The 72,089-nt window shown below is 43.3% G+C and overlaps 1 pseudogene; it reads left to right on the plus strand.

The window, feature by feature from the left end:
• The first annotated feature begins 12,660 nt into the window (after window positions 1-12,660).
• LOC137089387 (interferon-induced very large GTPase 1-like) lies at window positions 12,661-37,458 on the plus strand (annotated as a pseudogene).
• Window positions 37,459-72,089: the final 34,631 nt, after the last annotated feature.

Genomic DNA, 72,089 nt, shown 5'->3' on the forward strand with positions numbered 1-72,089 from the left:
CCGCTGAGGGTGGCCATTTCCATAACACCAAAAAGGAGGACACTTCGCAGCCTTTAGTAAGTGGTGTAGGCTACTCAAAACTACTATAGAATTTTGTCCATTATATCGATGGTATCATGATACAGTAATTCTGAAATGGCCTACTCTATTCATTGCCACAATTTGATCTGCGATACCTTAGTATCGTCCAATGCGTAAGACAATGCATATTTATTTAAAGGGATCCCCTGGTGTTGAGACTTGTATGACTTAATATAACATAAATGATGTCTCTTACTGAATTATGTAGTAGAAAACCCATGAAAGATCTACGTTATTTTAAAAATCGATTTTATATTTGGACCATGGGCGGCGCCATTTTGTTTGCGTTCTAGGTTGATGACGTAGAGTGGTTGAACTCCTCAATCAGCTGGCATTACCCGTAGCTATTTTTACCACAACGCAACTCGAAAATTGTTTCAGAGTTAAACAAAACCAATTAATTCCTTTGTAATTATACTTAAAACACACTCAAACATACATGTGCACACAAACTCACCTACACAAGTCACAGACAGATCGGCGGGCGTGCACACGACAGGCTCTGTCTCAATCGAGATGTTGGGCTGCTCAGTCTCCACGACAGGGGCTGAATCTGAAATCGACCCTATACCCTTAAATAGGGCATTATTTGAAGGGACGGACATTTGTAGTGTTGTCCGACACCATAGTGGACATGTTCGAGTGCAGTCATTCAGTCTCACGTTCCACCGCAATAACGAGTAAAGCCGATTTACAAACAGCTGTCCGACTTCACGCACTCAAACATACATGTGCACACAAACTCTCTCTCTCACACAGACTCACACACACCCCAACAGATCGGCGCGAACACACACACACACACACCCCAACAGATCGGCGCGAACACACACACACACCCCAACAGATCGGCGCGAACACACACACACCCCAACAGATCGGCGCGAACACACACACACACACGCACGCACTGCGCGCGCATACATAACCCTCAATCTATTCCCTGTGTTGATATCCTGTTCAACACATCCTGTTCCCTAGATAGACTGTTGATAGTAGACTAACTATAATGCCTAATGTGACCAGCAGAGGGAAATATCTAGGTAGGACAATGGGATAAAGTAACGTGAGGAAGAGAGGCAGGATGTTTTGGTGATGATGCATGCGATTGAGACAGAGCAGTCAGGTGTGTATGTGTGTGCGCCCGCCGATCTGTTTGTGACTTGTGTAGGTGAGTTTGTGTGCACATGTTTGAGAGTGTTTTAAGTACAATTACAAAGCAATTCATTTGTTTTGTTTAACTCTGAAACAATTTTCGAGTTGCGTTGTGGTAAAAATAGCAACGGGTAACGCCAGCTGATTGAGGAGTTCAACCACTCTACGTCATCAACCTAGAACGCAAACAAAATGGCGCCGCCCATGGTCCAAATATAAAATCGATTTTTTAAATAACGTAGATCTTTCATGGGTTTTCTACCACATAATTCAGTAAGAGACATCATTTATGTTATATTAAGCCATACAAGTCTCAACACCATGGGATCCCTTTAAGACATTGTGATATCTGTTTCAAAAACTGAGCACTGAGATGAACCTGTCTTGCAAAGTGCACCGTGCCTGAAAACATAGGCCTAACATTTCTGGACTTCTGGAAATAACATAAATACAAAAAATAAACAAATCATTAATGTAAAAAAAATAAATAAAAAAAATAAAATAAAATAAATAAATAAATAAATAAATACACATTTCAGCAAGCAGATAGAGCAACCACTGACTACCATATTAGAGAAAGAAATACTATGGTAGTCAATGGTTGCTCTGTCTGCTTTGTTACAAACATTCTTCAAAATTCAACAGAAGAAAGAAACTCATACAGGTTTGGAACAACTTGAGGATGAGAAAAAGATGACAAAAGTTTCATTTTTGGGTGAGCTATCCCTTTAATAAAGAAGTACACCCTTTGCAGCAGCTCAGGGAGCTCTTAGTTAAGAACTGAAATGTGTATTTATTTCTCACTTTCATTATTTGTTTATGTATTTGTTATATAGTTTGACTGGTGATGCGTGACTGCATGAATTTATAAAGCTCTGCAGTGAAGCATGACTGTGGCGGAGGGGGCGTGGTTTAGTGAGGTCTGCACGAAAATGGAGAGTTGGAGAAAGATTGCTGTGAACAAGTTATATTGAACTGAGTTGTTGACTGCGCTGTGAGCGTGACCTTAATTTGTTTCTACATCGACAGTTCTGAATAAACACGAGTCCCAGTCACGCTGAGCCTGTCTACTTTCTCCTTATTCTAAGAACTTTGTTACATTGACCAAAGGGAAGACGTACCTGTAACTCGCCGGTTACTTTTATGTTTTTCCGTGCTGGCATGTCGGTCAGTGGTGGCTTTTTCTTGACTACTAACGTCCACTTCACAATGACACTTTTCACAATGTGTGATTTTGATATAAATTCGTGCTCTTTTGTCCATTCTGGGTCTGACGTTTCGGCATGTAACTTTATGATATGATATAGCCAGCACATCATGCTTGTTTACGTTTTTAACCAATGATATATCAGATATTTATTTGACACCCCTTTCAGCCAATCATTTATTTGACTAGAGATCTCTGGGCATTAGACGCTATATGCTGCTGCCTGTGTCGCAATAAAGATTCTAGAGTGGATTTTTTTAGGCTTAGGCTTTTTTTATTTTATTTAGCGTGACTCCAAAAAGGAGGACAAATGAGACAGGGGGCTTAAAATCCGGACTGTCCAGTCAAAATTCAGACATATGGCCACCCCCGCTGCACACACACACACCGCTGTGATGTGCCTTCACACTGGCAAAGTAGAATCCACATCAAGCTGTGAAAGCAAAAAATAGCAATAACAATTGCTGTTTTTGGAGGTGAGACTGGAAACGAGCGATTGCTTTACAACTCCCGACTATTTATACCCGTATGTCCGGGTGGCAGTGACAAGGCATGCAATGGGCAATGTCCTTGGCTCATTTTTTTTACCACTTGGAGGTAATTGGGCTCCCAGGCGGGACCCCATGACGTGAGTCTGACATAACTGCAAACGTGACTGACAGAATGGAAACCGCAGTATCCAGAAATGTCAGAGAGGCAGCATGTAAGCGGAGCTATCTTATACTTGCATGTTCAAATACATAAACAAAAAATAAAGGTAATTGTGTAAGAAAAAAAACCCTGTGTCTATAAAGTACATAGGTGTTGTACATTATAAACCAGTTAGTTCCAGTCCTTGATTCTGATTGGTCAATAGCAGTGTTTTATTCACAATAAAACAAGGCTATGACGGCTTCACCCAATGGTTCTGTGTATCACTGAACAACACCCTTAGCAACCACTCTTAGTAATGTAACATATATTTGTTCTCATTAAAGGTGTCATGAACTGGCTTGTTAAAAGATTTTATACTGTTGGCTGGGATAAACTTATGACGTTTGCATAGTTTTTACATATTTTTAAAAACATCATGATTAGGGCTGGGCGATATGACAAAATATATTTTCTGGACGATAGAAAATGTCTTTCGTTTTATATAAGGCTCTATCGCTTACGCCACGATAAGGCGTTTACGGCAGAATTTTACGTTAAGATGCATCTCACGCTACGGCATGCCCATGCACGCTGCAATACATAAACAAACATGGAGGAAGACGGTAGTAGATGCGGTTCAGACCAGGTTAATTCTCAGAGTAATTATGCCAGAGTGGTGACATAAGCGCTCAAAACAAACTTCAGACACAGACGCTGCAACGGGCTTTTACACGTGGCACACCATATAGCCATATTTTGAAAAAATTTAATGGCAAGTGTAGGGATGGCGAAAACTAAACATTTTCTTGACCGACCACCGAGCCTCATTAGCCGGTTGAAACCGGTAAACCGATTAGTTTAAAATATGCTGCGCTATTTGAAATAACAGCTGTGAGCCGTGCTCCCTCTCTCTCTCTCTCTCTCTCTCTCTCTTTCTCTCTCTCTCTCTCTCTCTCTCTCTCTCTCTTACTCACTCACACGCACACACACACTTTCCTAGCGCTGCCGCCTCCCTTCCACTCACGTCACTTTTTTTAAATCCCCCACAGCACGAAACACGAGTCCCGCAAATGCGCCGCCGAGGAGCTTGTTTGTAATCTGAGGACAAGTGGCTCCTTAGTTTCGAAATGGTTTGGGTACAAGGTGATTGCGTTGAAAATAAAGGCATTTGTCTAGGGTAAGAAGCTCATTTGAAACATTAAGAAAATGACAGCTCCGAAGAGACGCCGCTTTAGTTCGAGGTAGTGTTAACAATAATAAAGAAAGATGATGATCAACACCTTATGTGTTACCACTGAAATGTAGATGTAATATATTTCCAGATGTAAGCCCATCTTAAGCGGAATGACGCTTCATACTGTCGTCTGCCCTGGCTCTAACCTCGAGTGTTTTAGCCGGTTTACTTTTTGCAAACCTTGTGAGCGCGCAAACCCAAACCTCGCGTCAAAACAGCTGTGTCCTCGCGTCAAATGTTTTTATTGGTTTATTAAGTACGAACAGGTGAGTTATGAAAAATTGAGTGTGAGGGATATGTTCACTTCACAGTTCACACAAAAAGATTTTGGAATGAGACGGCTAACTGTAGTAGCGTTTAGTCCACTGTATAATAGCCTAATTTATCACTTTTTTTTTTAACCGACAACTTTGATCGGTTAACGTTGATACGGTCAACCAACTGTCAAACGGTCATTGGTTAACATCCATAGGCAGGTGTTAACTTTACCAACAGTCTTGCTTGAAAAAAAGGTTCTAAATAAAATAAAAATGTAGCCTAGTCCATACTACCTTTATTTGTTTTGTATATCATTTCAAACTGCAATACAATTGCATTGCAATTTTGTATAGACTATTCATAAACTGAATTAACAAAAAAATGTGTTATATCGTTATGTAAATCGTTATCGGGATATCAAATGAGCTATATATCAAATGAGGGATATGAAATTTTGGCCATATCGCCCAGCCCTAATCATGATGAATAAGTAAGACTATTTTCTGCCCTGGTTTTGAGGCTCTCTCCTGAACGCTTGGAGGATATGAGAAGCTTTGCATATTTAATGAGCTTCAGCTCCCCTGTCAGTATATGTGGGAATTGTTTTTGAAGCGTGTGGGAAACTGCAACCGGAATAATTCGTCCCACAGGGCTCGTAAACCTCTTTATAAAACAAACACAATGATTTATTTCTCATCCACCCACGGTTGATTGGAATATAATTTTTGTTACTTGGCCCGCCCGATCAGTGGATATAAGTGTGAACCATGCATCACACACACACACACACACACACACACACACACACACACACACACACACACACACACACACACACACACACACACACACACACACACACACACACACCAATAAATAAGTATAAACCAACAACAAAGAAACACAATATACAATTTTTCTATGTATGCAACTCAGCCTACAGGCTATGCCCATCGATTAAATATCAACAAGTTGGTTAATCAAATCCAGGGACACACTGCAAGCGCGAGCATCTCGGCTGCGTGGCGTGTCCGTTTTTGTTTCGGCTCACATGTTAACAGGTTGAAGTTTGCACACTGCCTGTGACGCAGAGAAAACACCACGCAGCCCCGTGGCTGACCCGCAACAGAAACACCACGCGCATCCGCGGCATGACAGTGAAAACAGTTAGGTAACACTTTACTTGAAGGGGTGTGCATAAGACTGACATGACACCTTCATAATCATGACATGACACGTGTCATGAATATGAAGGAGTTTTTATGCATGTTTATGACAACTGTCATTAAGTGTCATTCGCTTAATTATGTCATTTTTAATGCAATGATGACATTTCAGAGTTGTCTTTGTTATGACAACTTGACATAAACCAATACATCATAACCTGTCAGTGTCTTTGTCATGACAACTTGACATTACCAAGACATCATAACCTGTCATAAACATGACATAACAGATTATCAAATTTAAGAAACTTACTTAGCTTATAGGGTTAACCTTAAACTGTTATGTGGTTGGTTTGGATGTTGACTGAGGCCATTATAATGTCATAACTTTTTTTCAGCTGCACAAGTTTAATTTGTCATTAAAATGTAATTAGGTGTTAATACGCTGTCAACTTATTTTTTAATAACAGCATTATTAATATTTTTCAGTTTATAATGTTTTATTTTATTTTTTAAGTTTCCTCCACCAGCTTCAACAGAAGGTTAGATAATAGACAATTTCAAATGTCTTAAAAATATGAAAAGGAGTTCGAGAAATAAATCAATCATTTAATTTTTAAGACCTGCCCTCTCACAGAACTGACTCTTAAAAACACAAGGCATGAATTTATACACAGGTGACCAGCACCAATTAACGCAAAAAGGGGAAAACACGTACACAAATAATGGCCATTACACAAAATAAACATATCTATAGATCAACATAATATGCACACATAAACAAACACATAAAAATAACACTTTGTCAAATGACTTCACTTTATAAATTATCTTCCGATGTATAAAAATAAGAGAAATAGTCTTTAGAGCCCCACCCCGGGCTGAATAAGGAATGGTTGCGGCTAGAGCCTAGGCCGGAACATTATATATAGGGCCAACGTTTCCGCCCGAACCCCTTTTGACGGTGCACCAGCACACGAGACTCCACCATAACAAACAGACAAACAAAGAAATGGTAAGAATAAACTCAAACTATTCGTTAAAGAGTGAGCGAAAGTTTAAATAAAGTATATTAAACCCAAAATAACGTTGTTGTGAATTGTTTTTACTTACTGCAAACTAAATTGACATTAAACACCTAAACAAACTAACCTGACTGAGGCTCTGCCAACAACTGTTACAGCGTAACTTACACATAACCAGTGGTGCCACCATAGACATCATCATATAGGTGTATATGTCACTCTATCATTTTGAGTTATATAGTTTTTAATGACTCTTTACGATTTCCTCTATGATGCCATATTTCAGGTCAAGCTAAATATTCATGACACTGTTATAAAATAATTTGACAGAGTATTGACACTTAATGACATGTTAATGACAAATTCAACTTGTACCACTGTAGTTTAGGTCAAGAAATATATTCATGACAATGTAATAAAATAATTTGACAGAGTATTGACACTTAATGACATGTAAATGACAAATTAAATTTATAAAAAAATCATGACATTATAATAGCCTAATGACAGCCAACGTCAAAACCAACCACATGACAGTTTAATAATAATAATAATAATAATAATAGATTTTATTTATAACGCACTTTTCATTCCAAAGTGCAACAAAGGGAAAAAATAGCAATACATGAATAACAAGTAAAAATTACATCTCAACATCATGCCGGACGCTGATGACGCTAGCCTGGAGCAAACTTCAGCCACCATGCAGTTCAAGCCCGAGGGAGACCACCAGTGAGCAGCCGACACCCAGAAGAGAGAGCAGCCGCAGCGAGCAACATCAAATGTCCTTCAAACCAAAACCAACCACAAATTCAAACAAAAACAGAAGAGAAGCGGTGAAAAAACGGCAAACAACGTCCTCTCAGTGGCTGCCAGCAATCAGCAACAGTCCCAATTGTAGCTGACTGTTAGACTAGTCACAAACATAAGAAAATAAAATAAAATCTAAATTTAATAGTAAAGTTAACATGATTTGTGGGTGGAGAAGCAGCGAACAGACAACGCCAGCGTCCTCTCCCTCACGTTGCCTAGCAACTAATGTAATGTAAACCCAAAAAGCTAAGTAGTTTCTTAAATTTGATAATTAATCTGCTATGTCATTTCATTTCTGTTTATGACAGGTTATGTTGTCTTGGTAATGTCAAGTTGTCATGACAAAGACACTGACAGGTTATGATGTATTGGTTTATGTCAAGTTGTCATAACAAAGGCAACTCTGAAATGTCATCATTGCATTAAAAATGACATAATTAAGTGAATGACACTTAATGACAGTTATCATAAAAATGCATAAAAACTCTTTCATATTCATGACATGTGTCATGTCATGATTATGAATGTGTCATGTCAGTCTTATGCACACCCCTTTAATTTTTTAGGCTGATATAGCTAGGTACTATTTTCTGCGTAATATCACTGCACCCATAGCATGGCAGCAAAGTTCCCTGATTATTACACAGGAATGACAGAATAGTCTATAATCGGTCTAAAAATCAAAACTTTTAATTTTCCGGTGGTCTTAGTACACGATGTAACTACAGAATAGTAATGTTTTAAATGGGAAAAATATTATCTTTGAAAAAATAGTCTTTAGTCATTTTTGAGAGTGATGCTAATGGTCTATTCTGATTCAATGATGTATGCTAAGCTACACTAAAAGTGCTACCGCCAGATACAGAGATCGGCTGAATGGATTCAAAAACAGTAAAACTCAGCTGTTTAACTCTAAGGGACTTGGAAAATGAGCCTATTTTCAAAAAAAGTGGAGTGTTCCTTTAATGTGCAGCACCACCTGGATGATGAGACGGCAGCCATATTGCGCCAGAACCCCCACCACACCAGCTGATTGGTGGAGAGGAAACAGAGTGATTAAGCCAATCAGGAGAGGGGGATGATTAGGAGGCCATGATGGACAGAGGCCAATGGGCAAATTTGGCCAAGATGCCGGGGTTACACCCCTACTCTTTATCTAAGGACATCCTGGGATTTTTAATAACACAGGACCTCGGTTTAACGTCTCATCCGAAGGAAGGTGCTCTTTGACATTTTAGTGTCCCCATCACTATACTGGGGTGTCAGGACTCACACAGACCACAGGGTGAGGGCCCCCTGCTGGCCTCAGTAACACCTCTACCAGCAGAAACGTCTCGGTTACGTATATAACCCTCGTTCCTGAGGAGGGAACGGAGACGTAACGTCAGTGACTGACGAATGGGGGTTTCGCCTAGAAGCCAGTCATCTTTGAGATCTTAGAAAGCGCTCAATGGCAGTGCCAATGCCATGGGCATGCAAGATTTGCATGTGTAACTTCGCCTACCCACATGGGTATATAAGGAAGTAGCTGGCATGATCGCATTATGTTACCTGCTGAGGAGCCAAGACTGAACTCTCGGCCGTTCCAGCGGTACAGCGGATGTGGCAGAGGGACATTATGTCTCCGTTCCCTCCTCGGGAACGAGGGTTACATACATAACCGAGACGTTCCCTTTCGTTCAGTCACTCCGAGAAACGCCAGTGACTGACGAATGGGGGTCCCAATACAATCACGCCACTCGGCTGTCTTCCAGTGCGTCCCTGTGAGAGTGTGAGTACCCTGGCGTAAGACTAGTACAGCCAAAGGCCTCCGTTTAAACACAGGAGATGGCGAAGCAAGCGAAGACACCTGAGCCAATCCATTACCGGCCACTTATAGAGGCGAGTACATAGTCGGATACAGGCTCCCCTCTGAGATTTAAAATCTGGCGAATGTGTTTGGTGTTGCCCAGCCTGCAGCTCTGCTGATGTCTGGTAGCGGAGTGCCATGCGCTAAAGCCCAAGAGGAGGCCACACTCCGAGTGGAGTGTGCCCTAACCCCAAGGGGGCATGGGCGTCCCTGCTGCTGGTATGCCAAAACAATGGTGTCTACTATCCCGTAAGACAACCTTTGCTTTGAGAGAGCTTTCCCTTACAGCTTCTCACCATAACAGACAAAGAGCTGGTCTGAGGTCCTGAAACACCGCGTCCTGTCTACGTAAGCGTGGAGGGCGCATACTGGACAGGGCAGTGCCAAGGCTGGGTCTGCCTCCTCCAAGGGCAGCGCTTGCAGGTTCACCACCCTAACGGAGTGGTAGGAACCTTGGGCACATATACAGGCCAGGGTCTCAGGATCACTTTAAAGTCACCTGGACGAATTCCAGGCACGCTTCGTCAACTGAAAATGCCTGCAGGTCCCCTACCCTCTTGATGGAGGCCAGTGCGGTCAGGAGCGCTGTCTTCATAGACAAGAACTTAACATCTACTGACCGCAGAAGGCTCAAATGGGGCCCTCTGCAGTGCACATAGAACTACTGAGAGGTCCCAAGAGGGTATGAGAGGAGCATGAGGAGGATGAAGTCTCCTCGCACCCCTCAGGAACCTGATGATCAGGTCGTTCTTACTCACGGGTTACCGTCCAAGAGGTCATGGTAGGCGGCAATAGCGGCCACATAAACCTTCAGGGTGGAAGGAGACAGCCTTCGATCCAACCCTTCTTGGAGAAATGGCATTTCCAGGGGTCTTCTTGGCGAGAAGAACACCAACTGACGAAGAGGTTCCACTTCAACGCATAGGCCTGTCTCGTGGACTCAGACCTAGCGGAAGTGATGGTAGTCACCACCGGAGGCGGTAAGGTACTCAATCCTGCCGCGTCCTGTCCAGGAGCCACACGTGAAGATTCCAAAGATCGGGACGCGGGTGCCACAGGGTGCCTCGTCTCTGAGAAAGAAGATCCTGTCTCAGAGGAATCGGCCAGGGAGGGGCTGTCGCAATTAGTACTAGTTCTGGGAACCAGCTCTGGCCGTGCCAATACGGGGCGACCAACATGACCTGCTCCTTGTCCTCCCTGTCCTTGCACAAAACACGTGCAAGAAGGCTCACTGGGGGAACGCATACTTGCGTAGGCCCTGTGGCCAGTTGTGCGCTAGTGCATCCGTGCCGAGCGTGCCCTCGGTCAGGGAATAGTACAGACTGAAAAGGGACGAGTTGTGGGAGGCAACAGATCTACCTGTGCATCCCCGAACTGATCCCAGATCGTCTGGGCTGAATGAAGTAAGGGCTGTAGAAGCTGGACCTCATCTCGGCTGGAGGGATAGGCTTGATCGCGCCCTTCGCCAGTAGGGTCGCGATCTCCGCATGCATGACAGGGGCATTGGGCCCCACCATGGTGTAGTGGACACCCCGGAAGCAGGGAGGGGCCATGCGTACTGAATCGCGTAGCCGAGCCTGATGGTCCGCGCGACTCAGCGGAACTGTCCCGGAAGCTGAAGCCAGGCTCCCAGCAAGTGCACCAACGGGGTCATACGGAGAACCAGCGTACCCGCGGTGGGGCAGCGAAGCAGCGTTACCGGCCCGGACATGGGTGGCATAGCAGCCCAGTGTGGGGGCACTGGTAATGGCTGCGCCCTGACAGAGGAGACCAGGGAAGGACTCACATTCCCCTGGGTCTGCTCTGAGAGGGGGCTGGTGACAAAGGGGGACGAGAGCGGCATGGCCCGGGGGCAGCGCGCACTGCCGTCACCGGTCTCTGGGTATTCAGGTATGGGTTTATCAGTTCTTTCTTTACATTAGGGTGCTGCTGACCCGTGGGCCAGCAGCTGAACAAAAGATTCTCCCCCTGCCCTCCACCGGGGGAAGGAGCGGTCCTGCCACCGTCTCCTGAAAAGAACTCCCTATCCCCGAGCTGTCCGCATCAGGAGCGCCGGGTTGGCACAAGGCTGGCGTGGACCGGGGCGGCTTCTTGCGGCCCGTGTGAAGGCTGCTTCTGTGGCCACGCAGGAGCGGGGGTCCGCAGGAGGTCGCGCTCGGCGGCGAGGAGGCTGAGGCAAGCAGGGAGCCGGGGCAGTAAGTGCTTGATGGCCTCAGTCTGCCTCTGGGGACGGCCAAGAACTGTTGGGCGCCGTGCTCAACTGTCCCGCTGAAATCAGCCTCCCACATCGACGAGGTAAGGCCAATTGTCTTTCCCAGACAACATCTGTGGAAACATCTACGCCGCCCGGGGGGGCGGGATCCGTGGCGGCACGCAGCTCTTAAGCCCTGGATCAGCTCTGTGCTCATGCATACGTATTGGGGCGGCAGCTTACCCCGTAGCACTGCTGGACTACGCCACCGAAGTAGACGAGCCAACAGGCTTGGGAGGGAGCTTAGGATAGCCTCACCACGTCAGGTCAAAGGACACCGTAGTGCGCAACAGAGCATCTGACTGAGGGGGAGGGACCCTAGTATACCCTTAGGCCGCGACCCCTCGAGGGCAGAGAAGTCGGAGGAGGCCACCGAACGGTCGCGGGAAGACACGGGGATCTCCCAGACCACGTGCGCTCCTCATGCATCTCAGGAGTGAAATGGCATTGCCGCCCCCGAAAAACAATCGCCCAACCGCAAGCACTCGTGACAGAGTTCCACACCAGCCCGAGGCTCGCGGCTGCCCGAGATAACCTGGCTGTCAACTCTAGGTCAGATCCTACAGTGCTAACACACCTGGAGGCGGAGCATAGCCGGATTGTCATCCCCAAAGGAATCTAGCCCAACTTGAGATGTGGCATTCGATCTCTCACCGCTTTCTGGAGTGTGAATGAAACGAACGGGGCGTCAGCAGACGGTCCCGCCGCTTCAGTCCAACACTCGCTGGAAGCGATGTGCGAGAGGGAGAGGAATGATCATCGGGGTTCTTAATACCACAGCACCACCCTCAGGTCACCCTGGCCACCAGCCAAAGTACCACCTCTTTGGAGATGGTAGATCGGGGTGCGGCAGAGGGGATTCTCTTTCTTTGCAGAGATCATTGAGTCTCGACCACAACATTGCGATGGTCATGTTCCCGCAGAGGGAACACAGCACATCCACAAACACTGTCCGAACATGCTGAAGCCCAAACACGTCGAGCAGTGAATGCGCCGCAAAGACAGCAATGGATATCGATCGCACCCAGAAGTTCGCGGGCAAACCGTCTTGAAAAAGACGTGCCACACGCAAGCTCTTTTTGTGAGAGGAAAGCTCTGCAGAGTGAAGCTCTCCCAGGGAAAACACACAGCTTTTGCAGATCACTGCACAGACCACCAGGCAGGCAATGTGAGATTGCTGGAACGCGCCGTTACATAAACACCCTGGAGAACCGCTCGTCTCGAAAACTGAAGCGAGAACTTCAGCATTCAGGCTTGCAGGAGTGAAGAGATGCTCTTGGCTCCGAAGCAGAAAACACAATGCCAGCTACTTCCTTATATACCCATGTGGGTAGTCGGAGTAACACATGCAAATCTCGCATGCCCATGGCATTGGCACTGCTATTGGGCGCTTTCTAAGATCTCAAAGATAATTGGCTTCTAGGCGAAACCCCCATTCATCAGTCACTGACGTTACTCGGAGTGACTGAACGAAAGGGAACCTAGTTTTCCCAGAAGGGGAATATCTTTTTGTATATCAAAAGCCTAAGGGGAAGTTGATTTCTCAATTCATGACCTGTTTAATATTGTTCATTGAAGCTTGTATTATGAGGGAGAGATTAAGTGATTATGTATTACCTGAATTCAGCATATTCCTTAAAGTCAGTCCCATGTTCATAATAACAAAAATCAGTTGAATGTCCACTGTGATATCTTGTCCTTTTAACAGTAAAAGGGTCTTCCTGAGTTCTGACAGTGACAGTGCTCATTTGTCATTTGCGTCTATTTCCCATGTTCACACGTTTTATTCATTTCACTATAAAAGTCTTAGCTATAACTATTAATTAGTTAACTATTAACTTATTGTTATATGTAATTATAAGTAAATATAATATAATATAATATAATATATGTTATTAAGGAATTAATACATGCTGTCATTTTTAATTAAGAGCAATTCAAACATTTAATCTATTAATAAAATCTTCATTAGTCAATGATGCAGTAATCATAAATAAATGGGTTAGTTCTTCATGAGTCATACATTAACTCGTGATTAGCTGTCTATTATTCCGTCCTCCATGTAACACAAAAAGATATTGAACAGACAACATTTTCCATCTTAAAAAAAATGTCACCTTTAAAGAGACGTGGTATCTTTATATGATTTAATTCAGGGTTTTATTTACATACAAACATAAACACATACGTATAGCATGCCAAATACGGTGACACCCTTTTCACATTTGAAATGAGATAAAATACTATATTGAATCACATATAGTTCTGAATTTTTGAGATTAAGTCTCATTGCTTTGACAGATTCATGAAACAGTCAGCTCAAAAATGTGACACTCAAACTGTTCATATCAGCAATCATAGAGACAAGGGATATTTCCAAACAGCATTATAGCTCGCTTGAACATTTCTGCTGAATTTATCACATTTGTATTCAGTTTATTTGAGGTGATGAGGTAAAGGCATCAGTATAGAGGTAGACGGTTTACTCAACCCCTTTGATGTATTGCTCTTTTATCAGAAAATTTAAGTTAAAAACTAATCATTTTTGCTGTTTGGTTTCAATAGTCTGGTTTTTTTTTTTCACTGCGGAGAAAGACCACACTGGGTAGAACGATCACACTGATCCTTCATTTTTTAGAAATGTGAAATTATAATTGTTATTAATATTTATGTTGTTTTCATGTGTAATTTGTAACTTGCACCATTGTCATCATTTCTGCAGACAGGAGAACGTCCACAGTCAGAGGAACATCTGCAGACAGACAAACCTCTGAAGACAGATGAACCTCCACAGACAGACAAACCTCTGAAGACAGATGAACCTCCACAGACAGACAAACCTCTGCAGAGAGACACATCTCCAAAGACAGATGAACCTCCACAGACAGACAAACCTCTGAAGACAGACAAACCTCTGAAGACAGAAGAACCTTCACAGACAGACAAACCTCTGAAGACAGATGAACCTCCACAGACAGACAAACCTCTGAAGACAGATGAACCTCCACAGACAGATGAAATTCCAAAGAAAGATGAACCTCCACAGACAGACAAACCTCTGAAGACAGATGAACCTCCACAGACAGATGAAATTCCAAAGAAAGATGAACCTCCACAGACAGATGAAATTCCAAAGAAAGATAAACCTCCAAAGACAGAAAAAGAGCAATATCCTATAAAACCCTATAAAGTTTATATTTAAGCAATTTATCTAGAAAAATTTAATCACTGAGTCTGAGACAGAATTAATCATATCATTGTTGGTGTTAGTGCAAAAACTGCTGAGTTTTAGTCCCAACTCAAGATCCTTTCCTGATTCAGTTGTTTTCACTCAGTCCTTTGGGGTGATGAAGTTTCTGTAACTAAACCGGTCTGATCTCATTATTTTCCCAATATTATGCATTCTACTTGGGCAGGTGCCCAGAGGCACTCAATTCACCACCCTCTCCGGCTATTGGGGAATCTTAATAATCATTGGTTCTTCATCTCATAAACACTGGTTACCATGCTATCCTCTTATTCTTAATAATTTTATAAAAGGAAAAAATTGTAGCGGACCCCGTCCAAACACTGTAAAAAAATTCTAGTGCTTTCAACTAATTATTATTTAGTAACTAGTTCCACAGATATTTTACGTTCACTCAATTTCGTTCTAGAAATTGTTGCCTGAATTAATATTTTTTAATTGGCTCAAACTTGACTTCAACATTAAAATGTACGTTTGCTCAATTATTTTTTAAAGTTAATTGAATTAATAATTTTTAGTTGGCTCAAACTTGACTTCAACTTTAAAATGTACGTTTACTCAACCTGTTTTTATAATTAATTAAACGAAAACGTTTTAGTTAGGGGTTTCATTTTTAAATGGTTTTAATTGTTACTAGAAATTGCAGGTGAACTAGTTACATGTTATAGCAAGGATAAAAACAGGTTAAAGCAAATTGTATCATCTGCATTTATAACATTTGTCATACAAACAATACATTTTCATAAGAATTAATTTCAAATTTCTTTAAATAATAAAAAAATGACCAAAGCCCTTGTCACTTTTCTTTAATGTCTTTAATGCACCTTTAGTTTTGAAAATACACACACAGTCAAAGTAGATACAGTGGAGCATTCTTGCTTCTTGTCAGTGTTTCAGCTGGTTAAGGCAGTTCACCAAAAATGAAAATTCTGTCATCATTTACTCGCCCTCATGTTGTTCGAATCCTGTATAATGTGCTTTGTTCTGCTGAACACAAAATAAGATATTTGGAAGAATGTTTGTAACAAAGCAGATTAGCAACCATTTACTAACATAGTATTTTCCCCCCTACTATGGTAGTGAATGGTTGGTCCGTCTGCTTGGTTACAAACATTCTTACAAATGTCTTATTTTGTGTTTTAGCAGAACAAAGAAACTCATACAGGTTTGGAACAACATGAGGGTAAATGACAATTTTCATTTTTGGGTGAACTATCCCTTTAAGAAGAACTGACTGGCTTGGATGAGAAACTTTGCGACGACAAACCATCAATGGATATCTTGGTCACACCCTGTTGGAGAAAGAAAGATAACAATTAATAAAAATAAATTAAAAAAAATATATATATTGTTTATACATTTTATTAATATTAAGAATTTACTTGCATGTGTGACTAAACTAAAGTTGCAAACTAAAGTAATTTAATTTTTTTTTATTATTACCCTATATTGCAACGTAAGCCTTACATGGCTAGCTTTCTTTCTCTTACGCTGTTTAGAATTCGTCCCACTTATGAGGACGATTAAATGAGCGACATTTTCATAGTATTCGTGGTTATGTTGTTCCCATAACTTTACGGTACAATTTCACAAGTTGGAACACGAAAAATCACGTTTGACACAACAAAGTAACCCTAAATTGCGTGCATTATTTGGCCAACATTAAGTTACATGTTTGACATGTTTCAGTACATTTCCTTGTATAAAAATCACCACAGCACCTTGGCCTATAGCTAATGAGAGAAAGTTTGTCTGACACATAGCACACACGCTGAGATTAAATCTAAAAAACATTATAGTATTATAGTTTAAAACAAAATTATGTATTACTTAAACATGGTCAAAGACCACATTAACTTAAAGTAAATAATTTAATCGATGACCAGTGAACTTGACGTAGACTTCACTTAGGCCTAAATAATCCCCATTTCCCTTGTATATATTTACTTCTTACTTCACTTCTAACGTAATATATTCACACAAGCCTAATATGTTAGACATATTTGTCTGCAATATAATCATTAACACTTACCTGACGCGTGAACTGCACCCTCAAAATAGCTGCTGCTGCCTCTCTGGTGAACGCGCGAAGTCCTTTGATCTCAATCCCTCCGCGAAATCAAACAAGTACCTCAGATATCCTTCCGCGAAATCAAACGAGCAATACAGATCCTTCCGCGTAGTCAAACAAGCTCTTGTACGTATTCATTAAAATTAGGCAGATTAAATGCCACAATTAACTACATATGTTAATGAATTATATATGTATATTAAATATGTAAGTGTTGTAGGATCCATCTCTTTATAGCCTAATGCAGATAGGCTACCATCATAAACAAAACACCGAAAATACATCTAATTTCACAAATATTGTTCTGATATAGGCTATTATCAAATGTTTCTAACAGCCCATTTCAACAGCACAAACAAAAATCAATTTACAATAGTAAAATATTGTGTGTAAAATATTGTGTTAGCCATAGCCTAAGACTTTTATAAAATATTGACTGGATTCGCGTTTTTTAGTCCAGTCAACATTTGCAATTCTAAATGTTAACTGGATTTGAAAATATCAATTGATTTAAAGGGGGGGTGAAATGCTGTTTCATGCATACTGAGCTTTTTACACTGTTAAAGACTTGGATTCCCATCCTAAACATAGACAAAGTTTCAAAAACTAATGTTGGACGTTTGATGGAGTATTTCTGTGTCAAAAATACTCCTTCCGGTTTCTCACAAGTTTCGGCGAGTTTTTTTCGAGAATGGGTCTACTTGACGTTAATAAGAGCGGAAGGTCCTTGTATGGGCCGTACGGGCTCTTCTCCCGGTAGGGTGCGCGCGCGCGCGTGACTAGAGCACGGCGTAAACAGTCTCTCAGCTGCAGATCCAGTCGTCCGTGAACACTTATGTGGCGCCGCGCTCCACTTTATTCCTATGGGTGACGTCGAGCGACTTCAACGCTTCAGCACAGCACTCCGGGAAGGCAGCGCTGCATTTGAACCGATTTGAACGCAGAAATGACGGGAAGCTTGACAACATCGTTTCAGTTGCGTCTCAAAATGGATTTACACGCCACTGCTGTCACAGGACTTCACCAAATCATACCAAAGAAGTGTGTTTTTGACAGAGCGGTCCCAGCGATAAAGCTTCGATGGTGAGTTAACTTAAACTGCTTCAAATGTCTCTGCTATTGGCTACCGTCGCATGAGTAAACATCAGTAAACGACACGATCGCGTGCTTCGTCATTCAAATGCGCTAACGGTTACTCCATTGTTGTTCTATGTATAACGTTACAGTATTCTGACGTGCAAAACCGTTTTGCTTGCTACTTCTAAGGTCTAGTCGCATACAATAGTCCATAAACCGAATCATGTCCTCATACACTGCGAGTAAACACACAGAAATGTGGAGAGGCCATTAAATACAGTAACTTACATACCACAGAGACGGACGTCCTGCTGCTGCCGTTTCTCCTGTTCAATTTATTTCTCCCTCAGATTTGATTGTGGATCATTATCTGTATTAGCTGAGATAGATGGGTTTCTCCACGCTTGAGGACGTCACCGCTTTGCGCGCTTGTCATTCTTTAGCTCCGCCCACACGATACGCCTCCAGCCGCTGGTTTTTTCCGGAAAGACTCGGTACAGCCTATATTTCTTTTATAAATATGATAAAACTAAAGACTTTTCGGAGATATGAAGGATGCAATACTACTCTATAGGTACTCAAGATTGACATGAGATTGACTGAAACTGAGTGTTTCACCCCCCCTTTAATGTTTTTCAAATATATTTCAGCAGACTTAAAATAATGTCTTCTTAACTAAGCACAAGTAAGAAAATTAGTTCAACATATATTTTTTTGCTCTTCCAACATTTTATTAATTGGATTTTTTAGAGTGAATGATGGCCAGACTTTACTGATGTTTCATGGAGTTTATTGAAACCGTTTATCTCCAAAAAGTCATAGTAAGAGCTGAACAAAAAGCAAAGAAGTGCGCATTAACACCTCGTACATAAACTCTCTCTCCATAGCATTACCATTAACATAATACAGCAAAATACTAATTACAGATGACAATAAACAAGCACATACACAACTTATGCCTTTTCGGGGGTGCTAAACAAACTGTAAACTTTAAATCTACTTAAACCCACTGAATGATGAAACGATGAACCCCGTGCTCTCACTCTCTTTTCAGTGGCGCACCGTAGACTGCCCCACCCGTCATAATAAAAGTCCTTACTTATTAAGACATAAAAGGCAGACCTATTTAAACATACAGAAATGTCAAAAATGTACACAAAACAAATTATAAAATACATCACAATGTAGTCTGTTACAAAAATGCTTTGCAAAATAATGTGTTTGAATGGAAGGAATTGACTTGTGTGGTTATGTAATCAGAATACTTTTTTCAAGTAATTAGCAAAGTAATGCACTGCTTTTAAAATTTACAACAAAATAGTTACTTCTTCAAATAAGTAATGGAAGTTACATTGTTCTCTTTCGAGGGAGATCTGTGTCGGAACAACACTTTGGCCCTGTCCCAAATGGCACACTTCATGTGCACTTTCGGTCTTGTGGACTTACAATGGCCATTGAGTGCATGTGTCCATTAAGTCCACAAGGCTGTAGAGTGTCCCATCCATCATTTAAGCTTAAAGAAGAGTGCTTGTGAGCGCCCCCTTTGCGGCTGCTATGCGTGCTCTATGCGCACTTCAGCTGAGCCCGCAAGTTCGCAAGCTACCCAGAGGTCTTCTACCCGGCAGTCAATGCGGCATTACGTTGTGAAAGTACGGACCCAAAGGAAGACCGTGAGGATTTAGGGTTCCATTTGGGACAGGGCCTTTGGCGACGCTCCCTTAGCTTTACTCGTCTGAAGCCTGAATGAAACTAGATCTTGATTGGTGCTACGTCATGACATAGTATGTGATGGAATACCCAGAAGTCTTATATATGTTCCCAAAAAATAATATTTTCAAATTCTATCATTTACTCGTCCTTGTGTTGTTTTAAACCTTTGTTTTTTTTTTCTTACTTGGATAAAAACTACAGTAGATATTAAGCAGAATTTTCTTTTTTTTTTCATTTTCTTTTTCTTTTTTTGCATTCCAGATATAAAAGTAACTGGAACAATAAGGTTGAGTAAACAATGAAAGATGACAGGAAAGCAATGGACTAAGGATGTTAAATCAAATGATTCTATAAAGGTGAGCATTCAGAGAAATTCTTTAAAGAAATTGTTTATAAGACTTGTATAAAAATAATGCCATTTTCTCCCATGATCTGTGTCACCGCATGTAGATATCACACAAACTGAAGAAGCTCTGTGAAGTCTTAAGTCATTTTTGGGATTGTTATAGGCAAGTTCATTGGCATGTTATAGAAAAATATGAAATTATATATAATCTGACTCAAATTTAGCACGTTTGGATCAATTTTGTAAGGTAAAATGATGGCAAAGGTATACTAGTTTAGGTGATTTGTTTTTTTACCCAGTAGCTGTCCCTGTTCCCAAACTGCTCAGTGAATCTGAAATGGTGCCAAAATGCAGATTATTTGAATAAATAGATTATTTGATTATCTGACAAAATTCTAAATGGTGGAAAATCTAGTCAGTCATTGTTGAACTCAATCAATAAAACAATAGACTGTAGTGGACAGCACATTCCAGGGCCCAGTTTATGGCCAGGCACCTCTTTGCCCGTAACAGTGGACAAAGGTTTGCTACATTTTGATTGGATCTTGTTGGACTAGCACAAACAAGATGTCCAACGCCATCAGATAAAGATGCTTGGACAACAGCCAGAAACCTCTTTGAGGGCAAGAAGAAGACCTCTAGTACCAAGCCCAGGAAGGACAGGACTTCTCATTGGTCCACATGCAGTTTCTGCCCTTCAGCCATCTAGAGACGGATCCCTAATGTCCTGATTTGTGACAGCCATAAACATTCCTCTGGACTTCAGCAGTAGTGGGTGAAACAAAGAAAGACCACAGACCAAAGACCAAAACTGATCCATCCAAATCCATTCACAACTATGTTTGGAAATCTTAAGACTGGTGTAAACTACACATATCCATCTCAGACTTATTCAGAGAAATAAGTATTCTCAGTGACAGCTATTTGTAATGCAACATCTTCCACAAATTCAGCTGTTAATGAACAAATGAATGAACACATGACAGTTCAATCTTTTTCCATCATGTTTGGTGTCTATGTGTTTAGTATATTGCCAAGGGTATTCTGATGGTGGTTTGGAAAGTGAGAAATGCATTGATAAAATTTAAAGACACTTTAAAGACTTCTAACTGTGTACAGTATGCAAATGAGCTCCACAGGGGAAAGAAGGGTGGGCCACACTGTGTGCCCTCTCTGATGCCAGCAGCCAATAGCAACACTGGAATCGAGAAGCGCCAAATTGCAATCTCCTCCTATTCGGAAAAGGATAAAGGGTCTGTGAGTCTGTCCGCTGAGGATTAGACTGTGACAGAGCAACCAGGTTCTGAGTCTCCATGTGAGAGTCAAACAGTTCACCAAGTTCTGAGTCTTCATGCAAGAGACAAACAGTTCACCAGGTTCTGAGTCTGTCCGCCGAGGATTAGGCTGTGACAGAGCAACCGAGTTCTGAGCCTCTGGTTTAACCAGAGAGACAACACAAGATCCGAGGATCTGAATCTACAGTTTGTGAGGCAGTGACAGATACGACAACGTTCTGAGCCTCAAACCTTCACTTCAAGGTTCCTTCGTCTGCGTGTTCCAGATTAAGGACCTTCTGCACCTACTTCAGGGCCTCATTTTGTTCCAGATTTTAGGACCCTTTGGTACCCCAGGACATCAGTATCCCACAGACCTTCGTGTTCAAGGCTGTTGAAACGGATTCCAGCTCCTTTCTTCACTGCATTGTCTCCCAGCAAAACTATTGGAAGAAGTCATCATCATCGGACTGCTTACTCAACCACGTGGAACGTAAATATCACTTAACCAAATCTCTTTCTAGAGACCTTGGCATTGTTGTATATTATCAGTATATGATTTTCTAATTTACATTAGAGGTAATATAACTGATGCTAGTTAATAACAAATAATCTTTCATTTATTTGTTTAATGCATAATAAGGTTCTTCACCTTAATTTCAGAGAAACAACAGTTTATCTTTCCATAAGATAACGTAACTCTTCTATAGCCACACTCAACTTACTCACATGTATTTTATGCATTTTACGCACTTTATTCCTTTATCATTCATTGTATTCAGTTAGAAGTTGTGTTAATTGTTCTGTTTATCTTTTGTTAATAAAATCTATTTTATTACAATTGTGTCTTCCTTGTGCTGATAAAGCAGAAAAGGCTCTACAAGTTAGAAATCTCACCAATCTTTCAGATAAATCAGCTGACCAACTCTCCCCACTTTACATTCATTATAAATGACTGGGCAGCCTCCTGTGCGGAGTGTTCTCATACAGCCAAGGTAAAAGGCCTTGACTAGGGTCCCAAACTAACAGGGGGGAAGGTGGTCATCTGATGTACTCATCACCACACCTTAAGTGACGTATGATCCAAATTCACAACATCAGCGGTGACGTGAGTACCAATCACTCTGTTACTTAGTGTCCTTGGGTGGACAAAAGTAAAAATCACTACAAGACATAATTTTGTTAATGTGAGGTCCTGGTCAAAAGTTATAATCTTAAAGCTATTTGAAATTATACTATTGGTTTTACTATTGTCGTGATGTGAGTTCCTGAAATTGTGACCAGGGATGTTGAGAATCTCTTCAGTCAGTGTAACACATATTATTGTTTAATTTCAGTGATAAACAAAAAAAAATAAATCTATATTATTTTAATAATATCATAATTACAATCCTGAGAGAGAAAGAAAACTATCAAATACAATGAATAAATAAAATCGAATAAAATGAAACCATCTGCTAATACGGCTAAGTTTAAGATAAAAAGCAATGACACAATCAAATCAATACTGAATGAGATTCTGTGAGAATGGAACTGAATAAAATTCATCTATTATTATTGTGTCTGTTAAACAGAGAGAAAAGGACATTGGACAACACTTACAGCCACAAAAGACTGAGAAAGAAAACATAGAGCATCTATTTCAAAGACTTATTCACAGGAAAGATAAACTAAGAGCTGGAGAAATTCTTCAGATAACTGATCATTCATTACAGTCCCATGAATCCTGTGATGAAGAGGAACTGGTTTTGAGTTTCATACAAAACTACTGATGATGAACTACAGAGCAAGATATATTCATCTTAATATCAATGAATAGGATTGTACAAAACAAGGAGACTCTGACCTATCTGAAGACAGTAGTGATATATTTAAAGCAATAGCGTTCTCTAAAGAAGGAGCAAGTCAATCTGAGCGAATCCACCCGATGGATGTTCAGATGGCCGTGTTTCATTGTGCTGATGGTTTCATGAAGCAGCTGATGGTCACTAAACTGTCCCAGTGTCAGTACGCTCTGCCTCTGCTTGTTCCTGATCCATTCACAAGAGAGATTTAGTTTCCTCTCTGGACATTCAGACAAATCAACAAGAGCTGGAAGAAAAACAGCAATGATAAAATCATCAGTCAAACCCAGCCAATCTATAAGGCACAAACTCCAATGGTGTCTTTCTTCCGGTTTGGCTCTATGTCTTCATCCAAGTCTCAGCTGATGAACAGTCTGATCAATGAGAAACACAACACGTTCTTCCACAGGAACTGCCCAGACATCAGCAGAACCAGAGTCCTGATGGATGGGGTGGTGGAGATCGCCTGGTTCTGCCCCTCTGGGAAAAACACGGATAAATTCACTGACTGTGTTGCGTTCTGTAATTTACACATGATGCTGGAGACCATGAGAAACAGCTGCAGAACCTCACTGAAATGGCCTCAGTTAATGTTGTTCTTCTACCACAACTGGACAAGAATGACAGAAGTTCAGCAATAATTCAAAACCTGTACACAAACGGAAAGCCACTCATTTGTCTTTTTACAGGAGATGAATCTACTGTGATGAAAATAAATAAAGGGAAATTCAAGATTGGTCTGAAGGACAGAAATCTGTCAGATGTATCTGAAGAACTCAGAAGAGCAATAAATGATTGTCTCTCAGAATCATCTTCTTCTTTCAGCCTTGAAGATGTGTCCAAACACACAGGCATCAGAGTAGATGAGGAAGAGGATGATGACTGCAAGAGAGGAAGAGCAGCAGCACAGCAGATGATGAGTTTACTGGAGAAGAAACATCTGACAGAAATCAAAGAATCATTTATGCCCTGTCAGGGGAAACTGTGGCATCAGTGGTGTGAGAACAAAGAACTACATCGACCTCGAGGAGATGACACAGATGAAAAAAAAAACATCAGTGGAAAACGGGTTGAATAAAATCCGTGAACAGCAGCATAAATCGGACATATGTGAGTTTATTAAGCTATTTATTGAAGAAATGAACTCAGACACTGAACATGAGAAGATGTTTTTTCTGAAATATCTTGGACTCCTTCTTGATGAATATATCTCAACTGATCTTTCTGATCTACTCCAGGAGTATAATGAAAAGTGGTCAACAGTTGTAAAACTGAAAGAGAGTCATGATAAATCTGAGCAGTTCAAGACTGAACAAGCTGAACTTGAGAGAATATCTGAGGATCTTCAAGCTGCATCCTTTGGTTTGGAGCACATCATGAGGGAGATTGGTCAGATCTATGAATCATGTTCATCTGTGAAGAAGAACAAGAAAGACCTGATCTTTAACTTCTCATCTCTCCCAAGTCTTGCAGCAGAGATGATGATCTCTGGATTTCCACTGGAGCTGATGGATGGAGATGCTGCTCATGTTCCTCTGGTCTGGATCTCTGCCGTTCTTGATCAACTCATCCAGAAACTGGGAGACCAGAGAGTCTTTGTGCTGTCAGTTTTAGGGCTTTTGAGCTCTGGGAAATCCACCATGCTCAATGCCATGTTTGGACTCCAGTTTGCCGTCAGTGCTGGCAGGTGCACCAGAGGAGCTTTCATGCAGCTGGTCAAAGTGTCAAAGGAGATGAAAACACAGATGAACTTTGACTATATTCTGGTTGTTGATACGGAGGGGCTTCGTGCTCTAGAACTGGCTGGAAGATCAACCCGACATCATGACAATGAGTTAGCCACATTTGTTGTTGGTCTTGGAAATCTGACATTAATTAACATCTTTGGCGAAAACCCGTCTGAGATGCAGGACATTCTTCAGATTGTTGTTCAGGCCTTCATGAGGATGAAAAAGACCAGCCTGAATTCCAGCTGTGTGTTTGTGCATCAGAACGTCTCAGACGTCACAGCTGGAGAAAGAAATATGGAGGGAAGGAGACGACTGCAGAAGACACTGGATGAGATGACAAAACTTGCTGCTGAAGAGGAAGACAGCGATGCTGAATGTTTCAGAGATGTCATTAGATTTGATGTTCATGATGATGTGAAGTATTTTACTCAGCTCTAGGAGGACAGCCCACCGATGGCAACACCAAACCCGAACTACTGCAAGAACGTACAAGAACTAAAGAAATCAATTATGTCTCATGCCCCAAAATCACATGGAATGATTCTGAAAGACTTAAAAGTTCATATTAAAGATCTCTGGGAGGCTTTACTGAATGAGCGATTCGTCTTCAGCTTCAGGAATTCTCTGGATATTTCAGCCTACAGGAAACTGGAGAGAAAATACAACAAGTGGACCTGGTGTCTTCGCAGTGCCATGAGGGAAACTGAGAACAAACTACTCAACCAAATAGAAAAGAAAGTAATTCATGAGGTGGCGGCAACTGATTTTCAAAGAGAACTGAAGGAGACAAGTGAAGAAGTGGAGAAATCAATGTCTAAATTCTTTGAAAAATATAAAGATATACTGATTCAGTGGAAAACATCATTTAAAATCAAAATCATTTATGTTCAGGAAAACATTGTGAGAGAAACAAAGAGGAAATTGAATGAGTTTCTTCAGCAGCGAGACATGAAGAAAGAGATGGATGCTCAGAGGACAAATCATGAAAACACTCTCTTTGAAAGGAGCAAAGAATTTGCCTTAAAACTCAAAAGACAAAGCAAAAGATGAAGACACTCTCAAGAAAGAGTTTTGATTTGTTTTGGGAAAAGAGCGTGAAGAAGATCATACCAGACATTCCTTCAATCAGAGACATTGACATAATGAGAGATGTGAGAGAGATCCTCAGTGACATCTATGGAAGTGTTTCTGTAGACCACCGAAAGGAGAGCAGGGATATCTTTACTGTGCAGAATTATTCAGATTACATAAAGATAAAGAAGTCCAGTGGATTTACAGGAGCTTTCACAATCACCTACAGATCAACTAAGCAGACGTTTTGTTTCATTCTATCTAAAGATATTGAAGCCCAAATAAGATCATTAGTCACAAATATTGCTCAGCATACAGACACAATGATCATGTCATCTAACATTTCTAAGATGGGCTACAACATCAGCTGCATTCAACAACTCATAGATTACATCAAGGCAAGAGTAATGCAACATGAGGAAGTGTCAGTGCAATTTGTGTTCAAGAATGAATTCTTAATGGATTTGGTTCTTTCCATTTGTAAGAGAGCAAAGTCGACGATCACTGACCAACACAGATTGTTCAGGGAAGCCAACGATCCTGTAATATATGTTGAGAAGAAGAGAGAAGAGTACTATAGTATTTTTTAAAAATATCTCAATGGAGCCGCTTCAGCTGCCATTTTTGGTGAGATCATCTGTCAGAAACTGAAAGAGCCCATTGAGCAGTGCGTTTACAAGAAGACTGCCAGAGAACTGGCTGGTGAAATGAGATCAAACTTTGAATCACTGAATGGAAACAGATCTAATATGGAGAAACACATCCTGAAGACACTGGCAGAAGAGGAGGACTTTGTCAAATACATGAACTACATTCATTATCCCAGGGATCACTTGAAGAGTTTCATCAGAGATGAAGTCAGTCAGTACATCACTGATAAGTTCAGCATAAGTGTTTTACCAAAGATGAAGGAGAACATTGAACTCCTGCAGCAGAAGATCATGAAAGCAGCTCATGAATCTACTGAACATGTTGAAGAGAACAGCGGAGATGTTGGTTTGTGGTTGAAGAGTTTCACACAGCGGCTCTCAGATGAGCTGATCTTTTCTGAAAAAGACCTCATTGGAGTGAAACATGATGATGTTGATGATTTCAACCTCCTAGAAGATGTGATAAGACAAGAAATTCCTGCTATTAGAATACAACAAACCTGTATACTAACATCTGCACATCAGTGGTGGCGAGTAGTCGCTCTTTTTATCCTAATGCCTCAGATGATACAGTAATCTGTCGAGAATACAGAAAGGCAGGAGGAGTTTATGCTGACTGGAGCATCACCCCTGACTGCTCTGAGCTGCCCAACTGGAAGTGGTTTGTGTGCAGATTCCAGAAAGATCTGGAAAAATACTACAAGAAAACATTTGAGGGGAAGGGGAAGATTTCAGATGAATGGAGAAAATACACAAAAGAGGAAGCTCTTGAAAGTTTACATATTTTTTAAAACTATTCTAGTCACTTCATAAAATGATTTTAGAGTCACTGTAGTGAGATGGGTTTTGTAACGACGTCTTTAGTGCCTTTATGGGTCTTGAGAGAGGAAATGACATTGGTGCCAATGAAGGCCTTTCTGAGCCATCGGATTTCAACACTAATATCTTCATCTGTGTCTGAAGATGAATGACTCAACACCTAAGAAATACTGATTAAAAGAGAAAATCTGAAACTCTATTTGTATCTTACAATACTGATCAAACAAGTTAAGTCCAGTCAACAATATTATGGTTAAGTACCCAACAATAATTTATGTAAATTCGCACATTTGGTATATTGAAATTAAGTTTGCATACATTGAATTCTTTGAGATCTGCACATTCTACAAGGAATTCTGTCATGCAGCGGATGACCACCTCTTGTCATATCAACAGGACAATGTTCATCCTAAAAGAAAAAAATAATTAATGATATCTCCTTTAAGGGCTGTGACATTTACCAAACATGCTCTAAAAAGTGCCAATAGCAACACCCTGGGCTAAACAATCAAAAGCTAACCAATCAAAATCAACCAAAAATAAACAGCGCATTTTAGATAAGTAAAATATGTGAAAAATAATGCTTTTTCCTTTTAAATTTTCTGAAGAAAACCAGATTGAAGGTTTACTTACATTTACATTTACATTTACATTTAATCATTTAGCAGACGCTTTTATCCAAAGCGACTTACAAAAAAGGGGAGAGTAATAGAAGCAACGGAACAGACAAGGCCAAAAACCTGTAAGAGCTGTAAGAAATCTCAATTAATTAGCACAATACACAACAATTTTTTTTTTTTTTTTTTAAGACAGACATCTACAACAAAAACTCACGTCCGCAAAGTGCCGAACACTAGATTTTGATAGCTAAGATAGCTACAACCCATTAGGACTAAGGCTGTTGCCCCAGCTGTTGTCGTTAATGCAGATTCAGTGGCCCAATGGGTTGGTTTTGTATTCTAGCTAAACGCGCAGCAATAGCCATCTACAACAAAAACTCACGTACGCAATATACAGAACACTGGATTCTGATAGTTATGATAACTATGTAACATACCCGCCTGAAGGCACAAATCCGGATGAGAGACGTAGATCCAGGAGTGTGCACTTTTGGTCGTTGCTGTGGTGATCAGTAAGTGCTATTCTGTATTGGTCAAGTGCAAATGGAAAAGATGTGTCTTAAGATGTTTTTTAAGAATGGCTACAGACTCGGCAGCATTCTGGATCAGCTGCAAGGGTTTGATAGTGCATGCTGGAAGCCCAGCCAGAAGAGCATTACAATAATCCAGTCTGGAGAGAACAAGAGCTTGAACCAGGAGTTGTGCAGCCTGTTCTGATAGGAAGGGTCTAATCTTTCTAATGTTGTATAAAGCAAATCTGCAGGACCGGGCTGTTGCAGTAATGTGGTCAGTGAAGTTTAACTGGTCATCAATCACAACTCCAAGGTTTCTTGCTGTCCTTGATGGAGTTATGGTCGATGAACCAAGCTGAATGGAGAAATTTTGATGAAGTGCTGGGTTGGTTGAGAAAACAAGTAATTCTGTCTTAGCAAGATTGAGTTTAAGATGATGCTCTTTCATCCAGTCAGAAATGTCTGTCAGACAGGCAGCGATACGAACACTGACTGTAGGATCATCTGGTTGAAATGAGAAGTAGAGTTGAGTGTCATCCGCATAGCAGTGATAGGAGAAGCCGTGTTTCTGAATGACAGAACCTAATGATGACATGTAGATGGAGAAGAGAAGTGGTCCAAGGACTGAGCCCTGTGGAACCCCAGTAGCTAGATTATGAGACTTAGACACTTCACCTCTCCATGACACCCTGTAGGACCTACCAGAGAGGTAAGACCTGAACCACTGGAGAGCAGATCCTGAGATCCCCGTCCTCTTAAGTGTTGACAGGAGGATCTGGTGGTTAACTGTGTCAAAAGCAGCAGACAGATCCAGCAGAATGAGCACTGAGGATTTGGAAGCTGCTTTTGCCAGTCTCAGTGCCTCAGTTACCGAGAGCAAGGCAGTCTCAGTCGAATGGCCGCTTTTGAAGCCGGATTGGTTTTTGTCTAGGAGGTTGTCCCGTTCAAGAAACATAGAGAGTTTATTGAACACAACTCGCTCAAGGGTCTTTGCAATGAAAGGCAGAAGGGATACCGGTCGGTAGTTTTCTAAAAGTGCTGGATTCAGAGAGGGTTTCTTAAGCAGTGGGGTTACCCGAGCCTGCTTAAATGCTGTGGGAAAGGTGCCCGTGTGAAGAGAAGTGTTGACAATGTGAGTGAGTGCAGGAGTGATTGAAGAAGAAATAGCCTGAAGGAGGTGAGTGGGAATAGGATCAAGCGGACAGGTAGTAGGGTGATTGGAAAGGATGAGTTTAGAAATATCTGCCTCGAAGAGTGGAGAGAAGGATGGAAGCGTGTTCGTGTTAGTTGTTGAGATGTGCGTGTCAGTTAGTGATGAGGAGAACTGTTTGCTAATGAGAGCTGTTTTGTTGGTGAAAAATGATGCAAAGTCATCAGCTGTAAGAGTTGATGAAGGAGGGGGAGGAGGTGGACAAAGGAGAGAGGAGAATGTTTTAAAGAGTTGGCGAGAGTCAGAGCAATTGTTGATTTTGTTGTGGTAGTATGTTGTTTTAGCAGTGGAGACATTTGTAGAGAAAGAAGAGAGAAGAGACTGATAAAAGGCAAGGTCAGTATTGTTTTTAGATTTATGCCATTTCCTCTCTGCCGCCCTGAGTCCAGAGCGATGTTCACGGAGAACTTCAGACAGCCAGGGGGCAGATGGGGTGGGGCGGGCTGGTCTGGATGAAAGGGGGCAAAAAATGTCTAAGGAGGATGTTAGAGTGGAGCAAAGAGTGTCGGTAGCACTGTTAGTGTCCAGTGCTGAGAACTGAGCAGGTGGAGGGAGTGAAGATGAAACCATAGTGGATAGGCGAGAGGGAGAGAGTGAGCGTAGATTACGCCGAAAGGTAATCTGTGTAGGAGTACGTTTTGTATCAGGAGTCAGTATGAGGTTAAGAGTGATGAGAAAGTGGTCTGAGGTGTGTAATGGAGTAACTAAAGTGTTGTCTGTGGAGCAGTTGCGTGTGTAGACCAGGTCTAATTGGTTACCTGATCTGTGAGTAGCCGTAGTAGATACTAACTTAAGGTCAAATGAAGTCAGTAGAGTGCTGAAGTCTGCAGCTAGGTGTTTATCAAGATGGATGTTGAAGTCGCCAAGCAGAATCAGTGGAGTGCCATCCTCAGGGAAGCTAGAAAGTAACACATCCAACTCCTCCACAAAGCTACAGAGGTGACCTGGAGGACGATAGACCACTACCACATGGATTTTAACAGGGTGAGTAATAGTGATTGAGTGCGATTCAAATGAATTGGCCGGTAGAGACGGTAATGGATCAAATTTCCAATCATTTGAGATAAGCAAACCAGTACCCCCACCCCTCCCAATAGGCAGAGGAGTGTGTGAAAAAGTATAATTGCTTGAGAGGGCTGCAGGAGTGGCAGTGTCCTCTGGTTTGATCCAGGTCTCAGTTAGGGCCATGAGGCTAAGCTGAGAATGAGTCCCAATAGATGAAATAAAGTCTGCTTTGTTTACAGCCGACTGGCAATTCCAGAGACCAATTGGAATAAAGAGTAAAGTAGCAGAGGATGTTAGGATATAGCGCAAATTATTAGGATTACGGCGTCTCGTGCATACGGAGCGTGATTTACGAGTGTTAGTAATTATAGTTGAGATTTGAAAGCACATGGTGAAAAGGCCAGATAGGAATTAGAGCCGAACACAAATAATGAAAAGGAAGATGATACTCAAGTGCCTTGCCGGGGTCCTTGCTCGGGAGGAGTTGCTCTGGGAAGAGTTGAAGTCTTTACACTCGTCGGTCTTCACACAAGGAGGGCTTCACACTGCCGCTTCCGCTGCCGCGGACTATCACGCTATTTATACTCACTTGAGTATCGTTATTGAAAGCAGCTGGGAACGCCCCCAACAAACTCGCTTCCCAACGTGGCAATGACCAAACAAATGCTAACTCAACAAATGTTAACTCCCACACACACCGAGAGAATATACCAAAACTAATAATACACACCTCAGCACTACACAGACACACTTATCCAACAACAAATGAACAAACAATCAAATGAGAAAAGTTACAAACACTTACAGAGTAGTTGTCTATCAGTCAATTGAATTGCTCCTCTCTAGCCAAAATGTTTCAAACACACAAGGCTTTTAATACCTCGCTGGCCACGCCCCCAACAAACTCGCTTCCCAACGTGGCAATGACCAAACAAATGCTAACTCAACAAATGCTAACTCCCACACACACCGAGAGAATATACCAAAACTAATAATACACACCTCAGCACTACACAGACACACTTATCCAACAACAAATGAACAAACAATCAAATGAGAAAAGTTACAAACACTTACAGAGTAGTTGTCTATCAGTCAATTGAATTGCTCCTCTCTAGCCAAAATGTTTCAAACACACAAGGCTTTTAATACCTCGCTGGCCACGCCCCCAACAAACTCGCTTCCCAACGTGGCAATGACCAAACAAATGCTAACTCAACAAATGCTAACTCCCACACACACCGAGAGAATATACCAAAACTAATAATACACACCTCAGCACTACACAGACACACTTATCCAACAACAAATGAACAAACAATCAAATGAGAAAAGTTACAAACACTTACAGAGTAGTTGTCTATCAGTCAATTGAATTGCTCCTCTCTAGCCAAAATGTTTCAAACACACAAGGCTTTTAATACCTCGCTGGCCACGCCCCCAACAAACTCGCTTCCCAACGTGGCAATGACCAAACAAATGCTAACTCAACAAATGCTAACTCCCACACACACCGAGAAAATATACCAAAACTAATAACACACACCTCAGCACTACACAGACACACTTATCCAACAACAAATGAACAAACAATCAAATGAGAAAAGTTACAAACACTTACAGAGTAGTTGTCTATCAGTCAATTGAATTGCTCCTCTCTACTTCAAACAAAAATAAAATTACATGTACTCACCCACATCAACCCAAACCCATTTTTTTTTATTAAATCTGATCCACACATATGCAACAACATTGCACCTTAACATTAAGGTCCTATAGGCCCTATATATTTACATTTACGTTCATTTTACATCAAGTAGACAACTTGGACAATTTACAACAGCTTTATCAAATATAAATTAAATATTAGTCCTTAATAAGAGTCTGAACTGTGTGCCTCTTGCTGCGAGTTGATGTTCTCAATATACTTTGAATAAAATCCCATGTTTATAATGCAATTTCATTTAATGAACAACGCGTTATGGTTATTATTGTTATATTACAAACTGTGTATGCTGGTGAGAAAGTTAATGTGGTAACACTAAACTAAGCTTACTTCTGTAGATGGTTTATAACAGTGTCTGAAAGGTTGAAATATTCCTGTGGTGACCTAATGTCAGTGCTTCAGCCCTGACAGTTGTACCTTACACTGCATAGATGACGTTACGCATCACTGACAAACCGTCATTTACAGAAAATAAGTTTTTCATGACCATTAGCTGTAACATCAATCTGTCAATGAACTAACGTATACATCAGTAAACACATAGCATTCACATTAACGTTACCCTGACAGTGCATACAAAGATAGATCAAAGTGACATTACATTATCCAACTATTCAGAAACGTCCAGCTCGCCAGCCGTCATCTTGTTCCGGGTTCAAATTGATACAATGTTGTCAGGGTTCTGCCCTGGCAGCTCTGTCTGTTTTGTCTTTGCTTAATGTTTCTATGTTTGTGTTGTGTCTTGCATGGAACTGTCTCTCTTTGTGTCTGTCATGTGTTCCTCTTGTCCTGCCTCCTTGTTTGCCGTTACCACACCCCCTTGTTTAGTCTGGTCTAGTCCTCGTTTTACTAATTGTGCTCACCTGTTCCTCATGTGCTCTGCTCCCTTTATATATATATATATATATATATATATATATTGTGCTACCTTTATATATATATATACTTTATATATATATACCTTTATATATATATATATTGTGCTACCTTCCCTCTTGTCTTTGCTGGTTCCTTGCATTTGTGTGCGTTTGTTTGTCCATGCAAGCTTCTAGCCCAGTGTCTAGTCAGTTTTAGATTTAGTGTCTCCTGTTTTTCTAGCTTTGGATTTATTTTCAGTTTTTTCTTTGTTCCTGAGTTTTTGAGTCTAGTGAAGTTTCTGTCTTTATTTTGTTCATTTTCTCCAGGTTTTCTTTTGGTATTTCTCTCTAGCCTTATTTTTTAGTTTTCTTGGTTCTGATAGCTTACCTTTTTATTTTTCCCGTTTTCCACTTTTATTTTCAGTTCAGTCTTTTTATAGAGATTGGTTTTGTTTTATTTTTCCTCGTCTTCTATCTCCAGTTATTATTTAAGTTTTTGTTTAATTTAGTCATAGTTCTTAGTTTGTCTGTTGTTTCTTGTTGTCTTGTCTTGAGTCTTGTCGTGTGTGTGTCCTGTGTTGTTTTCTGTCCAGCGTCTTTCCCTGGCCGCTGTCTCCACTGCCTGTCAGCCAAGACGGGAGCTGCTTCTGTGATCCCATCAAGCCTCAGGTTCCTGCCTGGATTGGTCCTACATCGCCCTGCCTGGTGTTCCCTCCCAAGGTGTCGTGAAGTTCATTGGCTGCCTGGACTGGTCTCAGTGGTCATCCTCCCCTGCCCGTCATCGTCGTGTCTTTCCCCTGCCCTGGTGTTTGGACTGTCACTCATCCACTACCCTCTTGTGTCTTGTTCTGTCTTATTAATAAACTGTCCTTGTTGGTTCACTCTGCATCTGGGTCCTCCACTTCCTGATCCCTGACAGATGTGTCCTCATAGACTCCCGTTGCCATTCTTTCTCCAAAATATAATATACTGCAATTGTTGTCAGCAACGTGGGGTGCAAAAATGAGCAAAGCTCATTATCATTTAAAGCCGTATGCACTAGAATGGCTTGCTGAAAACAGAGCTATTTTTGTCCAGGTAAAATTAGTGTTTTCTTACAATACTAAGGAGAATTTTTAATTAAAGTATATTACAAACGTTTCATTTAGACACCAAAGAATCATATTAATGTGTACAAAAATGGCACTATATGACCCCTTTAAAAATCGACATTATTGTTTTGTGGTGTAATGGTGGGAGCAGTGGGAGCTGTAGTAGATTTCACTTGTACATGATTAAAACACAAATGCCAAAAAAAAAAAAAAAAAAGCCAATAGTGGACAATTACAATGAATAACACAGAATTAACATTATACTGTACATGATTAACAATAAGCATTACACATTGTAATATTAAATCATGGTCACAAAACAACTGTTAAGAAAACATGCCATACTTGTCCCATCTTTTTCTAATTGTACTGTAATGAACTTTAACATGTTAACTGAGGCCTGTCAATTCTGAGGTTCTTGGAGTTTTGCGATCACTCTGAGCATTGCACGCTTTGATCTTGGGGTGAATTTGCTGGGACATCCACTCCTGGGAAGACTGACAAGTTGGCAACTGCCTTGAAAGTTTTCATTTTGTGAATAATCTTCCTTACTGTAAAATTATGGACTTTAAATTGTTTAATAAATGGTTGTATAACACTTCTCAGATTGATGATTGCTTCTCTAAGATCATTGACATCTGACGTCTTTCCTCGTTGGCATTGTGTTAACACACACCTGATGCTCCAGACCAGCAAACTGCCAAAACTTCTATTTTATAGAGCTGATCACAACTGATGATGATTGATTTATCAAAGACATTTGATTAGCAGCGCCAAGGAAGCAGTAAGGGTGTACACATGAATTCTCCATTTTGGCTATTGTTTTGTCATTGACATGCTGAGTCAGACAATTATTTACACTTCAAAAAATAAAGGCTATTTAACATCCTAAAATATAAGTTTAACCTATAGGCAAAATTGCATACATTTGATTTATGCAACTGTAAAATCATTAAAGGGGGGGTGAAACACTCAGCTTCAGTCAGTGTCATGTCAATCTTGAGTACCTATAGAGTAGCATTGCATCCTGCATATCTCCGAAAAGTCTTTATTTTTTTTATAATTATATAAGAAAGATGCGCTGTTCAAAGTCTTTCCGAAAAAAGCCGAGCGGGTGGGGGCGTATCGTGTGAGCGGAGCTAAATAATGATGTGTGCGCGCCGCTGTTATTGTGTTGAGTGCGTCGTAAAGCTGTGTCATCCCTAACAGCGGGAAAAAACTTTATTCAAAATAAAATTATGGCTTTTAATCAGATACAGCCATACATCTATGATCCGGAATCAGACCCAGAGGCTGCAGTTGAACAGGAGCAGCAGCAAAAACGACTAGAGCAGGACGTCTCTATGTGGTACAAGTTATACACTAACTATATAATATGCTTAGCGGCTTGTGTTATTTACATATTTATACTTGAATTATATCGTCGTATTTTTGTCTTTGAAGGTGTACATGTGGAAAGTGCAGTTGTGCACGTGTGTGTGTGTGTTTACGCGTGGTTTGTGTAGACAATTGTAGTATGCGGACTGGTTTTGCACGGCAGGCTAGTGTTTACATAGAAAGACATGGAATAGTAGCGCATTTGAATGAAGAAGCGTGCTTATTAAGTTCAACATATTTCCCCACTCTTTGTGTATTGTTGTTTGGAGTGCTTTTACAATACACAAACATAAAGTTACACATATAGTGGCCAGCTAAACAAATGTACACGCACTACACATCGCATGCTCCATTGATCAATTAACTATACGTGATCATGTTTGGGCTACTTGATGGGCATAGGCAAAAACACAGACATTTGAAGCAGTCTTACTCACCGCCTGCGGTTCTAACGTTGGGACCTTTATCGTTGGGACTGCTCCATCCTTCAGCATTAGGCGATCGGAAAATCCGGCGTCGAGCTGGGCCTTGTTTATGAAACAGTCGGCACCGAAATGCAGTGAACAGACATAAACCTTTGCGCAACTCAGTTGCTGATCCGGAAAAGCAAATTACATCCACTGTTGCCTTAACGCGGGTTTTTTTGGCAATCTGTACATGACTGTCTTGGTCTGGCAACCAAAAACGCACTTTTTTGGTGACATTGTTAATTTCTTGAAGTCACATCACCTGTGCAGCGCAGCCTACGAGCCCCGCTTAGATGGGCGTAGCCTGTTGCTTTCGCTCTCTCTCTCTCACGCTCTTCCGGTAGAATTGCCCGTACGGCCCATACAAGGAAATTCCGACCTTTTAACGTCAAGTGGACCCATGATCGAAAAAAATTTGCCGAAACTTATGACTAACCGTAAGTAGTATTTTTGTCAAAGAAATACTCCCATCAAACGTCCACCTTAACTTTTGAAACTTTGTCTATGTTTAGTATGGGATTCCAAGTCTTTAACAGTGTAAAAAGATCAGTATGCATGAAACAGTATTTCACCCCCCCTTTAAAATACGATTTTGCCAGTGGAAAAAAATGAGAAAAACTCAAAATCTCGCTTTTGTGCATATGCACGTGTAGGATGAAATCTATGGAAAGTTTTATTCACTAAGTCCCTGAAATTTAGTGTCTAAATTCTGTTTTTTTATATTATATTTAAAAATTTCAAGCTAGTTGACAATAGCACAAGCACACCTGCATTAACTAAAGTATTCAGCACAGACACGATCTGTTGTGATGGTGATGAAGGGGAGGACTCAAATAGCGGGTGAAAGAACAAGTTTATTCAGGCCAACCAGAGACAACAAAAAATAAACAAAAGACAACAAAAAGACTGGAAACTGTCTGAGAAGACTGTCTGGTGCTCCCGCTGTGTCAGTGCACACCACAGCTGACACGCTGGCTGGAAAGGCCACCGAGAATACAGGAGGCAGGAAGAAACGAGACCCAGCCAGCAAGGTAACAACACTTGCTGCAACTGCTCGTCTAAGGGTCCTGAATGCAGAGTAAAAAGACAGGTAAGACACAAGACAGAACGTAGTGCAGACATCCAACATCAACGTGACAAGAAGTGATCTACTGACAACAAGAGATAGACACAGCTGGGTATATAAAGGGTTGAGGGAACAAGGGACAGGTGTGGGAGATCAGCTCGTGATCAAGCTAATTACTCCAATCACGAGCTGCAGGAAAATGACAGGACAAGACAAACAACAGGAAGAGCCAGTGTCACACCCTGAACCTGTGACAGAACCCCCCCCCCAGGGATGCCTCCTGGCGTCCCCAGAGGACTCACCATGATGCCGATGGAATTGGTCAATAAGAGCGCGGTCCAGCACATCCCGAGCCGGAATCCAGCATCTCTCCTCCGGACCATAACCCTCCCAGTCTACCAGATACTGATGACCTCTGCCCCTCCGTCTCACATCCAGGAGTCGCCGTACCGTGTAGTCAGGCAACCCCTCGATGAGTCTGGGGGGCGGCGGGGCAGAGGTCTGGGGCTGAAGTGGGGAGCGAATAACGGGCTTGACCTTGGAAACATGAAACACCGGATGAATTCTCTTAAAACGGGGGGGTAATTTGAGTCGAACCGTCACCGGGTTAAGCACCTTAGTAATAATGTACGGTCCAATAAATTTGGGTCCCAGTTTACGTGCGGGAAGTTTGAGGGGTATGTCCTGGGCTGACAACCAAACCTTTTGACCACACACGTAAAGTGGGGGCTTAGAACGGTGACGGTCCGCCAACGCCTTGTTCCTTTCACCAGTCCGGGAAAGGGCTTCTCTGGCGAGCCTCCACGTACGAAGGCACCTCTGAATAAACGAGTGCGCGGATGGAACAAAGGCGTCGGGTTCTTGGGAGGGAAATAATGGGGGCTGGTAGCCTAAACAGCACTGGAAGGGTGATAACCCCGTAGACGAGACCGGGAGTGAGTTATGTGCATACTCAACCATGGTTAACCTGGAACTCCAAGTCGACGGCTCTGCCGATGCCACACAGTGCAAAACTCTCTCTAAGTCTTGGTTGGCTCGCTCAGCCTGACCGTTTGTCTGCGGGTGATAACCAGAGGATAGGCTTGCCGTTGCCTACGGGTACAATAAAAGTAACCTAACCTAACCCCCAGCTGTCGACAGAATTCTGTCCAAAATCTTGACACAAACTGGGGACCCCTGTCAGAAAGCACGTCCACCGGGAGGCCATGAATGCGAAAAACGTGGTCTAAGACAATGACCGCTGTCTCCCTCGCTGAAGGTAGTTTGGGGAGGGGGATAAAATGAACCGCCTTCGAAAACCTGTCCACCACAGTAATAACCACGGTATTGCCACTAGACGGGGGTAGGCCCGTGACAAAGTCCATGGCTATGTGTGACCAGGGTCTCGAAGGAATTGACAGCGGTCGGAGTAGCCCTGCTATGGGTCGGTTAGAGCCCTTACCCACCGCACACGCCCGACAGGCCGACACGAACTTCTGAGCATCCTGCGCCAGTGAAGGCCACCAGAACCGTTGCTTGATTAATGCACATGTTCGAGCCACTCCCGGGTGGCAAGCTAGAACGGAAGAGTGACCCCACTGAAGAACACTAGTCCGGACCGACTCCGGCACGAACAGCAGGCTCTCTGGGCACCCTGCGGGAGTTGTGACGTCGCGCAACGCCTCACGGACCCTGGACTCCACTCCCCAAGTAACCGCCGCGACCACCTGGCTGGGGGCCACGATGGTTGCAGGAGGAGTGGGACTAGCCTCAGCCTCAAAAATCTGTGAGAGCGCATCGGGCTTACCGTTCTTACTACCGGGGCGAAAGGAGATTTCAAACCTAAACCGGCCGAAAAATAATGCCCAGCGAGCCTGCCGAGAATTTAGCCTCTTAGCGGAGCGAATATATTCTAAATTCTTGTGGTCAGTCCAAACCAAGAATGGAGCCCCCGCGCCCTCTAACCAGTGACGCCACTCCTCCAACGCCAACTTAACAGCCAGTAACTCCTTATTCCCAACGTCGTAATTCCATTCCGAAGGGGTAAGACGATGAGACAAAAATGCGCATGGGTGTACTGTGTCGTCTGAAGGTGACCTTTGAGACAATATCGCTCCCACTCCCACCTCTGACGCATCCACCTCCACAATGAATTGACGAGACGGGTCAGGGTTGATAAGAATGGGGGCCGAAACAAAGCGGCTCTTTAGATTTATAAACGCCTCCTGAGCCTGCGTTGACCAACAGAACCGAATTCGTGTGGAGGTGAGATTCGTCAGTGGTAGGGCGACCTGGCTAAAGTTCCGAATGAATCGTCGGTAAAAATATGTAAACCCCAGAAATCGCTGGACCGCCTTGCGACTCTCTGGGGTGGGCCAATCAGCAACCGCTTCTACCTTCCCTGGATCCATTCGGATGCCTTCAGGCGACAGAACGAAACCCAGGAACGGAACCGACCGTGCATGAAACTCGCACTTCTCCACCTTCGCAAATAAGCGATTCTCGAGTAGCCGCTGTAACTCTTGTCTGACGTGCTGGACATGGTCGCGCTCGTTCTGGGAGAAGATCAGGATGTCGTCGAGATAAACAAATACAAACCGGTTGACCATGTCTCTAAGCATGTCTCTAAGCACGTCATTGACGAGTGCCTGGAAAACCGCTGGGGAGTTTGAGAGTCCAAAGGGCATGACCAAATATTCAAAGTGACCTGTCGGGGTATTAAAAGCGGTTTTCCACTCGTCCCCCTGCCTATTCCGAACCAGGTGATAAGCATTGCGCAGGTCCAACTTCGTAAAGATGGTTGCTCCCTGCAAGAGTTCGAACGCTGAGGACATCAACGGCAAAGGGTGGCTATTCTTTACCGTGATGTCATTCAGCCCTCGATAATCTATGCAGGGATGCAAAGAACCATCCTTCTTCCCCACGAAGAAGAACCCCGCCCCAGCTGGAGAGGAAGAAGGACGTATTATGCCAGCTAATAGAGAATCGCTGATGTACTTCTCCATGGCCTCCCTCTCAGGACCGGAGAGCGAATAAAGGTGTCCCTTGGGTGGGGAAGTGCCAGGAAATAATTCTATTGCACAGTCGTACGGACGGTGCGGAGGAAGAGATGAAGCTCGGGACTTACTGAACACCGCTCTCAAATCATGGTAAGCCTCTGGTACATCCACCAGGCTCACCGGTTCCTCCTGTGACACAGAAATAGACATTAATGGGGAAGAAGCAGACACCAAACACTGAGACGAACAGAATGGGCTCTACGCCAATACGGAGCTTTGAGCCCAGTCAATATGAGGGTTATGCTTAGTTAACCAAGTGTGCCCCAATACCACTGGAGCAGAGGGAGAATGAATCAACAGGAAACGAATCTCCTCAGAATGATTCCCAGAGATGGTGAGGCTAACCAGTCTTGTGGAGTGAGTGATTCTTGTGAGGGGTGTGCCACAAAGTGTTCTGGCTGAAATCGGCTCAGGCAAAAGAGAGCGAGAAATGCCCAAGTGCTCAGCCAGACCAGTATCCATAAAATCACCCTCTGCCCCAGAATCAATTAAAGCTGACACTCGATGAGCTGCCCCTCCAAACTGCAGTAAAGCCAGGAGTGTGGACCGACCACCAGATGGCAGTAGCATGTTAGTAACGCTCACCGTGCGTCGTCCTCCAAAAGATCTGTGTTGCCCCTTTAAGGGACAAACCGCCGCCATGTGCCCTGCCTCTCCGCAGTAGAGGCACAAGTTGTTGGTGAGACGATGATGCCGCTCTGCGACAGTCAGATGAGTTCTCCCAATCTGCATGGGTTCCTCCTCAGATCGGCCGAACTGCTGTGATGCAGTCATTCCCGTGCTCTGTGTGTTGTTGATGGATCTGTGAGGGAGCCCTGCCCTTCGATGCTGGGAACGAATGGAAATCCGGTTGTCCACCCGAATAGCGAGATCCATCAGACCGTCAAGGGAAGGGGGTAACTCCAGTGAGTAAATCTCATCTTTAATGTGCTCAGCTAAGCCATGAAGAAAATGGTCCCACTGAGCCTTAGCATTCCACCCACAGGATGCTGCAAGTGTATGGAACTCGATAGAGTACTCTGATACGGACCGAGCACCCTGCTGTAATAGCGACAATGCTCGTGCCGCCTCGGTGCCCAGTGCCGAACGGTCAAATACCTTGCGCAGCTCCGCTGAGAAGTCCTCAAATGTACTGCAACAATCATGCTCATTGTCCGACATAGCTGTTCCCCACTCTCTCGCAAGCCCCAACAAGTGCATGATGACGAAGGCTACCCTCGACTTCTCCGTCGCAAAGCAGGAGGACTGTAGTGAAAAAGTCAAAGAGCACTGTGATAGGAATGAACGACATGAGTTGGGCTCACCGGAATATGGAGCTGGTGGGTTCAGGCGAGGTTCAGACTGACGGGTATTCACTCTCTCAGTGTCAGGTTGGCTCGGGGAGGGAACCACGGCAGGGTGTGGCTGTAGCTGTTCGAGCTGCTGGGTAATATCTACAAGCTGGCGTGACATCTCTGTAATGGCATGATGAGAAGCTGACATCTCTTCTTGCTGCCGTCCCAACAGAATGCCCTGTTGAGTAATAGCTCGTCGTAACTCTAGTTCCTCAGCTGAGTCCATCGTTGGTCAGTAGATTCTGTCGTGATGGTGATGAAGGGGAGGACTCAAATAGCGGGTGAAAGAACAAGTTTATTCAGGCCAACCAGAGACACCAAAAAATAAACAAAAGACAACAAAAAGACTGGAAACTGTCTGAGAAGACTGTCTGGTGCTCCTGCTGTGTCAGTGCACACCACAGCTGACACGCTGGCTGGAAAGGCCACCGAGAATACAGGAGGCAGGAAGAAACGAGACCCAGCCAGCAAGGTAACAACACTTGCTGCAACTGCTCGTCTAAGGGTCCTGAATGCAGAGTAAAAAGACAGGTAAGACACAAGACAGAACGTAGTGCAGACATCCAACATCAACGTGACAAGAAGTGATCTACTGACAACAAGAGATAGACACAGCTGGGTATATAAAGGGTTGAGGGAACAAGGGACAGGTGTGGGAGATCAGCTCGTGATCAAGCTAATTACTCCAATCACGAGCTGCAGGAAAATGACAGGACAAGACAAACAACAGGAAGAGCCAGTGTCACACCCTGAACCTGTGACACGATCGCTGCGCTGAAGAGAGCACAGCAAAAATAATATATAGTCTTAATGATGTTTAATGCTTGTCTGCTTGTCCAGAAGGTGCAAGCCAAAGTGGACTTCTTGAAGGGACAAGTAAAAGAGAATTTTAACTTAAAACGATATATAAATAAATAAATAAATAAATAAATAAATAAATAAATAAAAACTAACAAATCACCAAAACACAAGAATGATTATTAATTTAGGCAAGGCAAGGCAAGTTTATTTGTATAGCACATTTTATACCCAATGGCAATTCAAAGTGCTTTACATAGAAATTAATTAAAACAGTGGTAACAAATGCATGAGAAAAAAGAATACCATATGGACGAATAAAAAATTAAGAACAAGCATAGTTAAAACAGTCGTAAAGATAATAATAGTAATTTAAAAAAAATAATAAAAAAAATAAGATAAAATAAAATAAAATGGTCAGATCCACAATAATGGTCTGATATAAAAACAAACATTCTTCAGTTTACAGCCTACATACATGTACCATCTTAATTGAACACCTCTCATTCATTTCTTTCTCAAACACGTTCATAACATCCATTTTGATCACTCTTCCCTGATTTTTACTTAGAAACCTTCTTGTTAAACCCATTCTCACTCATCATACCCTCCACAGATTTACACATACTCAAACCTTATTGTCAAACTTACTATTTCCATCAAACCCAGTTCCCTTTCGAGAGAGGTTCCTCGTATTACGTATGGGAAAAACTCCTTTTCTCGAGAATATGAAGCAAAACTTTAATAAAGGTATCCATGTAAAGCGCAGTGCCGCTGAACGGCCATAGCTCAGCGCGAGGAGCGCTCTGATTGGCCGGGCCACGGCAACTGCATGAACCTATGGTGAGGCGGCTGAGAGGAACGAGCCAATGGGGGCGTTCCAGAAGCCCGCCGAAAAAAAGGTGCTTATATTTGCATACAGGAGGCTATATAAAGCCCTGATTTCGCCATAGGTGTCAGATTTTATCTCCTTCAGCGATACCTTCGCTGACCTCCGGAAGAAGCAACCGCCGTCGAAAAGGCACCAGCGGAACCTGCAGCTGAGGACGACGGACTCCCTCCCCGCCTTCTCTGCCGTTCCAGCTACGCCATCCGGCGATCGTATCCTTTTAAACTCTCTTCTCCTAAAAGAGCGCGGGGCGTTGTTTCAAATGCCTCGCATTTCCTGCGGCTCTTGCAGAGCTCCTCTCCTTGGCGGCGACCGTCACGTCATCTGCGTGGCATGCCTTGGACGGGACCACGCGCAGCTCGCACTCTCTCAGGGCGGCTGCCCCGAGTGCGATGAGATGGCGCTGCAGACCCTTCGAGCTCGCCTCGCCACCTTCGACCAGGTCCCTCCTCCTGCCGCTGGGCCGTGCCGCAAGAAACGCCGCGACCAGAGGCTGCCGGAACGGTCTGGCGACTGCACGCCGGATGACTCCCTGCGTGCCTCGCCATCGCCGGTCACCTTCACCCAGGAGGAACAGCGTCCCTCTCATGCAGCGGCCTGTTCGGTTTCCTTCGGTGGCCCGTCGCCAGAGGATGATGAGGACAGCCTCTCCACAGCCGCTTCTGGTAGCGAGTGGTCAGCTTCTGTCTCGGAGCCCCCCGCTTCGACGCAGACCGCCACGAGCGCCAAATCTAACGTCGACACGGAACTCATCCGCTTGCTCTCCAGGGCCGTGGAAGACCTCGGGCTCGAGTGGTCCCAGCCCGATGAGCCAACGCGCAGCAGATTGGACGAGTGGTTCCTGGAAAGCCGCCGCCTCTCTTCTCCTCAGAAGCCCGCGCCTTTCTTCCCTGAGGTACACGACGAGCTTACGAAGTCGTGGAAGTCGCCCTACTCTGCTCGCGCCAGATCCGCCTTTTCCCCAGCGCTCTCCGTTGTCAACGGCGCTAAGGAAAAAGGCTATGAGTCTCTTCCACCCCTCGAGGAGGCTGTCGCCGCGCACCTCTGCCCGCCCTCCTCCTCCAGAGGATGGCAGTCCAGGGCTCAGCACCCGTCCAAGCCCTGCCGCACCACTTCTGCTCTCGCTGGCCGGGCATATGCCTCCGCTGGCCAGGCTTCCGCGGCCCTTCACACCATGGCTGTCCTTCAGGTGTTCCAGGCCAGACTTCTCCGCTCCTTGGATGAGTCTGTCCCCGACTCCGATGTTTTGAAGGACCTCCGCAGCGCGACGGACTTGGCCCTTCGCGCCACTAAAGCCACTGCACAAGCCATCGGGAAAAATATGGCTAACCTGACGGTCTTAGAGAGGCACCTTTGGCTGAATTTGACCGAGATGAAGGACGCGGATAAAGCCTCCTTTTTGGATGCCCCCATCTCCACTACCGGTCTCTTCGGCCCGTCAGTCGTGGGTTTCGCGGAGCGTTTCACTGAAGCGCAAAAGGCTTCGCAGGCTATGAGGCATTTCCTGCCTAAGCGCTCCAGCTCGTCTTCAGGCCAGGGACGCTCTCGAGGTAGACCCCCGCCTTCTCAACCCGCTAAGCCGGCAGAGCCACCTTCCCGGCCTCGCTCCTCTTCTGGACCGCGCCAACGTTCCCGCTCCGCGAACTGCAGCAGTCGGCCTGAACGCCGGGGACCTCGACCCAGGCTTGTGTTGAACCCCGAGCCTCCGAAGCCGTCCTAGCCGCAGGGATAAAAAGGAGATGGTCAGGTCTCGCCTCGGCCGGACCCCCATCTCTCCCTCCCGGTCTCCCAGTTCCCTGCACCCAGGTGACTGCCGACCTCAGTTTAGCAGCCAACGAGCCCGTTGTCAAACGCACTCGCCTGCACACAAACGCCGTTATCACGGCGACCCAAATAAATCTCAAAAAGAGCTTTTTCTCTGTAGTAAATGTGCCCACACATCAGTCTGCACTCCTACACTCATTCACCCCTCCCACCCATGCTATAAATGTTCCGGCGCCCACTCCACAGTGCACGCCGCCACACATAAGCACTACCCCCTCTATGTCTCAAGCACAAAATGGCAGCGCCACCGAGTTCCCTCTAGTAGGCGACCCTTATCCGCGCCGGCTCCAGCCGCTATCGTGTCGGGCTCAGGCCTGGCAAGCCATGCCCGGGGTATCAAATTGGGTTATGAACATAGTAAAAAGGGGCTACTCGCTACAGTTCGTTCGCAGGCCCCCGCGCTTTCGCGCCGTGGTCGAGACCTCGGTGAGAAGCAGCGTCAGTCACGTGCTTCGCACCGAGATTTTGAAACTGGTAGAGAAGGGAGCGGTGGAGCCCGTCCCCCCTTCCAAAAGCGAGTCGGGCTTCTACAGCCGATACTTTCTCGTTCCGAAGAAGGACGGAGAGCTCAGGCCCATCCTAGATCTAAGGCATTTGAACAAAGCTCTAATGACTCGCTCGTTCAAAATGCTAATGGTGAAACAGATCCTCGCGCACATTCGCCCTGGGGACTGGTTTTTCACGATAGATCTGAAAGATGCGTACTTTCATGTGCAGGTAGCCCCCCACCACAGGCCATTCTTGAGATTCGCCTTCGAGGGGCAGGCTTATCAGTACACGGTCCTGCCATTCGGCTTATCCCTGGCGCCCCGCACGTTTACGAAATGTATGGACGCGGCATTAGCCCCGCTCAGGCTGAAAGGGATGCGGGTGCTCAACTACCTCGACGACTGGCTAGTGATAGCCCAGTCTCGAGCAGAACTACTAACACACAGATCCTGGCTCCTCAACCATTTAGACTGTTTGGGTCTCAGGATCAATATCGCCAAGAGCTCGATGTCACCCACTCAAAAGATATCTTTTCTGGGCATTGTTCTAGACTCGAGACTCATGAACGCGCGGCTAACGTCACAGCGCGCGCTATCCGTCCAGAACATGGCGACTTCATTCAAAGCCGGAACTCGCGTTCCCCTGAAACACTTTCAGAGAATGCTCGGCCTTATGGCCTCGGCATCGTCAGTGCTCAGGCTGGGACTGCTACACATGCGTCCCCTCCAGCGTTGGCTACGCGCCCGTGTCCCTCCTTATGCATGGAAATGGGGCCGTTTTCCCGTCAAAGTGAGCCACAGCGTTGTCAAAACTTTGGCTCCTTGGACGAGGACAGAGTGGTATCGGAGGGGCGTGCTTATGGGCACAGTTACGAAGTTGAAAGTGGTCTCGACAGATGCCTCCACTCGGGGGTGGGGAGCCCTGCACGAGGGCAAGCCGATCTCTGGCCTGTGGGCAGAAACAGAAAAGCGGCTGCACATAAACTGTCTAGAGATGAAAGCGGTCGCCTTATCGCTGAGAGCTTTCCTTCCACATATAAAGAACCACCACGTCTTGGTTCGTTCAGACAACATGTCGGTGGTAGCGTACATAAACCGCCAGGGTGGCCTGAGATCATATTCCCTTCACCGCATGGCGAAGCATCTCCTTTTATGGGCAGAGCACAACCTGAGCTCCCTGAGGGCGGCTCACGTGCCAGGTATTCTGAATGTGGGTCCGGATATGTTATCCAGGAGAACCATTCCCCCAGGGGAATGGTCTCTTCACCCGCAAACGGTTCTCTTAATTTGGAACACCTTCGGCAGAGCGAAAGTGGATCTCTTCGCCTCAGAAGACAACACTCACTGCCCAATATTTTTCTCCAAACGCAGGGATGCCCTGGCCCATGTCTGGCCCAGTCTCCCGCTGTATGCTTTCCCCCCGATCGCGATGCTACCACAAACCATCAAGAAAATCAGGGAGACAGCATCCGCGGTGCTTTTAATAGCCCCGCTCTGGAGGAACCGAACGTGGTTCTCCGATCTGATCCAGCTGTCAGACACAGCCCCATGGCCCATTCCGCTGAGGAAAGACCTCCTCACGCAGGCGAAGGGGGGGATCTGGCATCCCAGTCCCGAACTATGGGCCCTCCACGTATGGCCCATCAACTGGTATCGGGAAACCTCTCTGACAGAGTTATGAACACTATAGCGGAAGCTAGAGCCCCCTCGACGAGGCGGCTCTATACTCTGAAGTGGTCAGTGTTTTCTAACTGGTGTGCCGTCCGAAATATCGACGCACGCTCATGCGAAACAACAGAAGTGCTCGCTTTTCTCCAAGAGCTACTGGACGCGGGTCGTTCCCCCTCCACGCTCAAAGTTTATGTCGCCGCCATAGCAGATAACCACGCTCAGGTCGCGGGACACTCACTAGGGAAAAGTGAGCTCATTGTACGTTTTCTTAAAGGGGCCAGGAGATTGAACCCCCCTCGCCCCCCTTCGGTCCCTATTTGGGACCTCGCGGTGGTTCTAGACGCTATGAAGGGTCCCCCCTTCGAGCCTCTCCAGACCGCGACCATAAAGCTTTTATCACTCAAAACTGCGTTTCTGCTGGCTCTGGCCTCGGTTAAACGTGTGAGTGACTTACACGCACTCTCAGTGAGTCCGTCCTGTCTCGAGTTCGGGCCCAACAACTCCAAAGTTGTTCTTAAACCGAGACATGGTTTTATACCCAAAGTGCTTTCTACCCCTTTTAGAGCACAGGTTATTACTCTGCTTCCTTTACCCGCATCTCAGGGTGAACAGGACGCGAATCTACTCTGCCCGGTCAGAGCTTTGAGACTGTATCTGGAGCGCTCCTCCCCCTTCAGGCAGTCGGACCAGCTGTTTGTCTGCTTCGGCGGCCGCACTAAAGGTTGTGCTGTCACGAAGCAAAGACTCTCACACTGGATAGTGGACGCTATCTCGCTGGCATATGAGTCTAAAAACCTGACTTGCCCTATAGGCGTTAAAGCCCACTCCACTAGAGGCATGGCCTCATCTTGGGCTTGGTCGTGTGGCATTTCTTTGGAAGATATCTGTGCGCCGGCAGGCTGGGCCTCTCCGTCCACTTTTATCAGATTCTATAAATTGGAGGTTCCAGCTCTACAAGCAGGGCTTCTCTCCATCTAGGCTCTATCTTGACCCTGGTAAACAGATTGCCTTTAGTTTTGGCCTGTACACATCAGTCCTTAAGCACTTTTCATTTATCATAAGATCCGACTATGTCCGATCAGCCGTTCAAACGAACCGACTCTTCCGGTTCTTCATCCCCCCTTATAGCCGCCTCTTCGGTGTCTCGGGGGTTATTTACATGTGCTTTGGGCATACTGGGTCAGTCAGCACTCACGGCGCTTTACATTGTGTTCCCATACGTAATACGAGGAACCTCTCTCGAAAGGGAACGTACTCGGTTACTTTCGTAACCTCGGATCCCTGAGAGAGAGGAACGAGTATTACGTTCCGTGCCGTGTTTATGCTTCTCAGGTATCGCTTCAGTCGATCTAAAAACCTGACACCTATGGCGAAATCAGGGCTTTATATAGCCTCCTGTATGCAAATATAAGCACCTTTTTTTCGGCGGGCTTCTGGAACGCCCCCCATTGGCTCGTTCCTCTCAGCCGCCTCACCATAGGTTCATGCAGTTGCCGTGGCCCGGCCAATCAGAGCGCTCCTCGCGCTGAGCTATGGCCGTTCAGCGGCACTGCGCTTTACATGGATACCTTTATTAAAGTTTTGCTTCATATTCTCGAGAAAAGGAGTTTTTCCCATACGTAATACTCGTTCCTCTCTCTCAGGGAACCGAGGTTACGAAAGTAACCGAGTACGTTTTCACTCATCATATTTAACTCAAAAGAACATATAAAATAAACAATAACCAGAGATAAGAACAAAGGTAAACTAAAACAATTATAAAAAGAATAAAGAGATAAGATAGGGTGCAATCAGTCGGACATACAGTGCTCAGAGCTCATTCAGTAAATGCACAGCTGAACAGATGTTTTGAGTCTGGATTTGAATGTGGCTACTGTTGGAGCACATCTGATCTGTTCAGGAAGCTGGTTCCAACTGCGGCTGGCATAATAGCTAAAAGCAGACTCTCCTTGCTTTGAGTGAACTCTTGGTATTTCTAACTGACTTGATCCTGCTGATCTGAGTGATCTGTTGGGTTTGTATTTAATCAGCATATCTGCAATGTATTGAGGTCCTAGCTCATTTAGTGATTTATAAACAAGTAATAGTACTTTAAAATCGATTCTAAATGTAACTGGAATCCAGTGTAAAGACCTGAGGACTGGTGTGATATGGTCATATTTTCTGGTTTTGCTCACAATCCTGGCAGCAGCGTTCTGTATGAGCTGCAGCTGTCTAATGGTCTTTTTAGGAAGGCCAGTGAGAAGGCCGTTACAATAGTCCACCCTACTGGTGATGAAAGCATGAACGAGTTTCTCTAAGTCTTGCCTGGAGACAAAACATCTAATCCTTGCAATATTTTTCAGATGATAGTATGCTCATTTAGTTATTGCTTTGACATGACTACTGAAACTCAGGTCTGACTCTAAAATCACTCCAAGATTCCTGACTTGATTTTTTGTTATCAGGCCTTTAGACTCAAGATATGCGTTCACCTTGAGAATTTCATCTTTGTTTCCAAATTTAGTGATTTCGGTTTTATCTTTGTTTAACTGAAGATAGTTTCGGCACATCCAGTTGTTAACTTCATCAATGCATTTGCACAGGGAGTCAATGGGGCTGTAGTCATTAGGTGATAGTGCTAAGTAGAGCTGGGTGTCGTCAGCATAGCTGTGGTAAGCGATATTGTTCTTTTTCATTATTTGGCTCAGTGGCAGCATATACAGGTTAAACAGGAGTGGTGCAAGAATGGACCCTTGTGGGACTCCGCATGTCATGGACGTCCACTCAGACTTATGGTCACCTATACTCACATAATAACCTCTCCCTTCTAAGTATGACCTGAACCATTTGAGGACCATTCCAGAAAGCCCAACCCAGTTTTCCAGCCTGTCTAGAAGTATGGTGCGGTCAACAGTGTCGAATGCAGCACTGAGATCCAGTTGTACCAGAATTGATGTTTTGCCTGTATCAGTGTTTAAGCGAATATAATTTATAATCTTTATGAGCGCTGTCTCTGTACTGTGATGTGGACGGAAACCAGATTGGAAATTGTCAAAATATCCATTTGAGCGTAAGAATTTGTTCAACTGGTTGAAAACAACTTTTTCAATGATTTTGCCTATGAAGGGGAGATTTGAGATTGGTCTGTAGTAGCTCAGTATGGAGTTATCCAGATTTCTCTTTTTCAGAAGAGGCTTAACTATTGCAGTTTTAAGGGCGGTTGGAAAAGTCCCATAGAGAAGTGAGGAGTTTATCACTTCTAGGAGATCTGCTTCTAAACAGTTAAACACACTTTTGAAGAAAGAAGTGGGGAGTGTGTCTAGGGCACAGTTTGATGTTTTAAGATGCTGTACTGTGTCTTCTAAAATTTTGCAGTCAATAGCATCGAAATCTGACATGGTAATTTTCCGAGGGTTTGGTATGATCTGACTGACCCCAGAGCAACTAGAGGATGTGCTGATCGCCTTTCTGATATTTTTGATTTTCTCAGAGAAGTAGGAAGCAAACTCACTGCATTTACTGTCTGAGAGCATTTCACTAGGAGTCTGACTCGGGGGGGTTGTTAGTCTCTCGACAGTAGCAAAAAGAGTGCGCGTGTTGTTTCTGTTTCTGTTTCTGTTTATTTTTTTTATTTTTTTTTATTATTATTATTTTATTTTTTATTTTATTTTTTTATTAATTAAGGCATGCAAACATATACCAATCCACCCACCCTCCCAACTTAACCCAGCGGTCTCTGTACAATGGGGTACATAATGCATGGAGATATTAACAGAAAAACAAAGCCACAGGATTTATTAAAGTATTAATGAGTCCTGATCATTACTTTGTGCAATATACTTGGATATCTTTTCAGCAGCTATAGTCCAAATCTTTAATGTAGAGATTTTTGCCAAGTTCACACGGGCCGTGGATAATTCCAACATTATAATGTCCTGAAGCTGAAACAACCACTTGTATACATCCAGGGAGTGAGGTGGAAGCCAGTGTTGTGCTAGCAGTTTTTTTCGCAGATGTTAAACCGGCTTGCCAGATAATTTTTTGCAGTTCAGAGAAATTCAACTGAGAGTCGTCATTCAGTAATAATACAGAGGGGCTTATCGGTATAGGACATTGAAGAATTTTTGACAGAGTAGCGCATACCTCCTTCCAAAAATGTTGAACTTTTTTACATTCCCACACCATGTGGAAAAAGGATCCAAGTTGTTGGTCAGAGCACTTATCACAGAAGGGGTTAAAAGTGGAGTCAATACGATATCTTTTGAGTGGGGTCCAGTAAGTTCTGTGACAGAAGTTATAATGGATCATTTGGTGATTGGGATTTCTAGATGAAGTAAAAATGTTCTGCCACACTCTTTCCCATTCCATAATACCTTCCTCTTGTCCACAGTCTCTTTCCCATGTATGTTATATAGCTAAACTATTTGCTGTAGCCTCTAAAGCCTTCTTGTACATCCATGAAGTAAAGTGATTAGAAGAGGACAAGTCAAACCAAGCGATGATTGGATGTTTGGGAAGCCTTTCCCCCCAGGGTACCCCATATGCCTTCAAGGCTGACCTTAAGCGGAAATATAGAAACAGAGAAGAGGGTTCTGTTCCATACCGCTCACACAGTTCTTGAAAGCTTAATATGCATTTAGGACCTGAAATATCTTTCAGTGTATAAATGCCCTTCTGCATCCAGTCTCTGGAGAAAAATGGTGCACCTCCTGAATGAATGTTATTATTATACCAAATGGGAGTGTAGTTGTGCCAATTATGTGAATATTTAATACTTTTTTCCATCAGTTTAAAATTGACTATCGTGTTGGAGATGATCGGACCGAACGTTTGTATACATTGTTTGTTATTTAGCCCAGAGAACAGTATATCTTGTAACCTAAATTTGCCCGCTAGGCTCTCTTCTATCTCTCGCCAAGAAACCCTAGAGAGCGGGTTAAGCCAAACCTTAATGCATTTTATTTGAAAGGCCCTATGATATAATTCAAAATTCGGAAGCGCTAATCCCCCACTATGTTTCCCACGCTGCAGTGTTTCAAATTTTAATCTGGGTTGTTTACCGTTCCAAATAAATTTACAACTTGTGGAATTGAGTTTGTGCCAAAAGTTTTTAGGGGCAGGCAGCGGAATCATAGAGCTAAGAAAATTGACTCGCGGTAACACATTCATTTTAACACACGCTATTCTGGCGTGTAACGATAGTGGCATCGAGGTCCATTTTCTGAGATCTTGTTCAACCCTGGCTTGGATTTGTAGATAGTTGGCATCAGGTATAACATGGAGGGATGAATGAACAACAATGCCTAAGTAACTGATTGAATTTTGTACAGGAATATTACAAGGCAGTTTAACTTTCTTAGCCATACTATTAAGTGGGAGCAAAGAGGATTTACCCCAATTGATTTTGTACCCGGAGAGCGTACTAAACTTTCCAAATGCCTTCAGTATCTGGGGGAATGAAACTTGGAGATCTGAAATAAACAATAAAATATCATCCGCATTGAGCGATATGTGTTGTTTGTAAGAATTAACTGAAATTGAACAGACATTTTCCTGTCTTATCAGTTGGGCTAGGGGCTCGAGTGACAGTGCAAACAGCATTGGGGATAGAGGACATCCCTGTCTTGTGCCTCTTTGTAAGTTAAAAGGTAGAGAGTGCAGCCCATTAGTTATAACAGAAGCTGTGGGGTTTTTATATAAGACCTTTATCATATTCACAAAGCCTTTGCCAAAGCCATATACATCCAAAACAGACCAGAGGTAATCCCACTCCAGCCTATCAAACGCCTTCTCCGCGTCCAAAGAAAGAACTGCAGCTGGAGTGGGAGAAGCCCTGGATTCATGTATGACATGCAGTAGTCTCCGAATATTATCAGCTGCTAATCGACCTGGCATGAACCCTGTCTGGTCCGGATGTACTAATTTATTAATATACTGCTGCAATCGTAGGGCCATAATTCTGGCATGCATTTTTATATCTGTGTTTAACTAACTAATTGGTCTATAATTTGCACAGTCTGTATGATCCTTCCCTTTTTTGGGTATCAACGATATAAGTGCTGTATTCATCTGTGGGTGAAAAGCACCAACCTCTACTGCCGCGTGGATGGCTGTCAGGAAAACAGGACCGAGTAAATCAAAATATTTAAGAAATAACTCTGCCGGGATCCCGTCTAATCCTGGCGCTTTGCCTTTCTTAGCACCTTGTAATGCCCTTTTCAGTTCCTTCTGAGTAACTGGTTGTTCTAAAAGTTCAGCTTCTTAATGACTAAGACGAGGTAAAATAAGAGATTGCAAAAACGTAGTACTGCTAGGACTTGTGGGATTGAGTTCGGAAGTATAAAGTTTAGAAAAGAAGTCGGAAAATACAAAATTAATCTCTTTGCTGTTCCTTACTAGTCCTTTAGATGGGTGCTTAATTATATCAATGTAGGCTTTCGCTTGACTTTGCTTCAGTCTTAGGGCTAAAAGTTTACTAGGTCTAGCACCACTGAAGTAATAGGACTGTCTGGTTCTGTGGATTACAAATTCGGCTTTCCTTCTCAGAAGGTCATTCAGTTCTGTCTTAAGGATCTGAAGCGTCTTAAATAGCGGGTGAGAGTATGAAGATTTAAGCAACAGTTCAGTTGATTGACATTCTTTTTCTAAGTGGTCAATTCTCTGATTATGTATGTTTTTTAAATTAGTGGCAAAGGCTATGGAGAAATCTTTGATAAAACCTTTTGTGGCTTCCCAGACAAATATAGGGTCTTCAACTGAACCAATATTAAATGAGAGGAATTCAGACAGGCCGGCTTTGAAATCTTCATTGAACTTGCTATTCTGTAAAAGAGAGATGTTAAAACGCCACCGTGGAGATCTTTCTGGAAACCAGTTACGTTCAAAATCTGCCACTATAGGATTGTGATCTGAAATTATTGCTGGTAGTATTGTTGTTTGATCAAAAGAGTTTAAAAGTTCCTTGGAGCACAATAGATAGTCTATTCTTGAATACGAGGGATGTCGTGTTGAGAAAAAGGTAAAATTTCTACTTAGGGGGTTCCCAGATCTCCAAACATCAGTTAAATTTAGTGCTTTTACAAAGTCATTAAGTGCAGTGGAAGAATTGAGCTGAACATGATTGCAGGAGGAAGATCTATCCAACAGCGGGTCTATCGCTGCATTCATATCCCCCCCGATAATCAGAGAATAGTCTATCAATGAAAGCAAATGATTAGTTAACTGTGGGAAAAAATTTGCCTCAAAAATTGTAGGGGGGTAGATTGATACAAATGCTATGTTCTTTCCCTTAATGTTTGTACAAAAATAAGCAAGCCTACCAGATTGATCTTGACTTTCTCTGTCAATCATAAGATTACAGCTGCGAGAGATCAACACAATAGTACCTTTAGTTTTTGTATTATCAGTAGAAAAAGCAGCAACTCTATAACATTTATTCTGTAATCTTTGAACGTCTGTTTTTTTTAGATGGGTTTCCTGAATTAGAGCAATATCAATTGCTTTCCTACGCAAATAGATCAAGAATTTGGCTCTTTTGTTTGGACTATTAAGACCTCTGATATTGATTGATATAATTTTTAATTTATCCATAATCTATTGAAAAAGTGAAGTGTAATATGTAATAGTAAAGTAAAGTAATATGTTTTGCAAAACCAAAATGTATTTGCTTGACCAGTGACAAAACCAAAACAGTGAAAAAATTAAGTTAAAAATAACATAAACAGATACCCCCCAGAGACCGCAAAATTCCCCCACTTTATAAGGGCCCGTGGCAACATCCACAGTTGTTCACCAGAACGTCAACATCAACCACCCTCTTCCATTGAACATGAATCATGAAGTATAACAACATTATGCATAGTATCACACTAGTGACAGCCAAATGGAGTATGCATAGGCCTACTATAAATGAACAGAGTACACGTGTTTGGCCTATTTAACCAGACAAAAAAATAAAATTAAAATAAAAACTTCTCTTAAACCTGATCGTTACATTGCTTGCACTTTTCGGCATACGCAGAGTACTCACTCCTAACGCATCCACTGACTTGCTTTACTCATCCATAGACTCTTGAGGCAGCGGCGGTCCATAAAAGGACAATTTACGTCTGGCACCCGGTGTATGGGTATTACGAGCTTCACCTAAGAAATCTTCTGCTTTTTTTTAACGGAATCAAATGAGTGTTGGCTACCACCAAAAGTGACGCGAAGAATGGCGGGATATATGAGGAAGTTTGGAATTCCCAACGAATGCAGCTCCTTTTGAATACTTCCGAAGGCCTGTCGTCTACGGGAGGTGAACCCGCTGTAGTCGGCGAAAAAGCCCAGCAGGTTCTCCTGGTCACGAATCGGTTCAGTTCTCGTCACTTCCCTGGCTCCCTGAAGAATCGTCTGCCTATCCTGGTAACGTAGTACCCGAAAGATCAACGTGCGGGATTTACCAGAACAGTAAATTCTGTGCGCTCGGTCAATTTCGATCGGCCCTTTATTCTTCAGCGCGGGTATCCACACGGGGAGCATCTTTTGAAGGAAGCCTATTGGGTCATTCCCTTCTCGGCCCTGCGGCAGTCCCACCAAGCGCACATTATTACGGCGAGCCCTGTCCTCTAACTCCGCGGTTTTCAAGGTGAGGCTTTGCTGCTCTGTTGTGCAAATGTTTAGATCTTTCTTCATCTGTCGCGTCTCACCCTGAATCTTATCTACTTTCGATACCAAGTCTCGTACCCTATTCGTTTGAGAGTGCACTTCTTGGCGGAGGTCAATCAGAGAGGTTTTAACATCCTCCATAGCCATCCGTATTGCATTCTGAACCGTTGTTTCAAGCGAAATTTGTTGTTTTGAAAGTGCCTCCGCAATGGCGTCAGTCAGATTCGCCTCAGTCGCTAGTTTCATCTTTTTCTTCCCGGAGGGAGTTGTGGATGGAGAAGAGTCCTGTTTTCTGTTTCCGTACATAATGCTGGCAATCAAGAAGGGAAATAGTGGCTGTCAGCGCTATATGAGTTTGTTATTTTAGAATAAAAAGAGGGTTTAGATGGAGCATCAAAGTCCTTCGACCATTGCGTGTATGGGTCACGTGACCACTCCTGTTTCTGTTTATAATATTTGAGAAGAATGTCTGTCTAGCTTTGCCTAGTTCAACATTGAAAGCATGAAGGGTGTCTTTATAGATGTTATAATGGACTACAAGTTTTGTCTTCCACCACATGCGTTCAGATTTTCTGCATTGTCTTTTCATTATTTGTATTGCTGTTGAGTTTCTCCAAGGTGCTTTTTGTTTGGTACTCTTTTTCCTGACTTTCAGAGGAGCAATATAATCAATTACACTCTTAACTTTTGAGTTAAAGGAGTCAAGGAGAAAATCAACAGAGTCTGCAGATATGCGTGGTGTTAGAGATAAAGCCTTCATAAACAGCACATTAGTGTTCTCATTTAAGCATCTCTTTTTGACAGAGACAGATCTAGCTTCAATGGCAGGAGAGATTGATATATCAAAGAAAATACAGAAATGATCAGACAGTGCCACATCCTTAATAACAATTGATGAAATTTTTAGACCCTTACTAAGATAAGTAAATCTAGAGTGTGTCCACGATTGTGTGTGGGTCCATTTACATGCTGTGTCAAATCAAAAGTGTTAAGAACAGTCATGAGCTCTTTTGTTGTACTGGATTCAATATTGTCTATGTGGATGTTAAAATCCCCAGCAATAGCAAAACAGTCAAACTCTGAGGAAATTATTGATAACAGTTCTGTAAAGTCCTCAGTGAAGCCTGCAGAGTATTTTGGAGGCCTATAAATAATGATAAGCAGGATGCGTGGAGAACCTTTTAACACAATACCCAGATATTCTAGAGACAAATAGTCACCAAATGATAAACACAGGGGAACCGTTAACAACCGTCGACGGGGGGGGGGGGGTTCTTCCCCTTGGTTCAAAGGGGAAGACACAAAAGGTTTGACTCGAGACATGTGAAACACAGGGTGGACACGAGCAAAAACAGGTGGGAGCCTGAGCCGCACTGCCGCCGGACTTAATACTTTGGTAATGCGGTATGGCTCTATGAACCTGGGTGCCAGCTTGCATGCCGACACCTTAAGGGGCAGGTCCTTAGTGGAAAGCCAAACCCTCTGCCCACAGACATACTTGGGTGCAGGAGTCCAACAGCGATCTGCTGCCACCTTGGCACAACTCCCCGCCCGGATGAGTGCCTTCCTGGCTCTTTCCCAAGTGCGTCTGCATCGTTGGACAAAGACCTGGGCGGAGGGGACAGCGGCATCCGGTTCCTGTGAAGCAAAAAGAGGAGGTTGATAACCAACAGAACTTTGGAAAGGGGATATACCAGTGGCTGCCACGGGGAGTGTATTGTGGGCGTACTCTGCCCAGGTAAGCTGCTGGCTCCAGGAGGCAGGGTTGTGGGATGCCAGACAGCAGAGCATCCGGTCCAAATCTTGGTTAGCTCGCTCGGACTGCCCATTAGTCTGCGGATGGAATCCTGAAGTCAGACTTGCAGATGCACCGATTTGACGACAGAACTCCTTTCAAAAATGGGAAACAAACTGGGGGCCCCTGTCAGAGACCACATCTTTGGGAAGACCATGAATCCTGAAGATGTGATCGACTACCACCAGAGCAGTTTTCTTAGCAGAGGGTAATTTGGAAAGGGAAATGAAATGAGCCGCCTTGGAGAAACGGTCCACCACTGTCAAAATCACAGTATTGCCATTGGAGGAGGGGAGGCCAGTGACAAAGTCCAGGGCAATATGAGACCAGGGGCGGGTGGGAATGGGCAGAGGCTGCAGCAGACCAATGGGAGGCTTGTTAGAAATCTTGTTCTGGGCGCAAACTAAGAAAGCTGCCACAAACCGCCTGACATCTTGGGATAGCGACGGCCACCAAAATCTCTGACGGGCAGAAGCCAGCGTTCTCCCCTGGATGGCAGGCTAGCCTAGAAGAGTGACCCCACTCAAGAACCAAAGGACGCAAAGGCTCAGGAACAAACAACAGGCCATTAGGGCAGCCTCTTGGGACGTCAACCCCTCGCAAGGCCTCCCTGACTCGCCTCTAAACACCCCAGGAAACTGCCGCCACCACAACACCCCGGGGTAATATGGTGTCAGGCAGCGCCTCATCCCCCGGGCTAGCAAATATCTCAAAGGCCTGTAGGAAAGGGTAAAACGGAACTGACCAAAGAAGAGGGCCCACCTGGCCTGTCGAGAGTTCAACCTCTTGGCCGAACGGATGTATTTGAGATTCTTATGATCCGTCCAGACCAAGAAGGGCTCCGCCGCCCCCTCCAGCCAGTGCCGGCACTCATCCAAAGCCAACCTAACCGCCAGCAGCTCCCGGTTACCGACATCTTAATTCCGTTCAGCTGGGCTCAGACGGTGCGAGAAGTATGCACAAGGGTGCACCTTCCCATCCTGAGGGGATCGCTGAGAGAGGACCGCCCCAACCCCGACCTCAGAAGCATCAACCTCCACAATAAACTGCAGATCAGGGTCTGGAACAGACAAGACAGGTGCAGATGTAAAACATGATTTGAGTTTCATTAAAGCTCCCTGTGCCTGCTCCGACCACCTGAAAGACACTCGAGTGGAGGTTAGAGCAGTTAAGGGGGCAGCTGTCTGACTATAGTTCCTGATGAAGCGCAGATATAAATTGGCGAACCCCAGGAACCGCTGCAATGCTCTACGAGAGTCGGGGACTGGCCACTCTGAGATGGCCCTTACCTTAGCAGGATCTACTTAACCCCTTCCGCTGAGATGATTTTTCCCAGGAACGGAACTGATTCAGCGTGGAATATGCACTTCTCCGCCTTGACATAAAGTTGGTTCTCAAGTAACCTCTGCAGCACCTGACGGACATGCTGAGTGTGTACCTGCAAAGATGAGAAAAAAATTAAAATGTCATAAAGGTACACGAAGACAAATCGATTGATCATGTCTCTAAGCACATCATTGTACGGCCTTCAGATCGGAAGATGCACAAGCCTACAGCACAGCCAAAGCAAACCTGAAGAGGGGCATCAAAAAGGCCAAGCACTGCTACAAGCTAAAGATAGAGGGACATTTTTCCAACTCTGCCCCTCGACGCATATGGCAGGGCATTTAGGTCATCAGTGACTACAAACCCACCCACTCCACTTGCGCAGCCACTGATGCCAACTTCCTGAACGAGCTAAATGACTTTTATGCTCGCTTTGAAAGAGACAACAGAGAAACTGCCACCAAGCTCAAACCCTCAGCTGACCACCCACCAATCACACTCTCCTCTACAGATGTCTGCAATGCATTTACATTTACATTTATGTATTTAGCAGACGCTTTTATCCAAAGCGACTTACAACTCAGGAGAACAGGAAGCGATCCGTCTAGAAGAGGCAACGAAACACAAAAAGTGCCCTAAATACCAAGATTTGTACACTACTCAGAGTAGCAAAAACCAGAAAAGGGAAGAAGAAAGGAGAAATAGAGGAGGAAAGATGTTTTTTTATGTAAGATTAAGTGCTCGTGGAAGAGATGAGTTTTTACCTGTCTTTTGAATGAAGCGAGCGATTCTGTCGTGCGTATGGAGGGTGGAAGATCGTTCCACCAACCAGGAACAATGAAAGAAAAAGTTCTAGAGAGGGATTTCATGCCTCTCTGTGATGGTACCACAAGCCTTCGCTCATTAGCTGAGCGAAGGCTTCTGGTGGGGGTGTAGACTCGTAGGAGTGAGTCAAAGTATGCTGGTGCTGAGCTTGTGGAAGATCCATAAGCAAGAGTCAGGGCTTTGAATTTGATCCGGGCAGCGAGTGGTAGCCAATGCAGAGAGATGAATAGAGGTGTGACATTGAATACAAGACGTGCCGCAGCATTCTGGATCATTTGCAGCGGTTTGATTGCACAAGATGGAAGTCCAGCCAGAAGCGCATTGCAATAGTCAAGTCTAGAAATGACCAGGGCTTGGACAAGAAGCTGTGTTGCATGCTCCGTAAGGAACGGTCTGATTTGCCTGATGTTGTGCAACGCAAACCTGCATGACCGAGCTGTCTTTGAGATGTGGTCTTTGAAGGACAGCTGGTCATCAAAGATTACTCCAAGATTTCTGACTGACCCTGAAGGAGTAATCAAAGATGAACCTAGCTGGATGGTAAAATCGTGTTGTATGTGGGATTAGCAGGGAAATTAAGCAGCTCAGTCTTTGCTAGATTGAGCTGCAGGTGATGTTTTTTCATCCATGCCGAGATGTCCGCCAGACAGCTTGAGATTCGTGCAGCTACTGTGGGATCATCTGGTTGAAATGAGAGGTAGAGCTGTGTGTCATCAGCATAGCAATGATATGAGAGACCATGTGCCTGAATGATGGGTCCCAATGATGTAGTGTAAATGGAGAAGAGGAGAGGTCCAAGCACTGAGCCCTCAGCAACCCCCGTGGTCAGTTGATGTGTTTTGGATACCTTTCCTCTCCAGGCAACCTTAAAAGACCTACCTGTGAGATAGGACTCAAACCAGTGGAGAGGAGTCCCTGTGATGCCCAGAGATGAGAGGGTGGACAGAAGAATCTGATGATTCACAGTGTCAAAGGCAGCAGATAGATGAGAGGAAAGATGAGACCTGGTTGAACACAACTCTTTCAAGTGTTTTCACAATGAATGGTAGGAGAGAAACAGGTCTGCAGTTCTCTACAAGTGATGTGTCTAATGTGGGTTTTTTAAGCAGTGGGGTTACCCGAGCCTGCTTGAAAGTGGTGGGGAAGATGCCGCTGGAGAGAGATGTGTTGATGATGTGTGTGATGTGTGTGTGCTGGTAAGAGTGTAGGGGAGATGGCTTGTAGGAGATGTGAGGGGATGGGATCTAGAGGGCAGGTAGTGGGATGGCTGGAGAGGAGAAGCTTAGATACTTCATCCTCAGTGAGTGTAGAGAAGGAGGAGAGAAGATGTTTGGCTGTGGATATGGCTGATTCAAAATTGTGTGTGGTTTTTTCTGTGAAAAAATTGACAAGTTCGTCTACAGAAAGAGAGGTGGTGGGAGGTGGTGGAGGGGGACAGAGCAGAGAGTTGAAAGTTCTGAAAAGTGTGCGTGAGTCTGAGGTGCTGTTGATTTTGTTGTGGAAATATGAGGATTTAGCTGTATGGATGTCCTGTGAGAAGGAAATGAGCAGAGATTGGTACTTACTCAGGTCAGATGGGTCGTTTGATTTGCGCCATTTTCTCTCTGCTGCCCTAAGTTTGGTCCGGTGTTCACGAAGAACATCAGATAACCAAGGGTTAGAGGGAGTAGCGCGAGCTGGCCTAGAAGACAGAGGGCAGATAGTATCTAGACAAGAGGTTAAAGTGGAACATAAAGTGTCTGTTGCAGTGTTGACATCCATAGAGGAGAATTGTGTGGGTGATGGAAGAGAGGATGACACAACGGAGGAGAGTGGAGAGGGAGAAAGAGAATGCAGGTTTCGTCTGAAACTAACTGGAAGAGGAGGTGGAAGTGTATGAGTAGTAAGATGTAGATTAAATGTGATGAAGTAATGATCAGAGAAGTGTAAGGGTTTGACCCAAGTGTTTTCTGTAGTGCAGTTGCGTATGTAGATGAGGTCAAGTTGGTTGCCAGATTTGTGTGTGTGTGAGGTAGTAAGGAGTTTGAGATCGAATGAGGATAGAAGGGAGTGAAAATCTGTAGCATATGGTTTGTCCAGGTGGATGTTGAAATCACCAAGGATTACAAGTGGGCTGCCATCCTGGGATGAGGATAGCAGCACATCTAGTTCCTCAACAAAGGTGCCCAATTGACATGGAGGGCGGTAAATGACTACAGGATGGATTTTAGCAGGAGCTGTAACTGTAATAGCATGGTATTCAAATGAGTTGTTATTACAGGGAGAGGTGTGGGTTGAGTATTTCCAATTGTTTGTGATAAGAAACCTGTGCCTCCACCTCTGCCAGTGTGGCGAGGGGTGTGTGAGAAAGAGAAATTGTTAGAGAGAGCAGCAGGAGTTGCTGAGTCTTCTGGACGGATCCAGGTCTCAGTCAAGGCCAAGATATTCAGATTGGAATGAGTGGCAAAGGCTGGAATGAAGTCAGCTTTGTTTACTGACTGACAATTCCATAGACCCAGAGAAAAGAAGGGAGGAGTATTAGTAGAGGAAGGAATAGGAGGCAGATTAGCAGTGTTGCGCTGCCGTCTGCGTCTGGTAGTGGAGCGAGGGATAGAAATAGAGAGAAGGAGAAAGAGGATAGAGAAGAAAATAAATTCTTAATTCCGTCCTCGGTGTTCGTTCTACGGTGGAGTCGATCGTAGGATTAGACAATTAGAGTCGAAAAAAGATGTCTTTACACTTGTCTGTCTTAGTCGATTGTAGGTTGAGTCGAAAAAAGATGTCTTTACACTTGTCGGTCTTAGTCGATCGTAGGTATAGAGTCGAAAAAAGAGGTCTTTACACTTGTCGGTCTAAGTCGATCGTAGGTAGAGTCGAAAAAAGATGTCTTTACACTTGTCGGTCTTAGTCGATCGTAGGTAGAGTCGAAAAAAGATGTCTTTACACTATTCGGTCTTCACACGAGGCGGCTGAACACGAGGGCTGAATGCTCCCGCTGACGCTACCGCGACAGCACTGACACGCTTATTAAATACACACTGATCACTACTTGAGTAAGAACAGGTGTGGACGCTTTTATAATTATCCCAAAGATTAATCAATGCAACAGGCTGCCAATGACTCAAATCGAAACCAAACTATCACTCACTACCTGTGCTAAAAGCCTACAATTATTATTTGAGAACGGCTGACAATTGCGTACAGCGCGCTTCAAACTGCCCTGGTTAAAGTGCAGTTGTAAATAGCTCCCGGAATAAAGTTATGAATAGAAGATATAAGTGCAAAATCGAAATGTATCTTCCTTCTGGTAATTAATACACCAAGCAATACAGCAAATACAAAGTATTTCGGAAAGACTTACTTGCTATTCGAGCTCCTTCTCTGACCGACGCGCTTCTCCTAATGACCGGCTAACTTGCTCGGCTTTAAATACAGAGTCCGCCCTTATAATTATGCCAAAGATTAATCAACGCAACGGGCTGCCAATGACTCAAATCGAAACCAAACTATCACTCACTACCTGTGCTAAAAGCCTACAATTATTATTTGAGAACAGCTGACAATTGCGTACAGCGCGCTTCAAACTGCCCTGGTTAAAGTGCAGTTGTAAATAGCTCCTGGAATAAAGTTATGAATAGAAGAAATAAGTGCAAAATCGAAATGTATCTTCCTTCTGGTAATTAATACACCAAGCAATACAGCAAATACAACGTATTTCGGAAAGACTTACTTACTTAAATGCACTGAGTCGGATCAGTGTGCACAAGGCTGCTGGACCAGACAACATCCCTGGACGTGTACTCAGGGCATGTGCGCAGCAGCTCGCTGGGGTCTTTGCAGACATTTTCAACCTGTCTCTTGCCCAAGCAGCTGTACCAACATGCTTCAAATGCACTTCCATTGTGCCATTGCCAAAACACTCTAGCCCGACGTGCCTTACGATTACCGCCCTGTAGCACTCACACCAATTATCATGTAATGCTTTGAGCGGCTGGTCCTGGCACACCTAAAAGATTCTTTACCACCCACATTGGACTCACACCAGTTTGCCTACCGTAGCAATAGGAACACAGAGGATGCTGTTGCCATGGCACTGCACTCTGTGCTCACACATCTGGACAATAAGAACACTTATGCACATATGCTGTTTGTTGACTTCAGCTCAGCATTTAACACTGTCATCCCAACCAAGTTAATAGCCAAACTTGGAGACTTGGGCATCAACACCTCAATGTGCAACTGGATTTTGGACTTCCTGACCAACAGACCCCAGAATGTTTGATCAGGCTCCACCTGCTCCACGTCCATCACACTTAACACTGGTGTACCACAGGGCTGTGTGCTTAGCCCGTTTCTCTACTCCCTCTTCACCTCCGATTGCAAGCCTGTGCATAGATCTAATTCCATCATCAAGTTCATCATCAATAGAAAGCATCCTGACCAACTGTGTTACAGTATGGTATGGGAGCTGCTCTATTGCAGAGCGCAAGGCACTGCAACGGGTGGTGAAAACTGCCCAGCGCATCACAGGGACTCCACTACCTGCCATCGAGCACATCCAGAGGAAACGCTGACTGCATCGAGCTTGCAGCAACCTTAAAGACTCCTCTCACCCAGCCTACAGACTGTTTACTCTCCTGCCCTCCGGCAGACGTTTCAGGTCCCTCCGGACAAGGACCAGCAGACTAAAGAACAGTTTTTTTTCCAAAAGCTCTCTCTTTGCTGAACTCTAACCCTCGTTGACCCAACTCCCCTCATACATGGCTAACTGTCCTCTCCCCCCTCACATCTGCTTTTACTTCGTTTGCACTACTGGAATGTTCATTTGCACTACAGACTGTTTAATACAGCAACATCTGTTTACTTAAGCATCTTGCACTACTCCACCTTAACTTGTATATGCTCATTTGCAATATATCATACATTGCTACACTGCTCATCTTAATCTAACTTATTGTACATCTGTTTATAATAATAGTTATCTGTATATTATATTTATATAGTACATATTAACCTGTATATTCTGTTTATAGCAATAATCATCTCTATTTATATCACTACATAACCATGCCCTGCACTTATTCAACCACTGTAAATACTGCACTTTCTACTATTGCACTTCTGGTTAGACCCAAACTGCATTTCGTTGCCTTGTACCTGTTCTTGTGTAAGGACAATAAAGTTGAATCTAATCTAATCTAAACTAATATCAGAATGTTTGTAAACAATCGGTACCAGGATACTTACGGGTGGCAGAACGCGAACGGCTTCTATTGACAAACTGAAGAGATCCAGCCGGCTAATGTAAACAGTTACATAGTTAAGAACATTGTTGTTAATTAAAGTTGAAACTATGATGAAAATGTGTTGTGTTTGGGGTTACGCCGTCAGATATACAGCAAAAGGTGTAGTATTGTATCGATTTCCTTCAGAAAAAAGTAAATATATCCAGCAAAACCTGTGGGTGAGGAGGCTAAATTAAGTGGACGTCGTCAAACGTGGCGCTACAGAGAAGTATTCTCAAAACGGTCAATCTACAAAATCATAATAGCTGAGCATAATTATCTTCAGCTGGGGAAATTCAAGACTGATATTAGTAAACTTTAGATCTCTTTTAAAGCTCGAACTCATTGCCAGTCACTGCCTGAAGTAAAAGTAGGAAGAGACCGAACTTCTATTGTCATGTAGGCTACTGATTGAATGTCAATGGAAGAAATAGGAAAAGCAAAACATAGTTGTAGGCTGATGGATGATTGATGCGTGTACCACACTGGCTTCATCATCACCGCGAGTTTAGTTTGAGTGAATGCCTAACGTTAGCGAAGTAGCGCTAGTCTACAGCACGCTATCCTTTTGTAAAGATGCAGAGTAGTAGCAACCATAGATATACAAAATAAAGTATATTATGTAATTAATATAAGTATATTATTTATTATGTATATCTATGGTAGTAACACGAGTGGCTCCTCCTCAGACTTCCAGAAGTGCAAGGCTTTATTTATTTTTAATCACAAAAAACAAACGTTTGCATCAAGTGAAAGCATCGGGCAAATTGGCGACCTACACAATAAGTAGGTTTGCAATATTTCAAAATCGATAATTGTCATTTTTTATTATTACAATTAGGCCTATATCAGCATTTATGTTAACCTAGAGACTTTCAAACATGAAAATGTAATTTATTAATATGTATTCGTGTCAAAATGATATATAAACATCTTTACCTATTCTATTTTGCCTGGAGACCCTTCCAACACGCTAGGCGCTCTTCTATTTCTAGAATGCATGCGTTTTCCGTGCGTCACACAGGCAGTGTGCAAACTCCAACCTGTTAACATGGGAGCCAAAACAAAAACGGACACGCCACGCAGCCGAGACGCTCACGGCTTCAGTGTGTCCCCGGATTTGATTAGCCAACTTGTTGATATTTAATCGATGGGCATAGCCTGTAGGCTGAGTTGCATACCTAGAAAAATCGTATATTGTGTTCCCTTTCGGAAGGGAACTCGAGCTGCGTCAGCTGACGCTACGGGGAACGCCTCCAGCGTGACCGGTGTCAGAACTACTATCAAATCATGGCAATCCTACTGACCGGCGACAGCCTATGATGTCATCAAGGTGCAACCAGGAAGTATAGAGGGAATGCATCAACGTCACTTTCCCGCCACAACACGCCCCCTCAGCCGGGGCTGAGTGGCAGAAGAGCTGCTGCGTGACTGGAGTTAGTGGAGGAAAACACGAGTAGAGCATAGACTGTAAAAAAATATGGACGTAGTGTCCGTGACGTCACCCATAGGATTCTGATAAGCCGTTCTGAAGCTTAAAGTATGGGCGAGCTGGGCGTTGCCATCTTGTGAGCGAGTCAACGCGTGTCACTCCCGGATAACAGAAAATGGGCAAAAAGGCGGGATGTGCGCGGAGCTGAGGTGACGCAATAACTATAGACGCAGATAAATGGCTATCCACTTGTAACCACGCCCTTAATTATGCAGAACCTTAAGGCTTTATATAACGGAAACGAATGAGTTATAAAAAAATTCACCCCCCTCAGAGTTGTCATGAAGATCAAAATTAGCCTTATAAGCCAAAACCACAATTTGTACCAGGCTGTAAACATGTTTTTTTCTGCTTTAAAGTTGAGAATTTTAACATGGGGCTCAATGAGATTCTGCTCCCTTCTGGAGCCTGTCCCTAGTGGCCAGTTAAGGAATTACAGTTTACATTACTTCCGTATTGGCTTCAAGAGAGATCGCGGGAGGTTGCCGCTTGGAGTAGAGCAAACGATCCTTACAACTTACAAAAGATTCAGTGATCCATCGATAATGATATGCAGCCAGGAATCGTGTTTTCCTGACATTTTTAGGAGCCTCATTTCGACAAGAATGTTTATAACTGTCATTCATCACATTTTTCAAGTGAATCCCGCATGTATATGTGGATGGGTCAGTGTTTTGAAGCATGTAGTGGTAGTAATATACTTTATATTCACTAAAAGCTGTCACTCATTCAATAAACGCAATCTCACAAAGTTCCGCAGTGACTTTGGTATACAATGAATCTCTTATTTTCACAATATCTGCACTTACAGAGGATTGCTGCGGGTGTTTAACTGAACTCAGCGCCTGGACAAGCGCTCGAGCGGTGAGTGATTCCAAATTGAACACCTGTGATTGGCCAATTCCGTTGTAGAAATCTACAAACATGTCTATGATTGGCTACATTACTCACCGAGACGAAAACACGTTTGAAATGTAATCATTTGACGAGTGCAAATACAGATACACACTTGATCTTTTGCTAGCTCCTTTTCGCTTATAATATGCAATTATTACGAATTCTTACAGAGGATTACATATCCTAGACAAGCAGTTATGTGCAGCGTTTCACTCTAAAAGCAGAAGCTGCAGCAGTTGGCAGTGGTTTGAGTGAGAAAATTACACGCTTTTATCAAGTCCGTCTCAAGCTCAGAACAGCGATGTCTATGCGGTCCGTGGACAAGCCTCCCCCTACCCCCCTTCTGGCGCCGGGCCTGGTTTTGTGAGTTTTCGCTGCATTCGCGCTGTGAACCAATGCTGCCTCTCAGTCTTTTTGCCACTCAGCGGGGCGTAATCACAGTCACTCCAGCTGATGATGACGTCACGTGCATTCCCTCTATATAAGGGCGCCTTGCAAACATGACACTAGCTTTTTCGTCTTCAGGGACTGTTTTTGTCTGAATGCTTCAAGTCAAGGTAATCCGAATTCATTTGATTTCTGCCTGGGATTAAGAGCGTGCACAGGCAAGCTCTTATGGAGTTGTTTGTTTGTGTGCAACGGGAGCGTTTGTTAAACAGAGTATGAGATCGCTCCGCTCTCGTCTAACTCTCTTCCTGAGGGAAGAGGATGATTGCATCTGAGACTAAGTGACATAGTCCCACTCACGCCAAGGCTGAGCGCGGACGCACGTCATGTTTCCTCGGATGGGGCTTGCCGATCGTCTCAAGAGGCCGTTCCCTCTGGCGATCTGGTGGCTGACAAGATCTATGAGAAATGCTCTTAGGGATGGCTGGGAAGAAGATAAACTAGTTAGCAGCCATCCTGAACGTGTATGCGGAGCCGATGAATGTTATGTACGCTCTGCAAGGGCTGCGACTGCCATGTGGGTGCGTTAGAGGAGAGATCACTCGTATTAGACTTACGATCGATTTATCCCCACCATAAAATCATCAGCTCATTTGAGCTTTTTCATCTCCTTACTGAGATCGGGAGGGCATGCAAGAACCCATGTCCAGTTTGAACACTGAAAGCTCCAACCCTGCCATCTAAGCTTTTTTTTTTAACGATACTTTTCTTAGATGGCAGGGCATACATGGCATCGGGTCAGCCCGGTGCTACTTTATACACAATGTCGGTGCTACAAGTATAGCTAGCGCACACTCCTGGATCATATCTACGTCTCTCATCCGGATTTGTGCATTCAGGCGGGTATGTAACATACCCAGATAGCATTGTGACATTGATTTAATGTTGAAATTCCATCAGAATCATCATTTTGGTTGAGGTTGAAATTTCAATGCTAAGTAATATTGGATCAATGTTGAAAATTCAATGCTAACACCATACTGGACCAATGTTGAAAATTCACTGCTAAATAATATTGGATAAATGTTGATAATTCCATGCTTTTCAGAGTTGAAAAGACAAACATTGAATCAATGCTGATGTTTGGTCAGCTTAATTCTCCACCGGTGAGGGTTACGGTCAATCTATCTGTCACATTATTCAACATGTTAAGGCAAGTCCAAATCAATTGGCTACATTTGTGTGAATGTTAACACATTTATTATCCTCAAAGGATACGATGAGTACACCAACGAGTGTGTGGATTCACAAAGAAAACATAAATGTAAATTTTGTAATTGTAAGCCTTTCTTTACATTTTTCTGGAAGAGTTAAAATTGTATGCGTGTTTGATTTCTGACTCTTCCAATAAGAAAGCTGTAAAAACTATGAATCTTTTTAAAAGGTATTATTTTCCTGCTTACTGGCATGTAATGTTGTCATTCTGTGTTTCATGTTATTATAATAAAAAATGTAAAAAACAAACTAAAAAAAACAAAGAACTTCTACCATAAATTTAGTCTATCAGTTTGAAATAAATAAAAATGTAGCCTATTATTATTTAAATCATGTAGAATGTACATGTATTTCATTATTTATCTAAAGAATACAGAGTTAATAAAGAATTTAGAATATGTGTCCCTATCGAATATCAAATGCGCCACAATCCAATCCAGCAGGTGGCGGTAATGCACCTTCAAGACATCCACCAATCAACCAAAGCAAGCGCAGCTGAACAGACTTCAATCGCGAAAAAGACACAGGACAACGACCATGTTTTTTAGAGGTAAGTGGCCTACAAAAATATAATTATAAAATTCATCTCAATTTTAATTTAGTGTTTTTATTCATCTTTATGTTTTACAACTTGTGTGCTTCTCCTGAGCGAGTTAGAGTGAACTGCAATGTTAATAATAGTTACATGAGCGCCCTCATAAGTTACACAACCAACGGCCAGGGTAATCTTAATACATTGAGTTTCAGTTTGTTTTTCACCAAACCATATCATATTTGTTATCCTTTTTTTTCTTAAGATTGGCATATACACTATGAATTGTGTCCAAATTCTGACTCGTGCAACTCTTTTTTTCTTTTTTTTTTGAAGCGGTGATGCACATGCATTCATTGACTTGTGAGTCGATCCTATTTGATTCATTTGGATTTTGAGGCCATATAGGATCAACTCACAAGTCAATGAATGCGCGGCGCGGATCCACAAACGTATCTTACTCGTTGCACACAGATGAATCATTTTGAATCATCCTATATTTGTCCAGTGTATAAACGAGAGGCGATCGGAAGGTTAGATGAATTTCTGGCTTGTCAGTAATTGTGTTCGCCACTGGTGAGAGTATCTCACAGCTGAAGCAGAACTAGAACTGATTGACCTGTTAGCGCGGTGAGGGGAAATACAATCAGCTCCTAGATCTGCTTCAGCTGTACGATATCATCACGAGAGCAGATCACAATGACATCATTACAGTTTAATATTTAATGCAGCAAGAAAAAAAAAGAAAAGAGTGAGATCTTTAAGTTCTGTAGGCAGCTATATCAAAATACAGAAATTTAGTAAACAGTTGTGCCTCCAGTTCGTGTTGTAAATGGAAAAAAAATCTCTTCCAAACCACCATGTAGCCTATACAGCTCCTCTTTTATTTTCTTAATTTAGCTATTTGGTCATTCATTTACTTGTTTCATTTTCACACTTTATTTATTTACTATTAAATACAATAATATTATTAGATAAAACACCGGATATATTCACTTTGCTTTTTCATTCATTGTGTGTCTGCAAGTCCTTTAAAGTCTATACTAAAATGCATTAATAGTCCTGAATTTAATGTTACCGTTTTAACTGGGATATCAAGATTTTGATAAAATTTCAAGTTTCACTTCATTTTGTAGTGGCTATATTTGTAATGTATAATTAATCACATTTCCAAATATTTACTAACTTCTTGTTGTTTTAGATGCTGTGAATGCTGATAAAAAGAGGCATCAGAGTTTATCTTTGCTGGGACGGTGCATAACTGGCTCCATTACAACCTAGGCTTCGGGGCATTGCTCATGGTGGAAACCCCTGAGTTTGGAGTATTTTATTCTTTCTTCTACCGTCTTTCTTTCAGTAGTACTGTGTCATTTCTGTATTTATTGGCAAGTTTACATTTGTATTTACTTCCATTTTGCAGATGCACGTTGTCATGTTTTTCCAGGCTCTTCTCATTTGTGTTATTAATTCAGATGTAATTGTTTTAAATCAATGTGAGATTTCCTGTTGTAACTGTGGGGGCATAAATAAAGACATTTGCATGTAAACTGAAGGATGTTGTTTACTTTGAGTGACTTTTTAATGCAAAATCATATCGACTGCAGCCACACATGGTCTGTGATTAAAATGAATAAAATAAAGAGACAAATTAACTGGCATAGAATCCTGCTGTACATAAAGCAAGATTGATCTATTTTTCATTGTTGAATTAACATTATTTCCCGGTGCAAACCTGATGAAAAATCAATGTTATATTTCAATACTGGTTCAATGATATTTTGATTGATGCATTAACATTGATTCAACATTGATTCACTTAAATAAGTGGTTTAATTTTAGTTGGAAAACTATTGATTTTAAGCCCATCTTGATCTATTTTTCATCGTTGAAATAACATTATTTCAGGGTGCAAACCTGATGAAAAATCAACATTCTCAACATTGACATCTCAACATTGATTCAATGATATTTTAGTTGATGCATTAACATTGATTCAACGCTGATTCACTGTTTGTCTGCTATCTGGGATAGTTATCATAGTTACCAAAATCCAGTGTTCTGTATTTTGCGTACGTGAGTTTTTGTTGTCGATGGCTATTGCTGCGCGTTTAGCTAGAATGCCATACAAAACCAACCCATTGGGCCACTGAATCTGCATTAACGACAACAGTTGGGGCATCAGCC

This window comes from Pseudorasbora parva, chromosome 2 (genome assembly GCF_024679245.1).
Source record: "Pseudorasbora parva isolate DD20220531a chromosome 2, ASM2467924v1, whole genome shotgun sequence".
NCBI classification, from domain to species: Eukaryota; Metazoa; Chordata; class Actinopteri; order Cypriniformes; family Gobionidae; genus Pseudorasbora; species Pseudorasbora parva.